The sequence below is a fragment of the Xenopus laevis genome, chromosome 5L (assembly GCF_017654675.1).
Source record: "Xenopus laevis strain J_2021 chromosome 5L, Xenopus_laevis_v10.1, whole genome shotgun sequence".
Lineage (NCBI taxonomy): Eukaryota > Metazoa > Chordata > Amphibia > Anura > Pipidae > Xenopus > Xenopus laevis.
In genome coordinates this window covers 115,329,679-115,401,767 of record NC_054379.1, presented here as the reverse complement: position 1 = coordinate 115,401,767, position 72,089 = coordinate 115,329,679, and the positions used below count along the sequence as shown (strand labels likewise).

Here is a 72,089-nt window from a genome sequence, read left to right as displayed (position 1 = left end):
TTTCAGCAATCTGGTTGCTAAGGTCCAAATTACTTTAGCAACCATGCATTGATTTGAAAGGCAGACTGGAATATGAACAAGAGAGGGCCTGAAAAGATGAGTAATTAAAGTTAGTAATAACAGCAAATTTGTAGCCTTACAGAGCAGTTGTTTTTAAGATGGGTCAGTGACCTCCATTTGAAAGCTGGAAAGAGTCGGAAGGTGGCAAATAATTAAAAACCTATAAAAAAATTTCTTTCAACACTTAATGTGCACCAATGAAATCCATGTTTGCCAATGTATCCATGTACAGTATCCATGTACAGTATCCATACACAGTAGGCATTTAAAATAAAACTGATCTGGTTTAAAGGGGTTGTTCACCTTTAAATTGCCTTTTAGTATGATGTAGAGATTGATATTCTGAGACAATATGCAATTGGTTTTCATTTTTTTTATTATTTGTGGTGTTTGAGTTATTTAGCTTTTTATTCAGCAGCTATTCAGTTTGCAGTGTCAGCAATCTGGTTGTTAGGGGCCAAATTACCTTAGCAATCATGCACTGATTTGAAGAAGAGATTGGAATATGAATAGGAGAGGCCTGAATAGAAGTGAGTAATAAAAAGTAACAATAACAATTAGGGATGCACCGAATCCAGGATTCGGCCTTTTTCAGCAGGATTCGGATTCGGCTGAATCCTTCTGCCCAGCCAAACCGAATCCGAATCAGGCAAGGAGGGAAATCGCTTAACTTTTTGTCAGAAAACAAGGTAAAGTAAAAAATGTTTTACCCTTTCCACCCCTAATTAAAATAGTGGATTCAGTGCATCCATAATAATAATACATTTGTAGCCTTACAGAGCATTTGTTTTTTAGATGGGGTGAGTGACCCCTGTTTGAAAGCTGGAAAGAGTCAGAAGAAATAGGCAAATAAAACTATAAAAAATAAATAATGAAGACCAATTTAAATATTACTTAGAATTGGCCATTCCATAACATACAAAAGTTAACTTTTAAATTAACTTTTAGTATAATGTATAGTAGTTATATTCAGAGACAATTTGGTATAGGTTTTAATTTTTTGGGTTTTTTAAGTTATTTAGATTTTTATTCAGCAGCTCTGCAGTTTCAACAATCTGATTGCTAGTGTCCAGATTACCCTAGCAACCATGCACTGATATGAATAAGAGACTGGAATATGAATAGCTGAGATTCCGAATAGAAAGTGAGTAATAACAAGTATCAATAATGATAAATGTGTAGCCTTACAGAGCATTTGTTTTTAGATGGGATCAGTGACCCTCATTTGAAGGCTGGAAAGAGGCAAAAGAGCAAGGCAAATAATTAAAAAACAATAAACAAAAACTAACAAAGACTAGGGATGCACCGAATCCACTATTTTGGATTTGGCGAACCCCCGAATCCTTCGTGAAAGATTCGGCCTAATACCGAACCGAATCCAAACCTAATGGAAAGGGGACAACATTTTTTACTTCCTTGTTTTCTGACAAAAAGTCAAGCAATTTCCCTTCCGCCCATAATCTGCATATGCAAATTAGGATTTGGATTCAGCTGGGCAGAAGGATTCGGCCGAATCAGAATCCTGTGAAAAAGGCCGAATCCTGGCCGAATGCCGAATCGAATCCTGGATTCAGTGCATCCCTAACAAAGACCAATTGCAAAGATGCTAGGGTCTGGACATTCTATAACATAATAAAAGTTACCTCAAATGTGAACCACCCCTTTAACAAGGTCAACTGTTGACAGAAAATGTATCTGTCTATGTGTTCTTTCTCCCAACAGAATTAAACATTTGTAAGGAGACAAAACAGGTGACACAGAGACATCTGTCAAACCATATTCTGCATGGCTAATTAGCAATTAATTCACATGCATACTGCAGAGTGCCCTGTTTTGTGTAGAACACACCTAAATCAATTGCAAATTAGCCATTCACAATGTGGATGTTTTTGGGCTCTTACAGACGGGCATTTTACCTGTGCTCCCCTGCGTTCTGTTTTCTTCCGTTAAAAATAATGTTTTTAAAATCGTTTCCTTTGATTTGCTCTCTACATTTGTCAACAAGGTTAGTAAGATAGATTCCCCACTATGTAAACTCCTTTTGATACATTATTTGCTAATTTTTCTTAACTGCAGCTGAATGATGCCAGATATTAAAGGGGAAGCTTAACCGTACACAAAGTTTTAGAATGTTGTAGATGGACATATTCTGTGCATCTTTTCTATTGGTACTTATTACTTATTTTGTATGGCCTTACCTCTTTCCAGATTGCATCCGAAAAAGCTTTCTGGTTGTTGGGGTCCTTGTCATTTCACATAGAGAAAATAAAGTGCATAGGGTGTACTGCTCCCGAGGCTACTTGCCTTGGGCAACTCATTTTGGCTCAGATATGTGACAGAAGATACATATAATTCAGACGACACAGTGAGAACTGGTATATGTTGTAAACACAAGATAAGTGCAATTGTTGCCGCTTACCCCTTAAAGTGACAGGGATAGTAAAATCTATGTTGCCATTATAAAAGAACGAGCCAGTGCAATTGATTCTACAGTTCCAGTGCCATAGCACTTTAAAAGTTAAAGCAGTTTTAAATTCAAGTCAACAGGCTCATGACACAAGGGATGTATTATGTATTAATCTATTACTGCTCTGCTTCACATACAGATCTAGGGAAGACACCAGAGCACAGCAGAAGTCGGAAAGCCCTGTGCGCCATAGCCATTGGCTTCAATCAATTCAATCAATCAATTCAATAAGACAAACATTTCACATATACACCTCAACTCAATTTAACTGGTTTTTTTCCTTAAAAAATGCTTTATTTTGACGGATTTAGAAATTAGAGCAAATTAAATTAAATTATTAAATTAGACCAGGCTGTGTAGACTTGTCAAAAAGAAAGAGCCAATACCTGTTTTTGCAGCAAACGGGATGATCCCAAATTTATTCCATGGTGCTACCGACACTCTACCAAAAGATCAAACGTTTCGGGACTGCATGGCCCTTCCCCCGAGCACTGAGGAAGGGCCATGCGGTCCCGAAACGTTTAATAGTTTGGTAAAGTGTCGGTAGCACCATGGAATAAATTTGGGATCACCACGTTTGTTGCACAAAAACAGGTATCGCTCTTTCTTTTTGACTGGTGTGTAGCTAGGCCAGTGCCAATACCTGTATCCCCTCATTTGACTTTGTATGTGTAGTCTTGTACCTGTTCTAGTCCAGGGTTCACAAAGCCCTCTAAAATGAGAGCATTATGTAGTCCGAGTACAAGCAAGGCCGTCTCTTCTCTCAGAAGACTATCAATGCCAGAGGATATTTTCCAATGGACTATGGCCATCATAGACACCAGACCAGTTAGTAGGAGTCCAGTCTCGTTGGGAGGTGCACTGTATACTTCAGAAAGATAAGGACATCTTCTTAGATACTAGGCATCAGTTGAATCTTCAGTACATTCAGCATTTGGATATTTGATGACATTTAGGGTTGTTCCATCCTCAAGGAAGCCTATATTTAAATACAAGTTGTTAATGAATTTAATTGATGTAAAAAGCAATGTTTTCCCCCAGCCACGATTATTTTACCTTTCTCCACAAAATTCCTTTTGTCTTGCGCCTTCTCCAGGGAAAACACTGCAACTTTGTCTGTGGCCTCTTACTTTTATTCACATCTGGAAAAGAAAAAAAAAATGTAATTGTCTAATCACAAGTACCTTCACCTGGACAGACCTATTTCAACAGCCAAGCACAAGGATACTTCTATTGCTGCTTTCCTACTGTGGGTGACAAAATCCTCAAGATCACCCCACATTCACTTGAAATAGCTTGAATCTGAAAATACTACCGCTAAAACCTGTCATGTAGGAGTCAACGGCAGAGGTCCCTTGAACCATTCGAAGATGTTAATAGCCTTCATGATGTTTGGGTTCTTTTCAGTGGGTTTTGTGCAAATTCAATTAACTCAAGTGATTCCAGGTTTTTTTTTGTGAAAACTCAATAAATTTGAGTATTCTGGGTTTTCACCCTGAATTCACTTATTCAAGTTTTTTCCATAAAATTAGAAAACATTCGAATTGTGAGTTCATTCATGGTATAAAAAAACCTCACAAATTCAACCTTTGATAAATAACCCCCTAAATAACCCCAATAGTGTTGTTTTGCCTGCAATAAGGATCAATTATATCTTAGTATGGATCAAGTACACGGTACTGTTTTAGGAAATGTGAATTATTTGGATAAAATAGAGTCTATAGGAGATGACCTTCCCGTAATTTGGAACTTTATGGATAATAGGTTTCCAGATAATGGATCCTATTCCTGTATCATAAATTGTATATCGTTTATAAGTAGTACATATTGTGAGTTGTCCCTTAATCTCAGGTAACAGGCAGCAGCACAGAGCATGTGCCATGAATCAGCAGACAAGAAGATGTGGGGCTGCTGGGGCTTCTTTGGAGGAAGAGATCTTACCTGCCAAAGACTAGTGATGAGCTTGGGCTGGTATAGACAATGAAAACATAATTTGCAGCATGTCTAGTGTAACCCTAATTTGGTTACTGTCTCTTTAAATCGCAATTAACCCTTGGCAATCCAGGGCCCTGAGTCCCTTTTGCGTATGAAAAGAACTGGGAACTGGGATTTTCAGCGCAGTGCCTCCACCTAGGGAACACTCCACTAGGACAAATAAAATACACAGTTTGCAAATGAAACAGATATAAACTTTATATAAACACAAAAGTGAACTTGGGCACTCTAATACACAATGCACTCCCAGGCCCAGATCTGTGGCAAGGCCTAGGGCGACACACACACACACACACACGTACGTTAATTGGCTGACCTATCGACATTGTCATCAGATAGTTGAACTACATGTATAACCATTACAAAAAACATTACAAAACAACAAATTACATACATTGTGTCAATACTGCTATAAGTAAAAACCCTTTTCATTTGACTAACATGTAGAATTAAAAACAATACTAAGTAACGAACATTACCTGTCTTGTATACAATTGCTATTAGCTAGGCCGTTTGTGTTACAAAGTAGCAGAGCTTGAGTGCAGATGTAAGGTCTGCAATTAAGAACCCTATTTTGTGTTAACACCATTAAAATCAATAATAAATTTAGGTATAGTAAGTGTGGTCCTCAGCCCAGGTCAGGAAACCATTATATATGTTAACTGGTGAGGTATTATCCCTCTATTTTACCAGATGACATTTAGATTGAATATTTTACCAAAGGATCACCCAGGTGTAGTGCAACAATACTTTAGCTAGTGTGTCCATGTGCAAGGGGAATGCATAGGATATAATAACATGTGACTCACACAAATGAGATCTAACCACCAAATGTATTAACCATAAACTTAAACCCAGACTGTGACTACTGTCTTCCACCACATAATTATCTTGTGAAATGTAAAGTAAACTACATAGAATGTGGATTTATATAACAGCACAGTTGTATATTATCTTTTCACTAACTATTGACTGTTAGAGTTATGCAAAATATAGTATCTATATCAAACATTACTAGCTATAATTTCAGTGGTCAGTCGTATATAGGTCACCACCCTAAATAGTTGAAAAATAATTAGAGTATAAAAAACAAAAAATGCAAAAGGTGAAAAATTAAAAAATAAAAAATATAAAAAATGTAAATAAAGTTAAAGTCACTGTGATGAAATGGAAGTGTTCCCCATGTCAGATATAGTTCATGACTTTGTCCAGTCATCCAGATGATCACGGACCATTGTATCGGATGGTAACATATTCTTTTAAGCATGGGACCTGAAATAAATCCATTTTGCAGCAGCGTATAAGTCTGCATAGCTTTCAAGGGTTCAGCATCGGATCGCAGATCACAGACTGCCCAAGGATGTGACTTGTAGGTACCCCACAGTACAGGGCTTCAGGACCCCCACTTCCATACCGCATATGGGCTCAGTATCAAAGCTCGGCATGGGCAGGCCCGGACTGGCAATCCGTGGGTTCTGGCAAATGCCAGAGGGGCTGCTATAAAGTGCCATAGAAAGTCAGTATTTAGTGGGCTGGTGTGGGCTGATTGGGCCTCTGTGTACCTGAAATGGCAGGGCCTATTTTAATTCTCAGTCCGCACCTGGGCATGGGATAAGTAAAAATGTGTCGGCAGCAGCGCACCGGACTGAATGGCTCTCAAGGGTTCAGCACTAGCGATGGGCGAATTTGCGCCGTTTCGCTTCGCCGAAAAATTCGCGAAATTTGCGAAACGGCGAAAAATTCGCAAAACAGCGCCGGCGTCTCGTTTTTGACGCCGGCGCCCGTTTTTTCTACGCCGGCGCCAGTTTTTGAAAAAAAATTTTTGACGCCGGCGAATTTTTGCCGCGAACTTTTTGCGGCGTTTCGCAAATTTATTCGCTGGCGGCGAAACGCGCAAATTCGCCACGAATTTGCGCCTGGCGAATAAATTCACCCATCACTATTCAGCACCGGATCACAATATAAAGCAGGTAATCCCCTTATGCAGGCACAACAGAACAGCCATCTTCATAACATCTAGGGGCTCCCCGTCCGTTGTTGGCTTAGGCTATTGGATTCCCACAGATGTAACGTCTCCCATGTCAGAGCCCATATGTAAACATATATTTGGAAAAACATACAGACCTCTGTCTTCGGATTACCTTCCTTGGCTCCGAACACATATCTTGAGGTAACATATCTCTCCGCTGGTGTAACATATGATTGCACACAGAGGGAAACACAGGGGAGGTTTACCAAGTAACTCCATTTTTGTTGGCCATGATTGTCGACTTCGACCGCGGCAGCCCCCCAGCAGACCATTAAAAGACCTCAAGAGAATAGGGTCACAGCGCCAGTCCGAATTATGGTTTACATCGCCGATCGTGATGTAGGCATTCCTTGAAGTAAGGAACGTTTTGGCCCCAAGAGGGGCCAAAACATTGGACACCTATGCTAATAAAAACTATTTGATTCACATACTTCTTGGAGTGCGGCTCTATCCAATTGATTATATATATATATATATATATATATATATATATATATATATATATATATATATATATATATATATATATATATATATATATATATATAATACACAAAAGCCATGAATATCTTGTAAATTATATCCTTATAAACGGTGAGTAGTGATGTCATCAGTTATAAACGGTGAGTAGTGATGTAATTTCTGTCACATGACTAACTAAAATTTGTGTATTATAATTAATAAAGTACCCCCAGTTGTAAAATATGAGGATATTATAAGTTACCTCGGAGTTCCATGACCTGTATAAAAACACTCCTCGGTAACTTATAATATCCTTATATTTTACAAGAGGGGGTACTTTATTCACTATATATATATATATATGGAAATACTCACACAATGGCAACACATTATTCACATATATATTTCTCCTGACGTGTATGTATGTCTTCCTCTTCATATTCTTATGCTGATGCGCTTCAGTAAATATGTGATTCTGCTGAATCCTCTTCTTTTTGCTTTATTTTTATGTGCATTTTAAATATATCTTATAAAAGTGCCCATTAGATATGAATTTCATCCAGGAAAAGCTGCATGCCCCACATTTATTGGTTACATATGACTATGTACAATGCATTGTAATTAATCTGAGTCTGTGCTGGGCAGAACAGAGCAAAATGCCCCACATCTTTTAGATCCATGTTGCTAAACAACTTCAGTTGTGGAAAAAAAATATACTATATATTCTGTATAATCAGCTAAAACTACAGACAGACATGACACATTGCATTGATGCTTTTACTGTAGGTGCTGACATAAAATTCCCATATTGCCAGGTGGGACTGACTTTCCAAGAGAAACTTCTCTTGGGCCCAGGTCTAGGTCAGCTCCAATTATCCCTTTCTGACATTCAACATCCATTTACATTTCACACAATTCACCTCAATCATTGGCAAATCTATGCTATGCTGCTAGGCCTAGGCTGAGGATAATCAAAATTCAGGGAAGCTTAAAGGCAGGGGCACACGGGCAGATTCAGGGAGATTTAGTCGCCTGGCTACTAGGCCTCTTCTTTGGGACAACAATCTCCCCGAACTGCCTTCCACCTGCTATAATGAGAAAACGCCAGCACAATGGCACTCGCGGCGCTTCGATTTCCGAAGTCACCTCACGAGTAAACTTCGGGAGACTTCAGAAATCGAAGCACCAAGAGTGCATTGCTGCAGGCGATTTTTAATTTTAGCAGGCCGAAGGCAGTTCGGGGGAGATTGTTGCCCCAAAGAAGAGGCGATTAGTAGCCAGGCGACTAATCCCCGAATCTGCCCATGTGCCCCTGCCCTAAAGAGGTAGTTCATCTAGTATGTTATATAATGGTCACTTCTAAGCAACTTTTCAATTGGTCTTCATTGTTTATTCTATATAGTTTTTTAATTATTTGCCTTCTTCTCCTGACTCTTGCCACCTTTCAAATGGGGGTCACTGACCCCATATATATCAAGTGCTCTGTAAGGCTGCAAATGTATTGTTATTGATACTTTTATAACAGAGCTGCTGAATAAAAAGCTAAATAACTCAAAAACCACAAATAAAAAAAATTGAAAATGATCTCAGAATATCACTCAGTACATCAAATTAAACATTAACTCAAAGGTGAACAACCCCTATAAGGCTAAGATTGTGATGGGATGTTGTGGGTTAGATTTTATCTGATCTTGTCACGACACCACCCAACAGCACCTGATTATGTTGGATCATATGATATCTGACTGCTAGTACTGTGCGGGCCGGGCCAAAACCTGCAGGTAAGGCAGGTTTGGGCCGACTCCTGCACAATATCTTAGGGTCGCGGGCAGGTCCAGGTCGAGCTCTTCTAGCAGTTCCGGCTTCCGCCCGAACCTTTCGTCACTATGGGGCGGTCGCGGGTCTATAAATAGAGGGCAGCAGCGGGCCGGGTGCAGTTTAGGAGGGGGCGGATTGGGGTCGGTGCGGGAAATTCTCAACCCGCACATCACTACAGGGTTCAATCTGTTCAATCTATAGTTCAACACTATCCTACAAAATCTCCCATGGAGTTTAGCCAAAAAATACCAACTGCTATATATAAAATTATAATATAAATTAATTTTACTTATTAAATAATTTTGTCAAATACAGGTATATAATCTCTTATCGGCAACTATCCAGAAAGCTCTGAATTATGTGACGGCCATCTCCCGTAGACTCCTTTTATCCAAATATTTTTTTTTAATGTTTTTAAAAATGATTTCCTTTTTCTGTTATAATAAAATTACCTTGTACTTGATCCAAACGAAGGTATAATTAATCCATATTGGAGGAAAAACAAGCCTATTGAGTTTAATATTTAACTGTTGTTTTTAGTAGACTTAAGGTATGAAGATCCAAATTATGGAAAGATGCATTATCTGGAAACCCCCAGGTCCAGAAAATTATGGATAACAGGTCTCATATTTTTCAAACTCCAGAAGTAGAAGTAAATGCTTTTGGCCCTAGGTGTGACATGCTTAGGCCTCACTTCTGGCTATACAAATACATCTTCCCTCAGTCATAAGAGAACATTTTCATACAACTGGCCGCCTCTATATACAGGTATGGGACCCATTATCTAGAATAGCTCGGAATTTGTGGTTTTCTGGATAAGGGATCTTTTCGTGATTTAGATCTCTGTCTTAAATCTACTAAAAAATAATTTAAACATTAAATAAATAATAGGCTTGTTTTGCCTTCAATATGGATTAATTATATCTTGGTTGGTATCAAGTACAAGGTACTGTTTTATTATTACAGAGAAAAGGGTAATCACTTTTAACAATTTGAATTATTTGATTACAATTTGATTGATACCGTAATTAGGAACTTTCTGGATAATGGGTTTCTGGATAACCTGTACTAGTATCCCTCAGTATAATGCTGAGCTAGGAAATCATTCCTCTAAACATATAAAGTTCAATCTCTCTCAGATCCATGGTTGGGCATACCTGTCCAAAATCAGCAAACTGCCCAAAGAATGGCTGACTACAGCCAAAGACTTGCGGACTTGAATAATCCTCAGCGGAGTAGGTGAAGTGGAGTGATTCAAATCCTGCCAGTAGCTCATGAATAGATGAATAGATGAACAGAACTGTAGTACCCTCTACTGGAATATTCTAAGACTGATACACCAGCCACAGTAGCTTCAAAACTGTTTCTAATCATTTTGCTTTAGAATGTTTCCAGCTAAATTACTTTTGGGAACAGATTGTTATAGGGAATGCTTCCTTCCATATTTATTCATTTTCAAGCAATAGTTGTTTTGCCAGCAGCACTAATCATTTTTTTTAGCTGCAATACTTTTTCCGTTTAACAAGGGGTCAAAGGACTGTATAAATATTTAACTGTCTCCAGATCCATAGCTGTTTCTCTTAAATGAACACTAACACCAAAAAATGTAAGTATTTTAAAATATAATATACCATTGCTCTGCACTGGTATAGTTGGTGTGTTTGCTTTCGAAAATCTACTAAAGTTCATATAAACAAGATGCTGTGTAGCATGGGGGCAGCCATTCAAAGCACAGGTTACATAGCAGATACTCTCTGTAGAATTCCATTGTATTCTATTACAGATCTGATCTGTTATCTGCTATGTAACCTGTGCCTTTTCTTATTTTTCAGCTTGAATGGCTGCCCCCATGGCTACACAGCAGCTGGTTAATATGAATTATATATAATTTCTAAAGCAAACACACAGATTTTACCAGTGCAGGGCAACAGTACATTATATTTTAATTACTTTAAAACACTTTTTTTGGTGTTCAATTCCTTTAACAAAGCCACTCTGGACTGATGTACGAATGGGGCTTTAACAATGGTGTTCCTGATTCTGTGTTTGAGATGTGTTGCTTCATGATCTGTGTGTTAAAAGTGTAGGGGTGATTTTTGGGAATTTTTATTACCATACCCTTTGGAGCCCAGCATAAAACCCTGTTATGCCTTAACCATACCCCTTGTGTAACATAAAGAGACAGCTCAGTGGTTTCCTTCAATCGGAGGAATCATGTATGCTTATGTAAATAAAATTAAGGATGGCAGCACTCAAAATGCGTAAGGTAATAAGGCTATGATGTTTTTAAGCTGAGCAATTAAAGATATTTTTATGAGAAGATTGGCTGCTATAGTACATTTTTTATTTTGGAGATGAAAATAAAATCTAATTTTATTTAAACCTGGAGGTTTAATGTTTCTGCACCTTTTCAACATAAGCGCAACTGAATGAGCAAAAAAGGATCAAAAAATGGTACCTTTTCTTAAAGGAATGAGTCGCATTAAAAAGTAAATAAAAAAGTAGGTGTAGTGAGATTTTGGGCCGCTAACTCCTGATACTTTTCCTTTAAAATTTGAATTACTGCTAAAGCTGTTGTTACTGGGTCCCTAGTTCTTGATTGTCCCAGTCATTATTTGATATATCTACAATCAACTCTGTGGTATGGACTGTAAGCAACTGTATTTGTGTGATACCAGTATCTGGCAGCTACAAAATCTTTTGTGACCATGGCCACTCATGGCTACAAAACACAGCTAAATACATGCGACACCATCGTCTGTCATGATTTTTATGATGTATTTTTTATTTCTAAATTACACTGTTTATACTGCAAATAATTCACTCTACAATATAAAATGTAATTCCTGAGCCAGCAAGCATATATTTTTTTATTTTATTTATAATATTGGTGTATAGGCAGCCATCTCAGGTCATTTTGCCTGGTTATGTGTTTTCAGAAAGAGCCAGCACTTTAGGATGGAACTGCTTTTCAGGCAGGCTATTGTTTCTCCTACTCAATGTAACTGAATGTGTCTCAGTGGGACCTGGATTTTACTATTGAGTGCTGTTCTTAGATTGACTAGGCAGCTGTTATCTTGTGTTAGCTGTTGTCTGGTTACCTTCCCATTGTTCTGTTGTTTGGCTGCTGGGGGGGTGATATTAGTCCAACTTGCACAAGTCACATGACTTGGGACAGCTGAGAAACTGACAATATGTCTAGCCCCATGTCAGATTTCAAAATTAAATGTAAAAAAACCTGTTTGCTCTTTTGAGAAACTGATTTCAGTGCAGAATTCTGATGGAACAACACTATTAACTGATGCTTTAAAAAAACATTTTTCCCATGACAGTATCCCTTTAATGCCCCCCAGAACACATAGAATAAAAAACCCAACGTCATGTTTACTACCCCACAGCAAATTCAATTTGGCCCCAAAACATTGGTAAGTCTATTCTATTGTGATATATTGAAATTGCTCACTAGTTAAAGCCTTACTGTGCACTCTACACTCCTGTGACCCGCTGTGACTACGGTTGCCACCTGATAGTTGATCCCTATATTATTATTAATAGGAAGGCCTGTATTTTTTTCCCAGGTGAAAAGGTGGCAACCCTACGCTGTGACTGCAGGGTTTGCTTCCTTTGTAGTTACACCCCTGCCAGAAGCCATAACAGTATACGGCAACTTTGTGTTTAATGTCTGTAACACATAAACAGAATAAATACATGCAGGAACACACACAATTAAAAATGAATTACCAACATAATATGCCACGGAACCTATGGCAGTCAAATGTAAATGCGCCAGCTCAAGCCTATGAGGGGCAATGTCAGGCCAACCAAATCCAAAGAACCAATAACACATTGTAGACACATTTTAGAATACCTTACTCTGACAAGTGGAGCAAATACAACATTCTTCACAAACATTTCTATGCTAAACACGTTGTTGCTCTTTTTTTTTTAGGCCTACACAGACTCCAACCCCGATCAATCAAATCCCCTCCCCCGCAGTTCCACTGATAATAGTGTTAGTCCTCCACAGACACAAACTGCCCCCCTTGATGGCGGTCTTGTCTCCAACTTAATTATATTTATTGTAATAGTTTGTTCGTTTGCCTGTACAGTCAATGCATTGTAGTCAAGTGCAGAGATAACACGTAAAAGTACGCATATAACTCTTCAGGAAGGATGAATGCCCACATTACAAATGGCTGCTTCTGGATTTTTCCAATAACCAATTGGGAACTAGTTGTCAACTATTAGCCTATCATGGCCAATCACATCTCTGCTATTTCGGCCCAATAGCGTGCGGCGTTACTGATGTCTGCGTACAGCGCGTATGAATCCTGTTTGGTGTTCGTGTCGCTCGTAGCAGCATGGAGAAAGATTTAGTTCGGCAGAGTCTGAGCCAGAATGGGCCTTCCCTGTTGTCCCTTCTGAGGAGCGAGCAGCACGAGCATGCGGGGTTTAAGCAGCTGTTGGAGGAGGTCTCCAAGTGGCCCCAGTACAGGTAATAAACAGGAAGCAGTGAGGCTCCTCGCTACATACACAGTCATTAGGGCTGGCCTGATGTCCATGGTGCAATTCGTTCAAGTAATTACATGTAATAATCAGTTGTGGTGCAGATTACAGTGGTTTCTGTGCAACTTTCATGACTTGTGCTCCCTGCTGCACTGTGTGTATGAATGTGCCCGGCCTTATATAGTACACTGGGCAGGATCTCCATAAAGTGCATCTAGAGACATGTATCCCTCATTTAAACTTGAAATTTGTCTTCCCAGCACCAGTTTTGCAACAGATGTTCTATTAATCAAACTGCGCAGCCTTCAGCTGTAGAACTACAACGTTCAGCATTCTGTATAGTTACGTGTAACCAGAGAGCTGGACATTTGACTGCTGCTCAGCGAGGGAGACACACATAGAGCCCTGTGTATTGTTTGTCAGTGCTGCAGTGTTACAGATATGCCTACGTGGCTTCTGCTTTGGCTTGGAGCGAAATACAGACACTTGTCACAGTCAGAACTGTAGACTCTGCTTGTAATACTAATGTGTTCATTGCATTTTAAGCAGTGTTTGTCCCTAGCAGTATGTTACCTGTCTAGCAGCCAGGAACTACTTTATTATACAGCAGGAGGGCCATACCCATTGCTAAATACAGGCGCACAAGAGACTGGAGGGGAAGGGTTAAGACAGGGGTGCCCAAAAGGTAGATCAGGATCTACCAGTAGACCTTTAGCTGGTGATCAGTAGATCTCAAGACATTGTCAACAAACAGCTTGTTTAAATCACCCTCATGCTTCGCATTCAGATAGATATTACGGTAAGGTTACATAAGAAATAGTTGTTAAATATAGCAATATAAATTCTCTCATAAATCAATATAATGTTTAAATAATATTTTCCTTAGAACAGAATGCTAACTATGCTTTTATGGATGTAGATCATAATGGGACATCACTGAAAGTAGACCTTGCATTAGCAAAGTATGGGCACTCTTGGGTTAAGGAGAAGAGCTGCCATGTAATGAGAATCTGAATTAATTACTAATCAGCCTTGTAGTGTGACTTTTATATTGTCTATATGCAGCATATTATCAGTAGGTCCCTAAGATCAGTAAGTGACAGCAGCACAGAGCACATGTTGTGAAATGGCAGAAGGAAGATGGGGAGCTACTGTGATTGCCTTGGGTCAGGGGCATAAATACAGAGGAAGCAAAGGGGGCCCAAATAATGAGCAATTTCAATATCTATTGGTAGAACAGGGCAATCTCAGGATATGTTTGGGGCCCTAAAATTAATTTGCTGTGGGGCCCAGTAACATGTAGTAGTAAGCTTCATTTCTCTTACAAACAGAAGTGGGCTAAAGATACAGAGCAAACAAAACACAATTACTATGCAGTGTTTGGAAAATAGTCTGTTTGCCTTTAAGAGTTATTTTATTCTGTAGTCACATAAATATCTTAAAGGAGAACTTTATCATGCTGAAACATGAGACTTTCTAAATACAATCAATTAAAAATCCGTTATCATTTTTGAAATAATCAAGTTTATCTTCAGTATCCGTCTCTCAGCATCCGTTTCTCTTCGTTCTGTCTTCATGCAGGAGTTGGGATGTCCGATATTCATTGAAAGTTATTGGGCTTCCTTTCCTAGCAGATGTTATTAGATCTCACTCAAATAATTGGTCCCTGTTAGGAATGCACCGAATCCACTATTTGGGATTCGGCTGAATCCACTAATCAGCCGAATACCGAACCGAATCCAAATCCTAATTTGCAAATGCAAATTAGGGTCACGAAAGGAAAAAGTGAAAAAAATCTTTTTTTGTGATGAAAAGTCACATGATTTCCCTACCTGCCCCTAATTTACCTATGTAAATTAGAATTCCTATTTCGGTTTGGCCAGGCACAAGGATTCGTCCGAATCCTGCTGAAAAAAGGCTAAATCTCGAACCGAATCCTGTATTCGGTGCATCCCCTGTTCCAGTACAAACAAAATCTAATAAAATAATTACTTTTGCACAAATTCTGCATATAGAGAGAGACAGGATTTCTGGTGATTTTAATAGAGTGAGCTCTAATACATCTTCTAGGCAAAAGGAGCCCCCCCCCCTATAATATATACTGAATTCAGCTTCCATTCAAAATAAGATTCTCATGAAAAGCATGAAGAGTAACTTGAATATTTCAGAAACGGTTCAGAATTTTTAATTGATTATATTTAGAAAACTTATTTCAATATGATGAAGCTTATATTACGTTTTCATGATCGTTCCCCTTTAAAATTTCTATTCTTGTTTTTGTCTTTCCAGAAAGGAACGGAATGTGGAAAACCCTGAGATACAGCAATTCATTGCCAGGAAGGCTGACCTCCTTTTTGCCACTTCATGGAAATCGAATTCACAGGAGAGATCAGAAATGCAGGAGGAGGTACAAGGTAAGGCAAACAGTAAACACTTGCTATTCAGTGATGTTGTGTCAAATGTAGAAATTGGTAGGGTTGCTTCTCCAGCTAATTATCTGCCTTCTTCCCATTAGGATGTGATAGGTTTTTTTAATCAACATGAGAATTAATTGTGTTCCTATCCAATTATACAAATTATGGAGTCCTTCGTAATCCAGAGTTCTTGAGTTAGTAACACAATAACACTCATTTGGACTTGTCTGGACATATTTCTTTACTGAGTTGCATTGGCCTTCAATAGATTTAGAATAATTTGCTTCTTCTGACTCTTTCCAGCTTTCAGATGGGGGTCACTGAACCCATCTAAAAAAAAAACCGAATTATTTGTATGACTACAAATGTATTGTTATTGATACTTTTTATTACTCCTCTTTCTATTCAGGCCCTCTCTTATTCAAATTCCAGTCTCACTTATTTAATTCAATGCATGGTTACTAGGGTAATTTGGACCCTAGCAACCAGATTGTTGAAATTGCAAACTGGAGCTGCTGACTAAATAATAAATGAAAACCAATTGCAAATTCTCTCAGAATATCACTCTCTACACATAATAAAATTGAATGCAAAGATAAACAACCCGTTTGTTTATTAACAATGGTTACTCATACCCACAGCTAGCATAAGATTAAGTATCCATCAGGCTCGCGCATCTAGTGTCCTCATAATTAGTCTTGTGCTTTATAAATGTATTTTAAGTATTACTACACATGTGGGATCCCCAAAACTTGTTATTAGGCAGAGCCATCACTGTAGTCCACACCTCCAGTCCAGTGTTGCTCAACTGTGCATAATCATTATCTGAATAAGCCCTGTCCGGTATCAATCAGGGAACCATTTTATTGTGGCCTTAAATAGCCCAATCAGCATGCCACGTATGGACACTTTAAAGGAGAGCTAAAGAAGTAGCTAGAAATGTTGTACATTATGTTTTGAGCCCAAGGCAACCACATCCCTTTAGCAGGAAGATCTGTGTCTCCAAAGATGCCCCAGTAGTTCCCATGTTCTTTTCTACTGATTCACTGCACATGCTCTGTGCTACTGTCACTTACTGAGCTTCGGGACAGTCTTGCAATATACTGTACACATAGAATATAAATGTCACAATGCAAGGTTGATTAATAAATAATTATTGATACATAGCAGCTTCAGCCAAACCCCTGAATCCTGAAGATTCTGCTGAATACCAAACTGAATCCAGGGGGAAACATTTTTTACTTCCTTGTTTTGTGACAAAAAGTTACTCTATTTCCCCCCCACACCTGCCGGCTAGGATGTAAATTGCCGGTGGGATGGCTTTCGGTGCGTTACGTGTTCCAAAGTTGCCTCACGAGGAAACTTCAGGTGACTTCGGAAAACGAAGTGATCCGAATGCCATCCTGCCGGTGATTTAGATTCTAACCGGTGGGAGACAGTTCGGGGAGATTAGTCGCCCTGTAGAAGAGGCAATTTATCGCTGGACGACTAAATCTCCCTGAATCTGAGTGTGTGTCTGTCTCTGCTGGTTCAATAAGTTTAGTGTATAAAACATGGCATTTCTAGCCATATTCATTTCTTGGGTTTGTTTTTTTTTTTTACATGTTGACACTGAACCTGAACTGCCTTGTTTTGTTTTTAACATACTGTATAACCTTATTTACAAATGTAAATTTTGTGTTGCTGATACTCTGGGACCTGAGTGCCTAAGCCAACCAAAGAATTTATTTTTCTGGGCTCCTGCCAGCAAATCAAATGCACACAAGCGTTGGCCTGAACAAAGGGGACAATAGAAAAATGGCCACGTGTATGACCAGTCCTACGATGCAATAGTTAAAACTTGATGGACATGTCTACTGCTACTACTACTTTTTTTTTTTTTAATATTATAGGTTATGTTGTAATGCCACCCTTGGAACAATTTATGGAGGTTCCCAATGCACAGAAGAGAGAACTGTTCTTTCGAGATGTTGAGCGTGGCGATATTGTCATTGGAAAAATTACCAGTATCCGTGACTTTGGATTTTTCTTGGAGCTGTTGTGCATGGGCAGTGGAATTTTAAGAGATATAAAAGATCTAAAAATAAATGTAAGAAATTGTTCTGTCCAAATTGTAAAAAAATGTTTAGCTTTTTTTTTTTTTTTTTTCTCCACTTCTAAATGAATGTTTCACCACGTGATTTGTTTCAGGCTTTATGTCCTGTAAGAGATGTGCCTCCACAAAGTAGCCACGGAAATCCCTTGTCATATTATCAAACTGGAGACTTGATCCAAGGTAAGGTATTAGTATAAAGGAATTCTTTCCTCTTTTATATTCAGTTTTTCTAATTAAAGTATGGGAAGCAAAATTGTAAATAACTCTTGTGACAAATGTGGGTAATGTTTTGTTCAACTTTATGTTTATTGTGTCATTTGGCTGCAGATAATCAACATGCAGCCTGTTTACTGATCTGATTGTCTCAATAGTCCAAACCAGAGAACAGATACTTTAAGGGGCAGATTTATCAAGGGTCGAATTGAAAATTCGAATATTTGTATATTTTTAATATTCCTATATAATTGTAATATTTTTCATGGTCAAAATTCTCAGATTCGACTAGGAAGTTATTCATATTTGATTTGAGTTTTCTTTAAAAAGAATTTGAAATTTGAATTCTTGATTTATCCTACTCTGGCTCTTTAAGAATAAGAATTTGACTATTCGCCACCTAAAATCTGCCGAATTGCTGTTTCAGTCAATGGGAGAGGTCCAGGGATCAATTTGGAGATATGTGCAGCCTTCCTGACATTCAACCTTTTTTCGCAGAAAAAACTTGAATCGGGTTTGATTCAAATTTAATTCGAGTTTTCAGCCCATTTAAATTCATCAGAGTTTAAAAAAAATTAGATTTTCATAATACAGTAGAACCCCCGATTTTACGTCTTTCAAGGGACCGTGGGAAGAAAACTTTAAACCCGGAAAACGTTAAATAAGAGAAATGTGTTGGAGTTCTTTTTTTATTCGGAACAGTGTTACTGGCTAAGTTATTTAACATGCTTCAGCCCCATGCTTTACCGCTTTCTACTACACAGCAGCCACTTCTCTTCGTTTGTAACGGTTTTGTTCCCGGTCCCTTCAGCTTGGCTCTCCAGACTGCTAACTCTTTCCTCCCCAACCCCCTTCTCCAGAACAGTAGCGCTTCTACTCACAATCTTGTGAGTATTCACAAACGGCTTCTTACTGCTTTCTGTCTTTCTCCCGCGCCCTCCTTCTCAAATAGCAGCTGCTTTCTTTTGCCCCGGTCCCTGCTCCTTCAGCACAGCTCCTCCCGCTCAGCATGTCACAGACACATGCGGCCGCATCCATATACAGTAGACATTTTACAAGTAAGTGTTAGAACACTGAATATAACAGGGTTTTGGCTAATAAAATAGAGCGGTAAGAAAGGGACAGGGCCGATTTGCTGACTTAAAATCCCCGAAAACCAAACGTAAAACCCGGGAAAATACCCCATCGAAATGCACTGAAAATGACAGGACCAGAAGAAAAAAACGTAAAATGCGGGAAAACGTTAAAGGGATCCTGTCATCGGAAAACATGTTTGTTTTCAAAACGCACCAGTTAATAGTGCTACTCCAGTGGAATTATGCACTGAAATCCATTTCTCAAAAGAGCAAACAGATTTTTTTAATATTCAATTTTGAAATCTGACATGCAATTTCCCTCCCCGCCCCAATTTGCATATGCAAATTAGGATTTGGATTCAGTTTGGCCGGGCAGAATGATTCGGCCTGAATCCTGCTGAAAAAGGCAGAATCCCGAACTGAATCCTGGATTCGGTGCATTCCTATCAATTAAGATGAAATAATTGACTTGTAATACTTTCCTTTTTGTTTAGCTGCTGTAAAGGACATTGATCGTTTCCATGAAAAACTCACTCTATCTTTGCATAAATCTGCACTTCCAACACATCAGTCTTTTGTTAAACTGGGAGTAATAAGCACTGAAGATATGCCTGAATATTATCGGTAAGTGATCATTTAATGTACACTAGTCTTTGTGCATGCACATACTGTATATATGGACTTGGTACTTGCACAACATACATTGTGCCCTGTACTGGCAGCTTCAGTCTCCATTGCACCTCCAGACATTTGCAGACTCTCCTTTATCTGCACAGAGAACACTATCTGCTGAACTTGAGATGGACTATACCAAGGTGGGCTGTCTGTCTTCCTTTTGAGTTTAGCATTACTGGTTGGCACACTAAAGTATTAGTAAATCTTAACGTGGACCTGTCACCCTAAGAAATAGTTCCAAATTATTTTTTATCATGTTAGTTGAGCAAAATAAGCCGTAATTACACTACATTTATTATTTAAATTTTGTTTCCTTCAGTCTTGGAATTACACAATCACAGCATGCAGGAGCCATTTTGTGGACCCTGTTATTAAGACAAGTTGTGTATCCCACAAAATCTTTTGTATGCACCCAAATCTAATGCCCATAAACATTGCCCTGGACAACTATAGAGTGTGGGGAGAGCAGTGACATCTAGGAAGTGCTGAATGGAAAGTGAAAGTAATTAACTGGCCCTCCTCTAGAGGCGGGGCATGTAATATATGATTGACAGGTCAGATATTTAAACACCTTTATAACGGGTATGGATGCTTTAATGAAAAAAACTATTTGGGTTCCATGTTTAATTTGCAAACACTTTTTTTTTTTTTTTTATACAGCTTTTTATGTGTAGGTGACAGGTCCACTTTAAATAAAATCTTTTGATTTCATAAGATATGCTGCTGTTTTCCAGACATGAGCATAAATAAATATTTTCATATAGCAAGATACAACACTACTACTTTTATGTTTCAATTTATATACCTGGAAAAACACATAATTGCGTTCAGTTTTAACTTTTGTTAAACTATATTCATGACAAGGGGCTTGAGAATGGAAGGTATTTTAAATAAAGATATTATGGCTTTTAGAGATTCTGCATCTTTTTTTTTTTTTTTTTTTTTTTTTTTTTTGTAGCCTGAAACTGCCCCAACTGACTTACATAGGAATCTCCAGCAAGTGCTTGTCCTGCAATAGTCCTTGCAGGCAGGCGATTCCCATGCAGGTTAATGGTGGCAGTTGTGGGTATTTGCAGTGGCTAAAGCACATGGAAGCACCCCATGTTGTTTTTCTGAGAATTGTGTTGCACATAAGGCATTGTTGGATTCCAGGTGCAGTTCTCCTTTATGTTGACTTAATTTAGTATGTTATAGAATGGCCACCTTTTAAATTGCTCTTCGTTATTTCTTTTTTTATTGTTTTTTAATTATTTTAATTATCTGCCTTCTGACTCTTCCCACTCTCAAATGGGGGACACTGACCCCATTTAAAAAAAAAATCAAATGCTCTAAGGCTACAAATATTATTATTGCTACTTTTTATTACTTGTCTTTCTATTCAGGCCCTCTCCTATTCATATTCCAGTCTCTTATTCAAATTAATGCATGGTTGCTAGGGTAATGTGGATCCTAACAACTACATGCTTATATTGCAAACTGGAGAGCTGCTGAATAAAGAGCTAAATAATTAAAAAAACACAAATAATAAAAAAATGAAAACCAATTGCAAATTGTCTCAGAATATCACTCTCTACATCATACTAAAAGTTAGCTCAAAGTTGAACAACCCGTGTAAGTGCATTCAGGGTGTGCCCCCTGTGCTTTAATGCATTTGCTTTATATTCAGTGATGTTTAGTGACAGATGAAAAGAATCCTCTGTAATGAACTAGACAGAATTTTGTATAATGATTATCTCTGTAAAAAATGATGCAAGGCAGGGATAGAAAATATGGGGCAGCCCTTACATTACAAAGTGAATGTTCCCAGTGTAAGTCCAATAGCTGAAATACCCATCATCTGTACTATTGTCCATTACTGTCTTCCTCCAGCTTTGCCTCAAGCCCTTTTTAAAATGCTGTATCTTCACATACGTCAAGTTATTTGGTGGATAATAGTAGCAGCAGTCAAAATGAAAATAAAGAAGCACAGTGGTAGACATTGGATGTTAATAAATAAATGTTTCTCTTCCTGGAAGGCAAAGTCTTGCTCTCTCTGATCATGTGAACACCTATGAAAAGTCTGTGCAGCAGTCATTGGCATTCTCTAACCCTTCATCTGTTGAGATTCTATTGAGTAAACTTGGAATTGATGAATCCAATCCACCGTCCTTAATCAGAGGCCTTCAGAGGTAATTCTTATTATTCCAGTGCTATTACTAGTTGTTCAGTGTTCACATTAGCCCCTGCCTAAATCTAAGCTTCCTATATTTATACACTTATAAATCTTATCTCCCCCAATCCTCAGTCACTACATTTACTGCCCTAAGGAAAGCCAGCCTCAAGATTTGGCCACTATTCCTTCGGGGTGCAGCAAATGTTGTGTCAACTTCTATATTTTATATAACATATATAGAATAAATACTTGTGCACCACACAGTGACACACCCAAAAAGGGTGCTTGTTTATTGCTGCAAAAAAGTATAGTTTTTCTTAAAGGAGAAGTCAACCTGTATGGGGAAAAGGCCCTCCCCTGTGTAGGTCCTCCTCCCCCTGGCCTACCTGCCCCCCCCCCCCCGGGAAATGCCCTTAACTTGTTACGCACCCCTCAGCACAGGTCCTGTGCTGCGGAGTTCATGGGCGCCATCTTCACCTTGGCGCTCTTCTTGCTTTGACCAGCGCCGAAAATCACAACGTTTCCAAAAGAAAAGATAGAAAACTTTGTGACTTTCGGGCGCATGCGCAGTAGCTCCGTACCGGCAAATGCCTCCATAAAATGCCTCCATAAAATGCTTGCTTTAATAGATTTTGCAACCCTCAACTTTACCTTATTTAGACCGTCTAGTGATGGATTTTTCTACTTTGTTGTTATTTGGAACCTGTGTTAGCCAATGATTCCATAATACTAGTAAGTACGTAGCATACTTTAAATGTTTTTTTTGCTTGTAAAACCTTTACTTTATTTATTTTTCTCAAAAAAGAGAAAACTTTAGTGATCAAGACTATGCTCCGTACCTAAGGAAGAAACAGTCCTCTTCTTGGGCCTTAAAGTGGTAAGTGATTAAACCTTGTGTATTTTATAAATTGGGTTGTAACCGCTTTCCTGGTGGAACTAACAAGAGCTTTTGGTTTTAGTGTGAAGCAAGGTGTGGATTATTTTAAAGTGGGACGTCACATTGACGCTATGAATGAATACAACAAAGCTTTGGAAATAGATGACAAAAATGTGGAAGCTTTGGTAGCACGAGGGGCACTGTGAGTATATTTTCTGGGTATATTGTCTGTGTAAAAATTTCCACAGCTGTATCTAAGTGTCTTTGTAGCATCATTGTCACCTGCTGTAAACTACAGCACTTAATATCCCCCTATTTGTGTCAATTTTGTCTGAAAACAAATAGCTTTTACTTTAGCTCACAGATTAAGTTTTTTTTATTTTTATTGCTCATCCCACAGGGGTATCCTGTGCCGATATCCCAAAGAAAAGTTGTAGAATGTAGGATGAGTCCCAAGCAGTCGTTTATAGCTGCAAAATTTCTTTTATTGAGGAAGTGTATCACACTTCATTTTTGTCTGTAGGGTAAACGGTTATTATTTTTCCTTTATGTCGTTTCATGTAACTTTTTTAGATCTTATTAACCTTTAGCTCTAATATTTTGTTTACAACTTTTAGTATTATAAATGTAATTGGTTTTAGTAATGCAATTCCTATAAACATTATTACTTGGTAACTGTAGAAAGTAGTAGGCTGGAAGGGTATACATTAGTATTTTCCATATCTGGTTAAACACAGTTTAGTATACCATTCCGACCTATTTATTACCACTAAAGTCTATATTTACCAAATACAGCCAAGCTGTTATTTTGGGGTTTAGTTCTGTGCCCTTTAGAACTTTTAACTCCTCAAATATAAAGAAAGAGAGAATCATTAGATTTGGCTTCGATAATCCAGCAATTGGTTTTTTTTTATTCCCTATGCACTGTTCAATTTTTATACTTTGTATAAACCTATGCCTGAGAATATGTATGTGATTTTTAAAAAAAATATATTTTGACCCCTTCCAGATATGCAACAAAGGGAAGCCTAAACAAAGCTATCAGTGATTTTGAGATTGCCTTGGAAAGCTGTCCAAACCATCGCAATGCAAGAAAGTACCTGTGTCAGACCCTCGTGGAAAGAGGCGGCCAGTGAGTGTTTTTTCTTTAAATGAATAAGGATACTCAAAGATTATAAATACTAGCCGTGTACTAATTACAACTTCGCAGAGAGAGGTTACTTTTAACCAGGCTGGAAGGAGTTTATTTTACAGGCCTGGTAATAACTTGCTATTACAAGAAGTTGTAAGGCGAGCTGAACATCTTACCCCCATCCTGCTGAACATGGACTAGTTTGTACAGCATGTACCTTAACTTTACAAAAGAGTCTCATGTTTCTAAACTTGTGTTTTTGTACACGAGTGGGGAAACTCTGTAGACAAGACATCATAGTAAGCCCCCTATGTTGCAGTCTTTACTTGTTTATAGACTCCAAATTAGTCGGCTTTAGCAATTTTACTACTGTTGGTTATCAGAGTATAAGTAGTACAGGGGGTTGGACTCCTTACTGAATGTGACAATCACTTATATGCCTCAGCCTTAAGTGAGTAGTTATGCCTTTATTCCTTTATAATTTTAAAACAACACAATTCTTGGTTTTTATACCAGAGATCCTCAACCTTTTTTTACCTGTGAGCCACATTAAATTGTAAAAAGAGTTGGGGTGCAACAAAAGCATGAAAACTGTTCCTGGGGGTGCCAAATAAGTGCTTTGATTGAGCATTTATTAGCCTCTGTGTGGACTGGCAGCCAATGTGAGTCTCTATTTGGCAGTACACACAGTTTTTATGCAACTAAACTTGCCTCCAAGCCAGGAATTCAAAAATAAGTACCTGCTTTGGGGTCACTGGAAGCAACATCCAAGGGATTGGTGAGCAACATGTTGCTTGTGAGCCACTGTTTGGGGATCACTGCTCTATACTATACTTTGCACTATAGAGGAAGCAGATCCCGTGGGGGGGCCCGGACCGCAGAGTCTCTTTCCTCTATAGTGTTGAAATCCCCTCCCCGCATTTTTCTTTAAATTGAGGCGCTCATGCCTCAGCGAGTGCACAGGGGTGGTGCTAGTTTGGGTGCATGCAGGGGTCCCTATGCGAGTCATGCCCTCTGAATATTTTTCTGGCTGGGGGCCCGGCCCACTGGTACGTCCCTGATACTGTGCATTACTTATCGCGTAACTTGCAAACTTCATTTTGTTTTACATGCAGGCTGGAAGAGGAAGACAAACTGTTGAATGCAGAAAGTCATTACAACAAAGCTTTAACAGTAGACAAGACCTTTACAGAAGCTGAAGAGGCATTGAGCAAAGTGCACCAGAGAATGCAGGTGATTCTTTATTTTCTCTTAACCTGTCATTGACCAAAGTAGATACAATTTGTACTTTTGTGTACTAGTCAGTATGTGATGCAAAGTGTTTCAATACTAAAGAAAGTACTGTGTCTCAGAGGGTTGTGTCAATGATCAGGCAAATAATGTGGTGAAATATGTAAGATGTGGGCAAAACATTCTCACAACAAAGGTACATGATGAATAGCAAGCTACATATAAACCCTTAGAAATAAAACACACCAAGTGCAACATACTATGCTATAAAATCCAAAGCAGGAGCTTAGCAAGTAATATTCAGTCAATAAAGAGAAGCTAGGCAAGTCCTGCTAATAAATAAATCATTGATTTGAGCATGTACCTGTATATGTAGAAATCAGATTTGCAGGCTTCTCAGCCTAAGGACAGTGGCCAACAGGGAGATTTGCGCGGCTGCAGGCGACAAATCTCCATTGGAAATAACTGAAATCGCCCTCAGTTAAACCAACATATCACAAAGTTGCTTCTGGAGGAAACTTTGGGCGACTGAGAAGCATTTTCGGGAGATTTGACGCTCGCAATTGCGCATAAATAATCGTGGGCAACAAATCTCCCCGTCCGCCACTGCCCTTAAAGTGATCTTAACACTAAAAACAAATTTTTGAACTCCACGGTCATCTTTCATCTGATCGTCTTGCAGCGAAAAAAACGCAGGAGACAAGTCGGGCGTACTTGCAGGCGTCAAAATATAATGGGACTGAACGGAAATTCGCAGATAAAAACCACACTTTAAGACTGTTGGATGAAGACACAGCTTTCTGCTTTCACATCTGACAGTTGTGTCGGATGCAATGTCGTTTTTACCTGCGACTTTTCATTCAGTCCCATTATATTTTGACGCCTGCGAGTACATCTGACTTGTCTCCTGTGTTTTGTCTATTGGACAAAAGACGCCCGTGTAGTTCAGCCCTAAAAGTTGCCTATAGGTCATGCTAATCAGTTTTTGTTACTTGAAGTTCTTAAACCTGACTGTTTGCCAGTCTGACTGTCCCCTTAATGGATTACTGCTGCACAAATATGGCAGCCCCCTCATACAGGAACATAGGGGTAGGTAATGTTTTAAAAGCACTGGGCCAATGCTTTTAAGGCAAAATTATACATAGAATGCGAAAACAATGTTATGATAAATTGAGAAAAAATTCTGGTGTCAGTATCTCTTTAATCTGAGTTCATAAGTAGATATGGTAATTTAAATCCTTAACATTTTTATATTGAAGTCTCTATTAGCTGCATAAATGTTTTTATATTTTTATATTGAATTTCTAGACCCTATTCATGAGTGCATGAGCACAAATCCGTTTTTCAGAGCTAATGTAAGGGGTTGTAAGGGCTCATTTATCAAGCCAGGGTTACTTTGCACTGTAAGTTGTGCCCCTAAGGAGTAGAGCTTCTATTATGGAGCTGCTGTTTTTCTCTGAATATGAGATGCTGTTGTGTGTTTGTGGAACAGTTGGTGCACAGCATGTAAGTGTTCCCTGGAACACCCTTAGGCTTTTGTGTACTGAACTCCTCTTTCCTTCTGATTTGCGGTGCTTAATTTTGCAGGATTTTTAATCCAGTGTAATGTGCAGAGTGCAGCCACTAACAGGCCATAAACTCTCGAACAGGGGCTTATAGTTTATAAATGACCCCTACAAGTTGCTAGATGCTGTTCAGGAAAATATAGGACAATCTTTTATCTAGAAATGTGTGAGCAGTAATGTGATTTAATGCATAACATGTTTGTGTTTTCTTTCCTGTAATACTGATGTGTTTTTTTATGTGTTTTTCTTCCTGCTTTAAACTGTTGGTGCTTTGGCCTGTGGATATCTATTTTTGCCGTGATTCTGAAACTGCCATCTGTAATGGAACCGGGTCTATTTAATTGGTTTGTATAACATACATGATTAACTTATATGAATATTTTTCTGCATTGAAATCGGAATGAATGTGCACTATACGTTTCTAATGGATCTTCTATGTCTATATCCTTCACCATTCACTGCTTTTTGATATGGATTCTGTTTAATGGATGCCATTTTTGTGATGTACTAAATCATGGTTGATGCATGTTTGTATGTGCACAAACCTTTGAATCTCAAAATCCATTTTATATGGCATTTCTGTGTTGTTTTTGCTGTGGGAACTTCTAAATGGAACTTCTGAAATGTGTTGCACATAATAACGATTGTTTTTTGATGACTGGGTTTAAATAAAGAAATCTCTGGAAAAAAGAGAGGAACAAGATGAGAAGGAAGAAATGTCCAAAGAAAAGAAAATAGAAACCAGTGCAGAAAAGTTGCGTAAACTCCTAAAAGAAGACAAAAGGTACTTGTGTTTTTATGTTTGAAAGATCCAGCAGAGAGGTATGTGAACACTGTTTATAGAGCTGCTACATGATTTTGCATTTGTGGGTTTGGACAGGTTGTGAGACAACTTCATCAATTGCTCCTGCTCTTTAGAGTTTCACTTTCTGTTCAACTGCCATATTACTGGTGGCATTAGGGAAGTCTTGTTGACACAAACTACATAGCTAGGCAGAATGGGACATGCCCTCAAAGACTATTTTCTAGCAGGGAATGTAGGGAGTTATGTGGAAACTCCAATAGGATTGATGCTTATTTGGTATATGGCTGAAATGCTGTCACCCTTCTGACTCGCATTCACTTGAAAGAGAAGTAGCTGACTGTCAGTACAAACTCACAAAAGCAAAATAAGTACAATTGGGCCTATGTTGCAGCAAGGGCCACTGACCTGCTGTCTGTAACTAGATTAATAGACTTGTATAAATAATGCTGTTCATGCTTGCTTCCTAAAATCAGGGTTAAGATTTGGTGTTCACCATTTTTTTTTTAATTTCTTACAGTTTTTGAATTCTTTAAATTCTTCAATTGACTCTTTCTAGATTTTAAATGGGGGTTGTTGACCCCAGCAGCCTTAAAAACTATGGCTTGGTGATGCTGCAATTTTTGTTATTGTTACTTTTTATTGCTTACCTTCCTGTCCAAACTCGCTCTCCTATTCATCTTTCAGTTACTCGTTCAAACCTCTGCCTGGTTTCTAGGGTAAATTGAACCCAAGCAACTGGAGAGCTGCTGAACAAAAAGCTAAATCAGAAACCACAGTAAATAAAAAGTGTAGACTAACTGCAAATTGTCTCAATCTCTACATCATACTAAAAGTTAATTTTAAAGTGATACTGACACTAAAAAATTATTCAAAATATTAATGTACATCAAAAGTTTCCTATAGTTCATGTTGATCGTTTTCGCTCATAGATCTGCTTGTTACTTGAAGTTCCTATACCTGACTGTTTTGCCAACCTGACTGTCCCTTCTCCCCTGACCTGTCAGTTAGTTTCAAATGCTAACACTGCTGAAGCTCAAATATGGCAGCCCCCACATAGAGGAACATGGTGGATCAGATGAGTAATGTAAAAGCATCTGTAAATAATTTTATGGCAAAAGTATAGATAGCATGCAAAGACAATATTATAATGTAAAAAAAGGTTTCATTTCTGGTGTCAGTATCTCTTTAAGGTGAACAACCCCCTGGGAGCATAAATATTTTGCACGTAACATCTTAAAGGGATACTGTCATGGGAAAACATGTTTTTTTTCCAAAACGCATCAGTTAGTGCTACTCCAGCAGAATTCTGCTCTGAAATTCAATTCTCAAAAGAGCAAACAGGTTTTTTTATATTCAATTTTGAAATCTGAAATGGTGCTAGTTAGTTTCCCAGCTGCCCCCAGTCATGTGACTTGTGCCTGCACTTTAGGATGGAACTACTTTCTGGCAGGCTGTTATCTCTCCTACTCAATGTAATTGAATCAGTCTCAGTGGGACTTTTACTATTGATTACTGTTCTTAGATCTACCAGGGAGTGGTTGGCTTGTGTTAGGAAACTTATCTGGTTATCTTCCCATTGTTCTGTTGTTAGGCTGCTGGGGGGGTGATATCACTCCAACTTGTAGTACAGCAGTAAAAAGTGACTGAAGTTTATCAGAGCACAAGTCACATGACTGGGGGCAGCTGGGAAACTGACAATATGTCTAGCCCCATGTCAGATTTCAAAACTGAATATAAAAAAAACATGTTTTCCCATGACAGTATCCCTTTAACTTTCAGAATCACCAGTATTCTAGAGCATAACCATGTCATGGAAGCTTGTAAATCTTTAGCTAGTAATTGCTCTTTTAGGAAGAAGAAACGCAAAGTGAGATCTTCATCCTCCTCCTCAAGTGGTTCTTCAGATAGTTCTTCATCTTCTGACAGTCATAAGAAACACAAAAAGAAAAAGAGAAGGCGAAAGCATTCAGAGTCATCAAGCCGGTCCAAGAAGTCTCTTTCAAATGATCGTTCACATAGTAAAGAAGAGTGTTACTCTCCTCCTTCCGACACCTCGGCCTCATTTCTAAATCACAAGCCAGAAATGCCAAAAATGCTGAAAGAACATGACGGACTAAGTCATCGCAGGACGTCTGCAGCAAGGAATCGTTCGCTTTCCTCCTCTTCCTTTGAAACCATGGAACGTGTCAGAGGTAGGTCTGAAGATTCCATAGATTCACGCAGTAGTACAAAGACTCAAGCAAGTTGCAGCAGAATATGCAGTGAGGCTACAGCTGGTAAATATAAATCCAACAGGAGGAACTCCACAGACTCGTATAAAACAGAAGAGAGACCTAAGAATAGCCATTTAGCTCATCCTGAAGAAGGGCGGAAATTATCAAGTAGAAAATCAGAGCCAAGCTTAAGTAAGTATTTTTCTTTAGACTCCAAAGGAAGAAGGTCCAGTGGAGATAAAAGTGGCCTGTGTAAGACACATTCTCAAGGTAACACAGATAGTACAGCCAAGCAAAGGATAATGGAACCTGACAAAGACAAGAATGGTAATGCATCTGCTACTAAGCGTTTGTCTGGAAACCTATTGAACATTCTTGGCCAGATTGCAGAGTTCGAAAAGGAGAAAGGAACAAAGCAAAAAGACAAATAGAAAAATATCCTTGTGCAGCTCCTTATCTTGTTCCATAATGCTTGGTGTCTATTCTCAAATCAAGTTGCCAATCTTTCATATGCAAGTCTAGCTAATAATGATTCATGCGCATTCCTGTATTTCAGGAGAGCTACTTGTGAGAGCAATGTACATGCAGTGCCTGCACAGTGACCCCTGTTTGAGAGAATAGGGTATAAATAAGCGGTTACCTATTACGTTTTGGCTTAGGGCTCTTTTATAAGCTAGCTGCCCCAAAGACTGTTATTAAATGTTTTAGATTTGTTTTTGGACCAAATACCAGATCTCCTTCACTAGTGTACCTTATCTGTTGCTGTAAAGAAACTATAAATAATGCTGCTGTAAACTATATCTTGCTCTTATAAACATCGGTAAAATTTGAAAACCACCGTGTTGGGATATGGCCTTGGATTTTAATAAAGGGATATCCTCCGCAGACCGTGCATTTATTTTCTTGCCACTATGTGGTATGCGATCAAGAAAAGTGTGTGTGTGTGTGTGTGTGTGTGCGCGCGCAATAAAGGAGAAATGGTATTCTGTCTGTCGTACTTCATAACATTCACTTGGACTTATTTTACTCTCATGTCCCCTGACTCTCCACATTTTCCCCATCCCGTAGAAGAAACTCTCTATTCCTTCCTGCCATAAGGGCTGGACTCCACGAGAGTTTTTCGAAGGACAAAACGTAGACGGCAAGTTGGATGGAGTCTCAGGCATCGAGATATAAGTGGACTGAATGAAAAGTCTCAGGTAAAAACTACACAGACTTGTCTGAAGACGATGCTTTCTGCGTTCACATGCACAGTCGTGTCGCGTTGGATGTAATGTAGGTTTTACCTGCGACTTTTCATTCAGTCCAATTATAACTTGAAGCCTGCAACTCCATCCAACTTGTTGCGTGCGTTTTGTTGCCAGGCGCTGATCCGACGAAAAACGCTTATGGAGTCCAGCCCTAAGTCTTTGATCCCTGCCTGTCCTTGGTTCTGAATGCTACTGACCGTTTCTTACGTTTCTTCTGTGGAATCCAGAAATAAGGAAAGGAAAACCCACAGACCCATAGTTTACCAAAGGACAGTATTTACAAACCTCTTTGAAAATCCTAAATTGTTTTCACCCCAATCAGGATTCCTTTTAATGCACTAGCCTGACAAACTTTGACTTCCTTCAAACTCTCTATTTCCAATATAAATTCCATGCTATAATTCCATACTTTATATCAAAAGATAGAGGTTGTTTGGCCTCTTTATCATATTGCTACTGCTAATTTTCACTTTAAGACTGATCTGGGCACGATTAGCCAAGTCACATTCAGATACAATGTAATAGGGTCCATAAAACTACCCCAAAAGTTGTTTTCAAACAGTTGAGTAGTGTAAATAATTTCCCTTGTTCCATGCTGTCTCAACACAACGATTTATTTAGCCAATATGATCTTTCCCATATGATCCCAGTGTTGGCCTAGTATTCTCATCACATGACAATACATGCAAAAAAAACTCCTTAGGACTAATTAAGTCAAACTGACCAACTGATACATAGCTTATGAAATCCATTGTATGAATGTGGGTTTATTCGTTAATAACACAACGTTATATATATGTATTTAGTTATTAAAATATTTTTTTTTTGCCTAATAAAAGAAAACCTAATTCTAAGCAACTTTGCAATATATTTTCATTACACATTTTCTATGGTATAGCTATTTGTGTATGTATTGCTATTGCAAGCAGTGTTTGTCCCTTTTAATTCTCTGCCCTGGAGGCTCAGACTGTTGATCCAATGTAGTGACAAGTGACCTGACTTTGCTGGGGAACTAAGACTTTTGCAACATTGTTTAAAAAGTAACCAGGAGTTAAGCAAATGCTGCTTTCTACAGCAATTGTTTTTACAAATAACTTTAAAAGCACTGCATTTTTAATAAATGTATATTGGAAAGTTGCTTATAATTATGTAATCTTTTATTAGGCAAATTTTTATTTTGGGGTTTAACTTGCCCTTTAAATCCTTCCTACCTTTAGTAATGTATCTGTTATTTTTCTCCCTCCCGCTTCATCGTATGCCCTTATATCTCCTACTACTGTTTTGTTGAAAGTACAATAAAAAAAACTTTGGTGACAAATAAATCCCATGTATGCAACTATATAGATCAGTGAGTGGCTGAGAGATTTTTCTCTAAATAATGACCGGTACATAAATACATTTTTTTTATGCTCATTTCTGGCTTTTCGTAGAGCTGCTCCGGGATGAAGCCTTAGAGCTCCTGGCAGATGATACATTTGATGAAGGAGAGGCAGGAGGCAGTCCTAGGTCAACTACTTTAATCCGGGGTGATTGCCCAGAGCTCACTGATATCCTGGATGTGCCTGATCTGAAAGTTAACACATTTATTCTGGTTACAGATGAGTTACTGCCAGAGAAAGAGATATTAACTAAATTAATCATTCTTTTCTCACATTTTGGCTTCTGGTTTTTCAAAAAAAAAAAAAAAAATTAGAAAACCGCTAAGTCCGAATTGATTGAAAACATTCCACTAGCTCCCACTGACTTATAGGACCTTGACATCTTCGTTTTGTATTAGTTTTCGTGGTTTTTACATGTAATAAATCTCACATTTTTAGAGCTTTGTTTAAATAAAAAAAATCGGAAAACCCCAAATGTGTAGAGATTTGTGGGAAAAAATAGAAATGTGATTGTTAGTAAATCAACCCCTTAGTCAGTAAGGGGTCCATATATAACCGTGACCAAATACACCACATATAACTAGGTATCTTGGTGTAAAAAAATGCTTATTTTTCGTAAAATTGCATATTGATTTTAAAAAAAAAAAATCCAGTGTTAGAGAAAGAAGCCACTTGAAACTGCTTTTTTTTTATTTAGTTTTTTTCTTCAGTGGCTTCTGCCAGAACTTGACACTTGAATTTTTTTCTATTGACTTCAACGTAATAAACGAGGTCGGAAGTGGTGTAATATAATGGTGCCAAATAACACATTCAAAGTGCATAAAATAAAACACCTTGATAAACTCACTGTTTTTTTAAGTTGTTAATTATTTTACACAGTATATTAAAATAGACCCCCTTCTGTAAAGTCACTACTAACACATTTTTATGACACATGCAAGTCTGCACACTTGAAAAAAGGCCCATGATATCCAAAATATGTGGTGTGGACTCACAATGAAGCACAAGTAAGTGTCTTGTCCCTGTTTTGTGTCTTGGGTGATATGTGCAGTTAATCTGTGTGTGATGAGGAACAGCGTTACTAAGACAACTTCAAGTGCACAGTCTAGAACATCCCCAACCAGTGGCTCGTGAGCAATATGTTTCTCTCAGTGGCCTCAAAGCAGGTGCTTATTTTTGAATTTCTGTCTTGGAGGCAAGTTTTGGTTGTATAAAAACAAGATCTACTGCTAAACAGAGCCACCTGTAGGCTGCCAGTCCACATAGGGGCTACCAAATAGCCTATCACAGCCTATATTTGGCACCCCCAGGATTTTTTTCATGCTTGTGTTGCTCCCCAACTCTCTTTCCATTTGAATGTGGCTCACAGGTATAAAAGGTTGGGGACCCCTGGTCTAGACTCAAGAGTTTGTTTCCCATTTTATTCTATAAAGCAATGCAAGTGTATGGGCTGTCTGTGCAAACTGATACAATATTTTTCACTTGTTTTTGTGATGTTTAGTTTTTGGATCTATCCTTAAAGGAGAACTAAACCCCGTAGTAAAAAAAAGCCCCCCCTTAACTGCCTGCCATCACCCCCTCTCCCTCCCTGCCCTGTGCATTAGTCAAAAAGGTGGCCCTGAAAAAAACCCAGACTCTAACATGCATAGCAGTGCAGCAGAGTTCCACGGCTCCATCTTTACATTCCCTTCTTGTACTACCGCCTACACAAAGCATGTGTAACTGAAGCCGATTTCTGACTAGGCCCAACTACACATTCTCCAGCAGGCTTCGTATCCGTGAAGAGACCCAAGCAAATGCGTACAGGCAGAAGATGGTGCCGGGGAACTCGCTTGCACTACATTTTAGGTTCAGGTTTTTTTTTCAGGGACACCATTTTGACTAATGCACAGTGCGGGGAGGGTGGCAGGCAGGTATGGGGGGCTTTTGATACTTAGCAGGGGTTTAGTTCTCCTTTAAAAAATCGTAGGACCCCCTCCATTATTGGGGACTATTATCTCTGTCTAGACCAGGGGTCCCCAACCTTTTTGCCCATGAGCTACATTCAAAAATAAAAAGAGCTGGGGAGCAACACAAGCATGCAAAAAGTTCTTGGGGTGCCAAATAAGAGCTGTGATTGACTATTTGGTAGCCTCCTATATGGACTGGCAGCCTACAGGAGGTTCTGGTTGGCAGTACATCTGATTTTTATGCAACCAAAACTTGCTTCCAAGCCTGGAATTCAAAAATAAGCACCTGCTTTAAGGCCACTGAGAGCAACATCCAAGAGTTTGGTGAGCAACATGACGCTCGCGAGCTACTGGTTGGGGATCACTGGTCTAGACTATACTATAAGATGAGCATACTCGTAGGGCATCCTATTAAAGCTCCAAAAAAAAATGGAAGGTACATACTCTGAAGGGCTAATGATAGTACACCATATTTAAGTAAAGTTACAAAAGTACTTGAAATTCTTTCCACCAGTACTACATTCAGGCATATGTATAAGTTATATACTGTTCACAGGGAAATACATTTTCAGGCTTTACTTGTCTTTCTACTTACCTGTAGGAAAGAGCGGAACTACGTGATGAACTTGATCTAGAACTCCCAGGAGTTGATACAATTTTAGGTGTTTCTAAACCGAACTGAAAGAGATTAAAGAAGACATGTTAAAGATTTCTGGTCTGTTCAGATGATGGCATACATACCATACAGTTGCTGCACTCTGCAACTGGCTGAGAATTCTTGCTACCGGAAACTTGACAAATATATAATCTTGTTTTCTTACCTTAGGGTAAGGGCACACCTGGAGATTTGGGGGAGATTTAGTCGCCCATCAACTAATCGGCTCTTCTTTGGGGTGACTAATTTCCCCGAACCGTGAGTAAACTTCGGGCGACTTCAGAAATCGAAGCGCCGCGAGTGCATTGGCGCAGGTGTTTTTTCATTGAAGCAGGTGGAAGACACGGGGAAGCAGTTCAGGTAGATTAGTCACCCCAAAGAAGAGGTGAATAGTCGCTGGGTGACTAAATCTCCCTGAATCTCCAGGTGTGACCTTACCCTTAGACTCCTGTACGGAGTTAATGAATGGTGTTAAAGGGGCATCTTATCTAAGAAATTACTTTTGCTATCATTTGGACAATTAACATTGAGACAATGTCCAGCTAATCTTAATTTTTGCTGTATCTGGGTTCTGGATTATTTACCCTTGCATTTTGCCTCCAAGATTAATTTTTAACAGGCAATTTTATTAAACTCTGAAAAAAAACACATTTTACCAAAATTCACCAGAAAGGATTTCCACAGCTCTCTTTTCACTTATATAGGGACTTTTAGGGCATATTTACTAAAGGCTGAACTCTTTACTCCTCTTTTGCCCCAATATATTTTCTGGCTTCCAGGGCCATTTGTCATGTAAAGAAAGCAGATTGACTCTAAGGTTGTTTTTTTTTTTTTTTTTTAGATATTCTTAAAATATTCCTATTCTAGCCCTGCTCCACATTGCCCATATGCTAGGGAACTAAAAACCTGGTAACTAGCTTAGTGCAGGTACTCTCACTGGCTTGGATCTCCCTCTGACATTAAAAGCAAACATTCTGCATTGTCTGTGTTTGACACAATAGATTGGGGCACGTTAAAGGGGCAAAACACCTTTTTTCAGTTCAATTCAGTTTTCAGATTGTTCCCCAGGAATAAAGATTTTTTTTTTAATGACTTTACATTTTTTATTCTTTACTGTTTTTTCAAAATTCAAGTTTAATGTTCCTGTCTCTTGTGTTTGAGTCTGGCAGCTCAGTAATTCAGGTGCAGATTCTGAACTGTTACAATTTTGCAACATCAAGTTATCATCATCATCATCATTTATTTATATAGCGCTGTCAAGATACGCAGTGCTTTGCATTTTACAAGTTGATACATTTCTCAACAGAGTCTCTGGAGTATTAGAACTTTTGCATTTATTCTTACAGTTGCCTTTAATGAAAATTAGGGATTCAGCTCAGCATTGACAAACACAAGAAAAGTATAAACTAAATGTATCAAATATGATACATAATATGGTCTAACCTAAGAGAAAAAAATTGAGAGCTACCTACCTGATGAAAATATAATTGAAGGGCTGTGGCCAAGTCAGGATTCTTCTCCATTGCTTGGGCCAGCATCTTGTTTAAAGATTGGTTAAATGCTCGCAGATCCCGAACGCTGATATCTTTTTCATCTTGTGTTTCTTCTTTGCTTTTCTTAGCATTTCGGACATGTTTTGACACTCTGGAACACTGTTGGAAAAAGAGAGAGACTGAATTGTCATGGGCGAATCTGTCCCTTTTCATCCCAGTGACTTTTTCCAAACATTTTTTGCAAGAGCAAAAGTCCTCTGTCTTTTTTGTACATAAAATTCAACTTGAAAAAAATAAACATGTATGGGATCCAGGTATGGGATGTAAACAAACAATTCTATAGTAATAACACAGCATATTGCTCATATTTAACCCTTTAAATGCCACAGATCGTCAGACATGACAGTGTCAGACCTGAAGATTCATATGCACTATTTTAATTTGGGCGCCTCTGTAGCCACATAGTTTGGTAAATCTATGCATATTGGCCATCAAACTGTTCAGTAGACCCCTGGTGTTCCTATTTAGGATAATTTTTGTAAGTACAGAATGTTAAGAAATGTGGGATATATAATGGGGTAAATTCAGGCTTTGTGTCAATTTTCAGAAATTTCATAACAACCGCTACGTTCAGCATGTCTTTGCAGTTTGGTAGTTTGCAGTAGAAAGATGTATTTACCCATTTTGGATTTGTCAGAATGTGTACTTTCCAATAATATATGGTTTTCTAGGGACTGGGGTCATATGTCATAGTACACACAGAGGGTGTTTATATTGGGTGTCAGCAGTGAAAATTTATATGCACTATTTTCATTTGGGTGCCGCTGTATGCCACATAGTTTGGTAAATCTATGCATATTGGGCATCAAACTGCTCAGAAGACCTCTGGCATTCATATTTAGGATGTTTTTTCTTAGTACTTAATGCTATGTGAGAGATAAGATGCTAGAAATTAGCAGCTATGAGGCTATTTGCAGGTATTTCATCAAAACCGACAAATTTGAGAAAACATTGCGACTCAGTAATTTGGAGTAGAAAGGCATGGCTACCTATTTTGGATATATTTATATAGTATATGGTTTTGGGGGGTCAATGTATAACTTTGTGTTTTTACCCCACAAAAAATGCAGTAAATGTATTAATTTTTCAGAAGCTGAAGTGAGTTCTGGGACAATTTGTATGCACTTACCTCATTTTGGGATTTCTAAGCACCAGCTAATTTGGTAAACCTCTGCACAATGGGCATCAAAGTGTTCAGTGGACCCCCGGCATTAGTGATGTTTGGGTCAGGTTTTTCCCGACCCTAACCCACTCTCCTCCCATGTCCGCCAGAGGCACACTTCTGTCTTCCCTTTATAGACTCGCGCCGATCCGCCCCTATTGTGATGTCATCAGCGGGGCGGCTCGGTTCTATAAAGGCAAATCAGGCTCTGGCGGACAAATTAAAGAAAATCCAAATTATAGCAATGAACTATGGAAATACAATGCAGGAAACAAGGCCGCCTCTCCAGAAGTGAGGACAGATGTCCTATAAAAGAGACTGCCATTACCTAAATACTTGCACCTATACAGCATAAGTAGGAAAAACTGTATATGAGTGGCAAGCAGGGGAGGTGGTAAGAGAGTTTGGGCATTTAGAGTACTCTGTAAGGATAACAGTGGATGTTTATAGATTTTCGATGTACATTGCCGAATATAGCACACAAGTTTATACTGATTCAGTAGGCTGGTTGGCAGGAATTTATTTAGAAATGAATGTAGAACTTGATATTGAAAAATTAAAAGGTTTTGGTAGTGTTTCTACATTTTCATTAGATATAGATAACATATCTAATATACAAATAATGGAAACAGCAAGCAGTCTGTTTTTTTTCTGCATACTATGTGTCTGGTTATATTTCAAGTTTGTACCGTGAAGGAAACAGCAGGCACTATGGACTGGCATAGTAAAAGAATGGCAAACTGTTTGCCCGTTCGTGCCTGCGGTTTCCTTCATTGTACAACTGTTTCCCCTCAAATAGTATGTGTAGGGCATGTGAACCCATGTAACCCCTGGCGAGTTGTTTTGCTTTTGTGATCACAGATCAGAAAGCCTTTATTTATTCACTTACACCTTAAGTTTCTAAAGTTATTATAATACCTCTTAGAAAGCTGCAGTCTTTTGGCACAAACAGACATTTTAAAGGACAGTATCAGGATAAAAAACATTTTGATGACAGCCTGTGTTATATTATTTTGAAATAAAGCATTGGAGATGTTACTGTTTTACACACCTGTTTCAATACTCTTTCCAATTTTTGCTTTTGATCCTCTGTTTCTTTGTTAAGCTGTGTCATAATTGGAAGCAGTTCATTTGCTTTCTCCTGGCAGGACAGTTCCTCTTGTATCATGCTATCAAGTGTGTTTTTCATAACCTAGATAGAACATATCCAACTTGGTCAACAATTTGTTCAATTTGCAAATTGCCAATTAAAAAACAAAGCCAAACAACTTTTATCCCCATATTACATAACTATATAGTGGTTTAATAGTGTACAGTATTTCCCGGAAAACAAATGTATAATCATGTCACATCAAATACATGCACAGACCAACTACACATGAGCTGCATGTTTTTCTACTGTAGTGCACTAAGGAACTCATTGCCAATACGGTTGGGGTGAGTAGCATTTTAGAGGAGCAGATAGAGCTGTTTTATTGTGAGAAGCATACAGCAGCTGTATACATAAAGGTTCTGTATAGGTCAAATACTGAACACAGTTTTTATCCAAGAGTCTGAGATATTTATTTTTATTTATGGTCACTGACTTTAAAAGTGACAAAATGTTCCTCACATCTATACAATATTTAGGGGTACTAGACATAATAAAACAGAGACCAGACTGCTGAATTAAGGTAACGTAAAAACATAATGGTTGGCTTTCCGGTAGTGATGCACAGGAAATTACAATACCAGATTATCCCAGAGTTCCAAGACAGTGGAGCTGCAATTGAGCAAAAGTAGCAAGACTGCTAGTGCTACAGACTAATCTTCTATAAAGCAACTCTAATATCAACTTCAATGCACACTCCTGTATGGTATCAAGATTGCCTTTCTCTGTAGCATTTTGTCAGTGGGGTCTCTAATCTGAGTGAAAGCTGTACCAAGTGTATGGAAGTTTTATGGACTATTCCAGAATCAGGGCAGAGGTCTGTATGTATCTAGGTTATGTTGTGGTGGTGGGGGGAGAGGTATCTGATTTATTTATTTGTGAACACAGTTAAACTGCAATGAATCCTGATAAGACCTTTACAAATCAAACCAAAAAAAAAGATGCATCTAGCCATTCAAAATATCTGCTGGAGAAGACCTCAGTAGTGATAAAACTGGGTATCTACCCACCTTGGAGGTAACAGACAGGAGCTGCATGTTATATTTAATCTACACTTGTAGGTGTTGCTATACAATAAAGGTAAATACAATGTTTATGGCTTTAGAGAATATTTTTATGAATATATATGATATAAAAGCATTTTATGTATGAATGGTTAAATGACACATTCCATGTTGGATACTGAAAAAAGTATCTAACCTGTGTATCTTCCTGCAATTCCCTGATTTGCCTCCGTTTGTATCGATGCTTTTCTTCTGCAGCTTTTTTTTCTTCTTCAAGTCGAACTATTTCTTCGTATTCTTCACCTGACACAATGCAACAACACTGTGTTTGACTTACGCGTAAAAGGGATCAATTTTTTTGAAATAGCGGAAATAGAAAGTGCATGCTTTAAATAGCCAGTTATGTGCTATATTTAGGGGCAGATTTATCAAGGGTCGAATTTTGAAGAAATAGGAGGTTTTTTTGAACTTTAAAATTCTAAGAAAAAAAGACCAACTGAGATTTATTAAAAGAATCTACGTTTTTTTCTGCGGGTGAATAGGCTATATTCGAATCAAAGTAAGATCATATTCAATCCAATTCGATTCGAAGTATTTAAAAAAAAAAAAAAAAAAAGTCCACCAATTGACTCCAATTAGGTTCTAGGAGGTCCCCCATAGGCTAAAACAGCAATTCGGCAGGTTTTAGATGGCGAATGGTTGAAGTCTTAAAGAGGCTACATGCCCATCGGGGCATGCATGTGCAAGCTCTTACCATCAGATCTTCAGGTAGTGTGCACAGTGATTTCAGTGGGCCATACTGGTAAGATATACAGGTATCGTACTGGTTATCCAGAATGCTGGATAATGGGTCTTTTCATAATTTGGATCTGTATACCTTATGTCTACTAAAAATTGAACATTAATACCTAACAGAATTGTGTCAAGTAAATAAAAATCAAATAATTTTTTTAAAATGTGAATTCTTTAATTAAAATGGAGCCTATGGGAGATGGCCTTCCCGTAATTCTGTGCTTTATGGATAACGGGTTTCCAGATAACGCATCCTATACCTGTACCTGTGTGCTTGCTTCCAACAGCATGTTATTCTACGGCAGTTTTGCCTAAATCATTCAACGGCTGGTAAACCAATAATACATTGCTTGAATATGAAAATACCTTTTGTAATATACACTTGCATTCTCCTGTCAAATGCAAATGTTTGGTTTACTTACTTGTTTCTGTGATTTTGGAAAATGATTTTTTGTATGAGGTATTACATCCATTAATAACTTGCAGGGTGTTTTCTAAAGCCCTTATCTCTTTTTCAGCTTTACGAATTTTCCCATCCAGATCATCACCTACTCGCTGTAGCTCCTCCTTTTCCTGGGCAGCCTTAAAACACAGCAGTCTGTTTAGTTTATTTACAAAACAAAAGCTGGCTCTCGCACACCCAGTGTATAATGCGAAGTCCGGTGCTCAGTGGTAGAGGTTCGGCCACCTCACAATTGAATCAATACGAAAGAAATCCACGGCACACAGGCTGCTGCAAGCAAGGATCCCCTTGCACGTTTAATGCGGAAGTGAGCAACGTTTCGGGGTCACGCCCCTTTGTCAAGCCTACGGTAATTAGTGCATACAAGCATAAATAGCCATACAAAAGCAGTGATTGGTGCAATAATAAAATCATGTGATAGCAGTGCTAAGTGCATTTTAAAAGATTATTCCAATAAAGATACATAAATTCTCATACAAGGTTGAAAAACATTTTTTTAAAACATTTTTATAAAACTTTTTTTATAAAAAACAGTTTTTTGCAAAAATTGAAAAAATCAAAGTCCCATGGTGATACCAACCTAACTAAAGTCCATAAAGATTCCAAAATTTTAGAATAAACAAAATTAGCGCACAAAATACAAAAAGTGTATAAAAGTAAAAAATATGTTTATTTTTAATCAAAAAATCTTACCCTACCAGATGATGGGCAGCGGGGTACCTGTCCCTGTCATATATTATGGGAAATTATCTGTAAGAAAAAAACAACAGTTTACTTATAAAAAACATGCCAAGTTGTACTCCTCGTTCAAACCCTTAGGTTGCTTAGATTGTAGGCGCCAAATCCAAAAACATTCTCTTTGGTGTAACAGTTTCTTTATATCCTGCCCAGGCCTAGTGACCACCCGCTCCAATATTTGCCAGCGCAATTGCGCCACCCAATTCTAAATTATGTAGAAATGTTATTCTAAAGTATTGGGGCATTTTGAAGGCTGATCCGAAATATGGACATCTGTTTCAATCGCCACCTCTCTTTTCATATAGAAGGGGCAGAAACATAGGTGACTTAATCAAACCCAAACCAAAGGGTAAAATGGATGTCCATCATTCGGTTAAGTCTAATGGTACTTTCCCCTGCAGAAACTGCGGACATTGCAACGGCATTATTCCAGGGGATGTGGTAATGCACCCATCACTCGCTACGAAACATAAGATAAAAGGTTTCTTTACATGTGACACCTCGAATGTGATATATTGTATAAAATGCCCATGTGGAATGGCCTATGTAGGCCAAACCACGAGACCTATTAAGACTCGGCTTAACGAGCATAAATCTGTAATAAGGAATTACAAACCAACCACTGGCATACCACGACCGGTCGAAGGTATGATGGAAGATGAGATAAAGGATAAAAAAGATAAAAAAGAGAAGAAAGAAATGTTGTTGGCAAGACATTTTTTTGCCCATGGCCACCGGGTGGCGCAATTGCGCTGGCAAATATTGGAGCGGGTGGTCACTAGGCCTGGGCAGGATATAAAGAAACTGTTACACCAAAGAGAATGTTTTTGGATTTGGCGCCTACAATCTAAGCAACCTAAGGGTTTGAACGAGGAGTACAACTTGGCATGTTTTTTATAAGTAAACTGTTGTTTTTTTCTTACAGATAATTTCCCATAATATATGACAGGGACAGGTACCCCGCTGCCCATCATCTGGTAGGGTAAGATTTTTTGATTAAAAATAAACATATTTTTTACTTTTATACACTTTTTGTATTTTGTGCGCTAATTTTGTTTATTCTAAAATTTTGGAATCTTTATGGACTTTAGTTAGGTTGGTATCACCATGGGACTTTGATTTTTTCAATTTTTGCAAAAAACAGTTTTTTATAAAAAAAAGTTTTATAAAAATGTTTTAAAAAAATGTTTTTCAACCTTGTATGAGAATTTATGTATCTTTATTGGAATAATCTTTTAAAATGCACTTAGCACTGCTATCACATGATTTTATTATTGCACCAATCACTGCTTTTGTATGGCTATTTATGCTTGTATGCACTAATTACCGTAGGCTTGACAAAGGGGCGTGACCCCGAAACGTTACTCACTTCCGCATTAAACGTGCAAGGGGATCCTTGCTTGCAGCAGCCTGTGTGCCGTGGATTTCTTTCGTATAGTTTATTTACAAACCCATGGAAAGCAACACTAGACTTCCAGTTCAGGAATGCTGTCTTTCATCCTTTATTACTGTGAATTTTCAATCCAGCCCAAGGTGCCCCGGATGCAAGTGCTCAGTACATAAGCACTAACGTTGTGCAGTTTTGTGACACATATTGCTCTTGCACTTGTGGACATGGATTTAGCTGGTTTGATGAAAGCTTCAGAACGTGTACCTCAGTCACTGGACTACAATGCCTGATGGTTCAGCACTATTCAGGGCCGCCATTAGAAATCACGGGGCCCCGTACAACAAAATATTCAGGGCCAGCCCACCCCGGCCCCCAAGCCCCACCCCAAGTCCCGTCCACACTACAGTTAAAAGACCACATAGACGTCGGTGCTAAAAAAGGTAACCCCCCACACACACACACGTTATAAAAAGCTATTGATGGTCAGGCCCCCTTATAAGATAAAAAAAACTGTGGTGCCAGGGCCCCCCATAAAAGATTTTTTTAAAAATTGGTGGTCAGGGCGCCCCTGCAAGTTAAAAAAAAAATTGGTGATCGGGGCCCCCCTATAAGTTAAAAAAAAACATTTGCAACCAGGGCCCCCCATAAAAGTATTTTTTTCTAAAAAATAATTGGTGATCCTGCCCCCCCCAACAAGTTATAAAAAGCCATTGGTGATCAGGGGCCCCCCTGCAAGTAAAAAAATTGCTTGCCAGGGTTTAGTGTCTAACGGGGGCCCGGCCATGCTTCACTTACTTGATTAGCCGGGCCCCCGTTTTCAGCATGCTGCACAGCAGCTCTGTGCATGGAAGATTTTCTCCTATTAAGATTTCCTGTACCCTCATGGTCCTTTAAGAATAAGTCCCGGTAAAGCTGTACAGGGATTGAATAAGGGGGATCCAATCCCAATGCAGATTTACCAGGACTTATTCTGAAAGGACCAATGAGGTTACAGTAAATCTTAATAGGAGAAAATCTTCCATGCATCACGCTGAAAGCAGGGGGGCCCGGCTAATCAAGTAAGTGAAGCATGGCCGGGCCCTCCTTTAGACACAAAATCCTGCGGGCCCGTGACAACTGTCCGACCCTGTGACCCCCTGATGGCGGCCCTGGCCCTATTATTATACAGATATTGCCTGTCAATCACGTGTGTGACTGAATTACAAACACTAGACATTATTGTGGGCTGCCCATTAACGTGACAAAGTCAGAGACAACACAGAGGTTATGAAACTGTACTTTACACCCCAAACTGCGAATGAACTGTCCTTCTCTTCTCATTTCCTGCCTGTGTCTAAAGCAGTTTACTATTATATATATTGTATATGTGTATATGTATATGTACTCCTTTGACTAGCAGAAACTAATTATAGCATTTTGCTTAAAGGGGTTGTTCACCTTAAGGTTTACATTTAGTATGTTATAAATGGCCTATTCTTAGCAGCCTTTCAACTGGTCTTTAGTTTTTGAATTATTTTTCTACCTCTTTTGACTTCTATGTAGGCGCTCCTCTATTCATATTCCTGTCTCTCTTTCAAGCCACTGCGATTGCTAAAATAAAATTGGGCCCTAGCAACCTGGAATTTCAACAAATAATAATTAAATAAACAAATAATAAAAAAAAAACATTAAGACCAATTGCAAATTATTTCATAACAGCACTTTTTACATCAAGCGAAAAGCTAATTTAAAGGTGAACAACCACTTTAAGAAGTTTGCATACCCTGGACCATCTTGTTTTCCTGTCTGTGATTAGCCTATATACTATAGATTGTATAAGTGTGTTTCTTAATATTACCTTAATTACGTAATAGGCCTGCGATTTTTCTTCTTCACCCTCTGGTGGCATCATTGAAATAGTTATTATTTCGAATCTCTTCTTCATTTTCTCAACTTTTGCAAGTCTCTCGTTTAGCTCTGAACTTAAAAAAAAGGACATGTGGAAAATTTAAAACATTTTTCAAACTAAAAGCACTTTTAAAAAGCATGTTACCTTAATATGTTAATACCTTTGTGCTATGTCATACTAGGGGGCACATTTACTTAGCTCGAGTGAAGGATTAGACTGAAAAATACTTCGAATTTCGAAGTATTTTTTTGGCTACTTCGACCATCGAATTGGCTACTTCGACCTTCGTATCGAACGATTCGAACTAAAAATCGACTATTCAACCATTCGATAGTCGAAGTACTGTCTCTTTAAAAAAAACTTCGACTAGCTACTTCGCCAGCTAAAACCTACCAAGCACCAATGTTAGCCTATGGGGACCTTCCCCATAGGCTTTCTAAGTCATTTCTGATCAAAGGAAAATCGTTCGATCGATGGATTAAAATCCTTCTAATAGAACGATTTTTCCTTCGATCGAATGAAAGGCGGTAAATCCTTCGACTTCGATATTCGAAGGATTTTACTTCGATGGTCGAATATCGAGGGTTAATTTACCCTCGATATTCGACCCATAGTAAATGTGCCACTAGGTGTTTTGTTTGCAGTTACAAGGAACTATCACAGCATATCACCCCATGTTAAATTCAAAATATAGTACATCATTTAGTGAAATCAGCATCTTTTGTGTGAATGTATTTTTAAAATGTATTTCCTTTTTCTCTGGAATATTAAAAAAGTACCTTGTACTTGATCCCAACTAAGATATATATATATATATATATATATATATATATATAATTCCACTTGTATTGGTTAGTAACAGCACTCACGCTATGTTCTCTTCTTTTATTGTCTGTGGTGCACGTCCCATTGAGGTTTTCCGGTCTTCCCTCGTTATATAAGATACAAAGATAGACAGCACTCACAAATATTATGCAAAAGCTTGTATTAAAGTGAAAAAAGCATATACATCACCATGTACACATTATGTAGCTACATAATGTGTACATGGTGATGTATATGCTTTTTTCACTTTAATACAAGCTTTTGCATAATATTTGTGAGTGCTGTCTATCTTTGTATCTTATATATATATATATATATATATATATATATATATATATATATACTCAGACATCAAAAAAGGGAGGACGGCACTCCGATACGTGGAATATGCTTTTTATTCCAGATACATACAAGGATCCAACGCCCTACGCGTTTCGGGAATCACTCCCTTAATCATAGGCATACATCTTGGACCAAACAGACAGGTTATATACAAAACATGAATAGCGCCCTCTACTGGGCTCAGTGTAATAATACAATTTAAAACACATATATTTTATTATCTGTTAAAACCAGTCTACTAAAGGTCAAAACCTCGTCTTCCATATTAAAAACAGACAATCCTTGTAGAAATGTGTGGGTTTTGCTAAACTCCCTGGAGAATGGGTAGCCGATAGTTAATGCATTAATGATTCATAATCAACGAACAAGAAGTGAACCTTTACAGTAAAAAAGGTTTCAAAATGCATATATATAATGTATTTAGATATGAAAAAAGTAAAAAGATGTAAATGGGGAAGCATCAATAATAATGAAAAAATAATAAGCAAAAAAACAAAATGAAAATGAAAAATAGGAAATCAATAATAAGAAGGGTAGGAGAGAGAAATATTTATTGCTAGATACCACTCCAGTTAGGAGCCTCAGCACCTTAATATAGATATAACAAATCATGTCTAGTATTCAGGCCATTAGGTAACCTGGTCACCAATTTTAGGATCCAGAACGCCTCTCTCAGATTTAATAAATGCTCGGCATCTCCACCCCTAAGGGGTAGTTTCACCTGTTCAATAACTTTAACCGACAGATCACGGATTCCTTTATTCGAGCATAGTGCAAAATGTTTGCCAACAGGAGTCCCCTCATCCTTATTCTCAATCGATCTAATGTGCTCTCGTATCCTTTCTTTTAGACAGCGGGTCGTGCGGCCCACATATTGCTTATTGCAACTTAAACATTCCAATAAATAAACCACATTCTTGGTATTGCAATTAAAAAAACCATTACTGTGGAACACCTTACCCGTTGTACTAGATCTGAAAGTCACCCCCGTGGAGATAACTTTACAGGTTTTACAAATATTAGCCCCACATCTATAGCTACCCTTCGTGGACAGCCAGTTACCCCTGTGGCTCTCACTTCCTGTAACCACTAAGCTGGGCGCCAACATTTTCCCTAAAGTGGGTGCTTTCCTTGAGACACATTTGACGTTAGTAGCCGATAAAACTCCTGACAATTTTTCATCGTTGTACAATATTGGAAGGTATCTTCTGACAACATTACAGATTTTCCCAAACTCCTCACTGTACTCTGTGATAAAAAATATATCATTGTTACTCTCATTAGTATTCAAATCCCGATTTGGACTGGCCAAGGTATGCGATCTTTCATTGATGCGAATTTTACTCGCTTTATCACAAGATGTTTTAATCATCTCCTTGGTATATCCACGCCTCAATAGTCTATGTCCCAAAAGCCCTGACTGTTCGTTAAAGGTAGTGTCCTTGCTGCAATTTCTCCTATATCTAACGAATTGACTGTAAGGTATACCTCGTATAGTATGCTTGGGGTGGCAACTATTGGCCCTTAAAATAGTATTCCCCGCAGTGGGTTTCCTAAAAATGTTGGATTCAATTTTGCCAGTGAATATATCACCTTCCAGTGTAAGATCCAAAAAATTAATCTCTGATTTGTTATAATCAAGTGAAAACTGAAGGTTGTGTCGATTAGTGTTTAGAAAAATGTGAAAATCATTAATCAATTCCTCCGGTCCATGCCAAATGAACAGAAGGTCATCTATGTAGCGACCATACCAAATAATGTGCTCACGATAGGGGTTTTTACATCCATAGACGTTGGACCGCTCCAACCAACCCATGTAGAGGTTGGCATAGGTGGGGGCAAAGGAAGCCCCCATTGCGGTCCCCCGTCTCTGGAGGTAGAAATCCCCATCGAAAAGAAAAAAATTGTGCGTTAGAAGGAACTCCAGAACCAAGAGAGTGAAATATGTGAGGTCCCTTGTGAAATGTTGTGTATCCTTTAGGATTTCCGAAATAGCATGTATACCCAAATCATGTGATATAGTTGTATACAATGATTTAACGTCCATAGATATCCATCTATATGTGTCCAGCCATGTCACACTAGACAGTCTATCCAACAGGTGTCCTGAATCCCTAATATAGGAGTCCAGCCTAGGGACAAGGGGCTTGAGACCTGTGTCAACCCAGTCGGAGAGGCCCTCATTGATTGACCCTATACTCGCAACAATGGGCCTCCCTTCAGGGGAAGTGCGGGATTTGTGGATCTTTGGGAGGTGGTGGAAAATCGGGACCACCGGCTGGTGTCTGACTAAATAGTCAGTGTCCCGAGAATCCACCACGCCCAAAGACACCCCATGGGCAACCAACCTCTCAATCGCTTTACTGTATTCCGATTGTGGGTTGGAAGGTAATTTAAGATATGTTTCTTGATCATCAAGCTGTCTTCTAGCCTCATTTAGGTAGTCGGTGGTGTCCATCACCACCACACAACCTCCTTTGTCCGCCTGTCTAATCGTAATCTCTGTATTTTCTCTGAGTGTATTAATAGCTTGCCTCTCCTCCTTGGACACATTTCCAGGGATTCTGCCGGTAATCCTGGCATTTAGCTTGGTAAGGTCTTTTTCAACGAGTTCCTGGAAAGTGTCCATCGAGGTGCACCTAGACTGCAAAGGATAAAATCTGGAGGGTAACTTTTTATCTTTTGGTAATTTCACCTGATCCAGCTGCTCACCCATAGCCTGAAGCTCATCCGGGCTCTCACGCTGCATAATATAAATATATATATATATATATATATATATATATATATATATATATATATATATATATATATATATATATATATATATATAAAATCCTTATTGGAGGAAAAACAATCCTAATGGATTTATTTAATGTTTAAATGATTGATAAGTAGACAAAGTATGGTGATCCCAATTACAGAAAGACCACTGATCCAGAAAACCCCAGGTCCAGAGCATTCCAGATAACAGGTCCCATTTACTGTATGTCATCTGCAGCACATAAAATCACTGCTCTGCTTCAGCGTTTACAGAAGGTAATTATTAGTAACAGGTTGCATTTCATAAGATCTCTTTATTTTTAAAGTAATGTTCAAAAAAGTCAAAGTGTTACAGTTTAGTTTGTACAATTATATTTATACACCTTATATGACTGGAAGTATGAGGAATTTGTCAACTTGACTTTGTGTCACTAGCTCTCAGGCAGCAATTGCTAGCTAGGACCATGCGTTGCCATTCTGGCCCTGACTTGACAATGAGTGCCACTACATTTTAATAGAGAGTGGGGATATATTGCCAATGGCACATCATTACTGGAAATATGTACAGGATTTCACATGACAGGGAGTCTAAAAAAAAGAACATTGATTTTTGTGTCTGGCAAACAGAAAGTCTCAATTACAAATTTCTAATGTACCTTATATTTTGGCGTTCCTGATCCACGTATCTTATATGTGATTTAAGCATTTCTTTGTGGACTGAAATCTCTTCAGTTCGTTCCTTCATTGCAGTTTGTAACTGCAGCTTGCGTTTTTCCAGAGAGAAAACATCATCTGCCTTACTGAAGAGCATGTCCCTTAGCCTTTTAATTTCCAGCTTTAGAATATTGTCTTCAACCATTAAATCCTAAAACAACATCATTCAGAAACTGAAAATGAATCACTACTCAGCAACAGACACATTCCAGGGCTTCATAATGCACTGAAAATATATGATTATATATTGGAGTGCACCACACATGGGACTATATATACAATTATAAGAAAATCAATATGGCTAAAATTTGCCATAGTTTAGAATGGTTATAAACCAGTTTAGAGAAGGCAAATACTTTTTGGATGAAAACAGTAAAATATCTATTTAGAAAAAAATTATTTAATATATTGCAAGAAACCTAATACTTGGCAATAAAACGTATTAGTAATGTATTAAGTAATATTTTGGCATGAACTTGTGAAAAAAAAATATTTGCACTTGAAATTAAGTCTTGTTTCTCTTCATTCAATAGGATTGTAAGATGACAGTTGTGGCATGCCTTAGGGCAATGAAACACATACATTCTACAATATGCACATATATAACATGTATAAAATTACCCGCTTAGATGCTTTACTCTTTTTCAGAACCTTTTCAGACATCATATTAAAGAGATATAGTTCTTCTTTTTTACTGATCAAATCTTCCTTTTCCTGGCCAGTTTTTTCAAGTTCTCTTTTGATATAACGCACATCCCCCTGTTATCAAGATAGCAAATGTTGTTATAGAAACTGTCAACACCAACTAACTTCACCAACCAACTTTTTAAAATATGAATGAGCTTTTAATTATATCAATAAGGCTATATCAGATCAATGAAACTGAGAGACATTAAGGGGCAGATTTACTAAGCTCGAGTGAAGAATTCGAATGGTAAAAAATTCGAATTTCAAAGTATTTTTTTTGGGTACTTCGACCATCGAATTGGTCAAATTTGATCGAATCGAATGATTCGAACGACTCGAAGAAAAAATTGTTAGACTATTCGACCATTCAATAGTCAAAGTACTGTCTCTTTAATAAATACTTTGACTTCATACTTCGCCAGATTAAACCTACCGAGGTTCAATGTTAGCCTATGGGGACCTTCCCCAGCACTCCAAGGTTTTTTGATCGATCGCTTAAAATCGTTTGAAGGATTTTATCTTTCGATCGAATGATTTTTATTCGATCAAAGCATTTGCGCTAAATCCTTCGAATTCGAAGGATTTAACTTCGAGGGTCGAATTTGAGGGTTTATTAACCCATATTCTAGGCATATTATCAGTTTCCCAGCTGCCCCAGTCATGTGACGTGTGCTCTGATAAACTTCAGTCACCCTTTACTGCTGTACTGCAAATTGGAGTGATATCACCCCCCCCAACAGCCTAACAACAGAACAATGGGAAGGTAACCAGATAACAGCTCACTAACACAAGATAACAGCTCCCTGGTAGATCTAAGGACAGCTCTCAACAGTAAAAATCCAGGTCCCATTCGACACATTCAGTGACATGAGTAGGAGAAATAACAGCCTGCCAGAAAGCAGTTCCATCGTAAAGTGCTGGCTCTTTCTGAAATCACATGACCAGGCAAAATGAACTGAGATGGCTGCCTACACACCAATATTATAAATAAAAAAAATACACTGGCTGGTTCAGGAATTAAATTTTATATGGTAGAGTGAATTATTTGCTGTGTAAACAGTGTAATTTCATGAAAATCATGACAGTATTCCTTTAAAAAATGGCTACTATTCAAGGTTACAAAGAATATTCTCGAGTATATTCGTTTTTTCTCGAATTATGAAAAAAACCAAAACTCGATTTTTGATAAATTGGCCCCATAATGTACAGTAATATTTCAAAGAGTATTTTTTATGATGATTATTGCATGAAAGTTCTAAAATACATATCTTAATATAGACTATTGCTATATACTTTTGCTCTGACAGCTCTTTACCCAATGATGAGCATCTAAATACAGGACAACCTCTATATCTTGGAATCTGTAAAATCACAAAATAATACCTGGAGTTTCTTGTGCTGGGTATTCAATAGATTTAGTGCAGCTTTGCGCTCATCAAATACTTTTGTAAGCTGTGATACTTTCATTTCCAAGGCTTGCTTTTCATCTGTATTGACCTCACCTTTTAAACGTGACAGTCGCCTCTCTAATTGCTGGATTTGGAAATCCTGTTTAAAAACATATGTTTAATCATCATCATACAATATTAGGGGTCATTTACAACTACAATATCCCAATTATGGCTGCATCAATTTGTCAGCAGATATTTTTATTATTATAATCCATTATTCCAGTTAAAAGTATTTGTTATCAACATGAACTGTGCTTGATGCTACTGCCCCTTCAGGGCTCCTGTGCTGAATTTTGTGTAGTTGTTCCTATTGACACAGGAGAACCCTGAAGCTAACAACACTTCCAAACCAGGTGATAGCTCAGGGGTTCCCACAGCACATCATTCTCCACAGCACAGTTGCACTCAAAGAATTTATGTGTTTCATTCAACCCAGTGTTAATGTAAATAACTATCATGTTTTTTCCCATTAAATTGCTTTTTTCTTCATCTGAACTTTTTTCAGGTATTTTAACCCTACTTCATCCATAATGCAGTTATAAAGCTAAACATAAAATGCCATATAGTGCCACTTGCAGTTAAGTGTAAAAATCTGCAGAAATGCATAAACAAGCAATAAAAAACAATCATTGCTTTGAAAAGGTCACTAAATTATGCCCAGGTACATTATCAACATTGCCTAGCTGTTTTTGTCTAGAGATGATGGGAGTTGCAGTTCAACTATAGCTGGAGAGCCATAGAAGCTGTTTCTGGCTTACCTAACCTCTTGCCTTTTCCTGCTTGAGAACAAAAACACAAAGAGACATAATTGTCAACAAAGGGAGCTATCCTCCACATAATTCTTAAAAAAAGTCACATCAAATGACTATAAAAGTGTACTGGGTTTTGAGTATTTTATGGGGAGTTTGGGTAGGATTTTCTTGTCCTGAGCTGTCCCCTGGTCGGCTATAAATCTCTAGTTTTCAGCTAAAAAATATGCACCGTAGCACCTGGTATATTGCATAACCACTTATATGAAATCTTAAAAATATGTATATCAATTAAGAAAAAAAAGATTTCTACCTGACTGTACATAATTCCTTGCTGCTTTAGAGCATGTGAGTCCAGTTTTTGCAGTTGACTATTAAGATTCTTGAGTGTAACTTGGCCTCCATTGATTTCTGCTATGATGTCCATTTCTTTTGATTTACACTCATGCAGCTCCTGAGATTTTTTGAAATGTACATCCCTTATCTGTTTTAACTGGCCTTCAAGATCCTGTGTGTAAAAATAACAACATTTAATCACTGTGCAAAACAGCACATTGCGGGAAAGCAGCATATAAATGATTCATTGTTAAATAAATAATGCAATCAATTAGAAATGTACACTTGTGACCAGTTTGAAGCAGTGTTACAATATTGAGGTTTTATCTGACAAAATAAATATAATATAATTGAAAGAGAAGATGCCCTTAATACTAATTTATCGCTTTGGTAGACAGAGAGGTCTGATTCAATCAGTACAGCTTTGTAATAACAGAAAGGAAAGGAAAGAACTCTTCTATCCAATAATCCTATGGTTCATTTCTAAAAATCAAATTCATCAACTTGCTTAATACATATAATTGAAAGTGATTACACCTTAACTGTATGATTACGTGATCTTAAAAATATAAATAGTGGATATATCAATTCATTAAAATTTAATTATTAAGTTACGGAATTTATAGTTTTTAAATTAAAGTGATAATACATTGATTTTTTTAAGAAGGGCAGACTAAATCAATTTAATTCGACCAATTCATTAATTAACAATTAATTCATTTGCAATTGATCCACTGCCTAAAGTGCATAGGTGTTAAAAATAAATTAATTAAGATACTTAAAGTGCATTAGTCCAACATAGGACTTAAAAGAATATGTGAAGAATTAATATATGAACCAAATTAATTAACGATAAATCAATTACCCAGCAACTCAACCAGATATAGAAGGAGGAAAATTGATATATAAGAAGGTGGAGTTGTCCCAAAACTTTCTACCTATTGCAATTACTATCCCTGGGACACCACAAAGCAAAGAAAGGCAGGAAAATCAGGACCGTGGTCTTGATTTTTAAAACTGGCCTTTTATTGTTACCCTTATCACATAAAAATCTTTTTCTTGCTTTTATGAACATGTCAGTTGTTACTGATGTTTTGAGAAATATCTTTGACAATTACCTTGACAATTTTTTCTTGCTCCTTGAACATTTCTTCCATCCGTAAAGCTTTTTCCTCCAGACTTAAGGCTGATTCAGTAACAAACTTGAACTTGTCAGATAGGCCATCATTATATTCTTTTGCCACTTGTAGCCTTCAGTACAAAAAAATATTGTTAGGCAGCAGGTTAAAAAAACACTGTATTTCATAATAAAGAGATGTATTAAACAGTTTGAAAACAACAAGAAATGTAAGTATTTCTTTTAGGCCTAGTCTAAATAAATCTACTTTTTTAGATAAATAGATAAATCAATAAATCAGTTAAAGGCAAATACATTAATAAAGGTACCAGTTTATAGATGTGCATTAGAATACAGAACATTATAAAATGCTAACATGCTCTATCAAGGCAGCTTGATTGCAGTCATTCTACTTTCTATATAGAATGTAAATAGAAATAAATCTTAGTTTGTGACCAGTTACACCAGGGAAAAACAGGTGAGTTTCTTAAAGGATAATAAATCTCCCTCTGTTATGCTATGCTACATACAGTATGTTACACCACTTGGTAGTTTATTACAAATTAGAGGTGCGGTACCTAGTCTCATTTATATTACCCCTGTGTACTAAAAACAGCTCACCTACATGCCTCCACTGGTCAACCTGTCTCTTAAAGGACAAGTCGCAAAATGTTAGGCTCCCCCAGGGAATCCAATAACTTTGTTTTCCTTGGGCTGATGCCCTTTTTGCAAAACAATGTGACATTTTTATAGCAGCACTAGGCCACCTGCCTTTCCCTAGCTTAGACTTGTATCTTTAGAGCAGAGTAAAATTGTATGGTACTGTGATAGAAAGGCCAATGTCACAAAAAGGAGCACACCCAGCTTTATGACTTTACAAACCACCTACATTTTACTGTGACCTGTTTGTTGTTTTATATATATATATATATAAATATATATATAAATATATATATATATATATATATATATATATATATGTGTGTGTGTGTGTGTGTGTGTGTGTGTGTGTAAGTGTATTCTACAGCACTGAAGATTTTGTCAAAGCTTAAATAGGAAGAAGTAAATAAATACCTGTTTTGTCTGTTCCGGATATCTTTCTTTAGACTGTTAAGCTCTGTTCTCATAGACTCTAAGTCACTAGCTGTCCTATCAACAACACCTTTAAGAGAATCCAGCTGTCAATCAAAAGGAATATGTCATGATTTATAAACAGTATTTAATAAGTGAAAACATTTTTAAAAGAAAGCCAATTCTCTCAGTTGCCTAAAAAAAGCAGGTGCTTATTTTCGAATTCCAGGTTTGGTGACCTGGAGGAGAAGTTTTGGTTGCATAAATACCAGGTGCACTGCCAAACTAAGCCTCAATGTAGGTTGACAATCCACATAGGGGCTACCAAATGGCCAATCACAGCCCTTATTTGGCATCCCAAGAACATTTTTCATGCTTGCGTTGCTCCCTAACTCCTTTTACTTCTGAATGTTGCTCACGGGTTCAAAAGGTTGGGGATCCCTACTCTAGACATTTTGGGGGCCTGAAAAATAATTTTCTGTGGGACCCAGTAATATCTACGCCACTGCTCCTCATCCATTGCCCCCTTTTTAACCTGCCTTCCTAAACTATTTTGACCTGGTGTTCCACTACCGTCTCATTTTAAATATACCCCTGCTTTCACAGTCTGTTTCTATCACTTGATGACACCAACAAAACATTTAAATAGCTAGCTGTATATATTAATGGCAAGTAAATATTCTTCTAAAAGATGCTGTTGATGTATATTTGCTGTAATTAAGGAAGGCTACCTCATCTTGCAGACGACCTCTGATGATCTCTTGTTCCTGCAGCTCCAGTCTCAGCTTTGCAGCCTGCCGTTCTGCAGCAGAAATCTTTTTCTCATACTCCTTATTATTATCAATTTCACTTTGCAGGAACTGAATTTTCTCTTTGATTATACTTTCTTTCTCTCTTAGCTCCTGTTTGACCTGAGCTAGTAACTGGAATAAAAATGCATTTTATACAACTGCACACATTTAACAGTCATAAATATACTTAATCTTTGATTACTTATAGAAGAAAACAATGAAATACGAGCAATTATAGGATATAGTTAGCTATACTTGTCTAATCTGCTTATACTTACATAATGATTTGTATACTGTATGTATTATACTTGTATAAGCAGTTGGTTACAGAACAGAAAAAAACAAAATAATGATTAGATTTGAGCAGTGGTGCCCAAAATGTAATCTTAATCTTCCAATAGATCTTAAACCGATGACTAGTAAAGCATTCTCCAAATGCAGCTCCACTGTATCAGCCTAATGAGAACTACATACTACAAAAAGAAAATATGTGTTTTTCACTTAATAAAAGTTGTCTCACAGATGAATGTAATTGAGATGACACCAATTAGATGGTAAGCTCAGCAGGGAAGGACCGCTGCTGTTCTGGGCAATGTTTAATTTTTTTTTAGTTTTTAATTATTTGCCTTCCTCCTTTGCCTCTTATCAGCTTTCTAATGAGGGGGTCACTGACCACGACAACAAAAAAGCCATTGTTCTCTGAGGATTTATTGTTACTGTTATATTTTAATACTTATAAAATCTTTCAATTGAATTAAAAAAAAAACAATTGCAAATTGCCAAAAGTTTATTTAAAGCTAAACTCCCTTTTAACCCACTTGATATTTGTAGAAGTTTATATTTATATTTTTTTATGTATCTATTGCAATGTTTGCTTCATTTTCTGTGGTTATCATCTTGTAAAAATATACAATGCTCTTTATAAAAAAATATATATAGACATACATCCATACAAATGGATGGCTTTTCTAATAGCACAGTAAAGTCTGGTCACACCTTGTAAATATTAATATTAACTTTTCAGAAGAACAGAGCTGATAAGTATCAAGAGAATTCATGATGAAGCATGTAAAAAAGAGTTTATACCAATGCCCAGTGATCAATGTCCCGGTCCCTTTTCTGCATTTGGTCTATAGTGCTTTCCCATTGTCTAATCAATTGCTGTCTTTCAGTGTGAGCTTTCCGAAAATCCTCAGCTGTTTTGTCCAGCTCTATCTGTAAAGTAAAAAAAAGCAGTTCATTTTAAAATATTACATGAACATAGTTTGTGGCTTACCTATACAAGAGCCTATCCTATACTGTATAAAAGAGGAAGAAATATAGTGTATTGTATATGTTGAAAAGAGTGTGGGAGGTATAGGAAGAAGGGATTCACTGAATCCGAATCCTAATTTGCATATGCAAATTAGAGGTGGAGAGGGGAAACTTTTTGTTACAAAACAAGGAAGTAAAAAATCTTTCCCCTTCCCACCCCTAATTTGCAAATGCAAATTAGTATTTGTATTCGGCCGAATCTTTCGCGAAGGATTCAGGGGTTCGGCCTAATCCAAAATAGTGGATTCAGTGCATCCCTTATAGGAAGAAGAAAAGAAAAAAGTAAAAATTTAATTATAAAACCATTTAACCTCCAGCCACTGCAGTTTAACATAGTGTTCCCATGCTAGTGTGTACACTATATGATACTGTGTGCTGGTACACTTAAAGCTTCAGTTAATGGACACTATGAAATAACAAAAACATCACTGATATTTCTTCCTCACATTGTGTGCCTCAAACCACCCAAAAGAATGACTGACCTAGGACATTTAACTATCATGGTCATTACTAATATACAGTAGAACCTTGATTTTATGTTTCCCAGGGGATGGTGTCAAAACAGATTAAATTCTGGGAATTACAAAATGTAGGGGAAAAAGACACCACTCGCCTGTATGGGACAACAACAAAAAATTGGGTCAAATCGGGGAAACCATAAAATCTGTGTACGTTAACTCAGGGTTCTACTGTACTAACATACAATATTTGTTTAAAGGAGAAAGAAACCCTCTGTCCCATCTCAGGCTTCCTCCAAACACCCCCTCTCCTTGCATTCTCCCCTCTGTTTAATTAGTGTCACAGAGCATACACAGTTGAAATTTGTAGCCATATCTAGATCAGCTTGCATGCTCTTGTGCCAATCTCTAATAGAAGAGAACCTAGAGTGGTATGAGATGACCCTTGCTGTGCAACTAACTGATGGAGTGGTGAACGAGCCTTGTTTTTAAGAAGTATTTCTGAAACTGAGCATTTACAAAAGTAAAAATGAATACTCATCCAATCTTTGGAGCCATTCATTAATTCCTGCATCATGGAGGCCAAAGGCCCGCACAGCCCTCAAGTAAGTGCTAACACCTGGGGAATGCAGTGCACTGAAGATGATTAAATGAGTATGCATTTTTACTTTATAAAGTCTTGATTTCAGGCATACGGGTGTGGAATCTGTTATCCAGAAAGCTTGGGACCTGGGGTTTTCTGGAGAATGGATGAAATAATCCAAATATTTGGGATAGTATTTGCCTTAAGGTTTGGTTATGATATTATATTTATTCAAGTTTTCCAATATCAATATCGTTTATATAAATCTTTCCAGTAAATATTTGATCCATTCAAAATAAATTCTTCCAATTAATTCTGCAACAACAAGTTCCACTGATCATTCAGCACTGACCAGAATCAATGTTCCCTAATGAACATTCATAAAGCCCCTAAGAAAAGCTTTTGCCATATAGGATCTCACCTGTGCAGTAATAGTCTCTGTCAACTCATTGTCCATAAGTTTACGTTTCTGACCAGCCTCCAGAGTCAGTTTTTCAATCAGTAGCGACAGTTCCTACAAAATCAAAAAATATATTAATTTTCAATAAAATAGTACTTATTAGGAGTTTTATGGAGTATAGTATTAAAAGTTACATAATGTGGCACAGGTTTGCAAAACATATATTTTTCATTTTTCTTTAAATTTCTTTTAATTTTCCCACACATTTTTCTATTAACGACTTTTATTTCAATTTCCCATAAATGTTTGTTATCACAGCAAAAACTGAAAAAAATCTTAAATATTCCTTTCTTACCTTTATTTTCCCATCATCTTTCTGAGCATATTTTTGTATCGCCATTGAATCTTCATCTTTGCGTGTGGATTCTTCAAGCCAGGCTTCCAAAGTCTGTTGGTCCCAGTTAAGCTGACGCTTGAGCTTTTCCAACTTTTGAGTGGTTTTGAATATGTTGTTCTAAACAATTGTAAGAATAAAACATAAACATGTATGCAGTTCTTGGGCTATTAAATAAGAGGTTAAACCAGTTAAATACACAAACAGCTCATGTATGAATATAAACAAGATCAGATTTTTGCTATTACAATTCACACTTGTTTATTTTGCATTCATCTTAAGGAAAACTATAACTCTCAAACAAAGTAGGTCTCTATAAAAAGATATTGCATAAAACAGCTCATATGTAAAACCCTGCTTCATGTAAATAAACCATTTTCATAATAATATACTTTTTTAGTACAGTCACAAAAATTGTCAGAAAAGGTCAAACGCAGTATACTACTGCAAATTCATGGTGCATTTATTTCCACACTACATGTTTCGAGCAACTGCTCTTTTTCAAGTGTTTTGGTGTACATACTTTTTGAGTAGTATGTGCTTTAGGGTAATCATAAATAGAACACTGCCATTTTAAAAAATAAGGGCAACCCCCTGGGATCGTATGATTCAAGGTGCACACAAACATGCCAAACAAACTATACTTGTTAGGTCACATGTGCCAATTAACAGACAGAGTTCTGTCTTGTGCTTCCACATGTCTTCCTGTTACAGTTAGGGTTGTAGTATTTCTGGTCAGGTGATCTCTGAGGCAGCACACAGACCATCACAAAATGGTGGTTCAAGGCAAGAGATATAAATGGGCAATATTTACTTAAATATATATTCCAGTTTGATAAGATTCTTTAATATGCCACTTAATTTGATATAAACTATCTGTTGCTGAAATTTTCATTTTGGGGGATAGTTTTCCTTTAAACTATTTGTTACTACAGTTGTGACAAATTTTACTGCCGTTGATGAAAATACAATGACCGCTTGATACTGCACAAGTGTGTATTTTTGGTCTAAAATCTGAAATAAGCGCACAGTGACAAGTGGATGCAACTGAAGGGAAGTTGGAATGGGCAGTACTGGGTCTTTTACCACCAGGGAGGACCTGCCCATCATTACCCTTGTTCAAATTTCATGCAACATGTTCAGCATAGATACTGATCAGATATAGGTACAGACGAGGCCAATGTCACCAGTCATCTAGCGGTGATTAAAATGGCTCTGTCCACATCTCAATGCTGTTATTTACTTGTGCAGATTACTAGTGGCAGATTTACTAAAGGGCAACTTCACATTTTAGTAAATTAGCGTTGACTGAGCAAATTTTCTCCGCTTAGTGCCCATAGAATGGTTTCATGCACATCCATTTAGCCCATAGAGTGGTTTCATGTACACCATTAAGCAAAAACACTCACTTGAGTTTTTTGCATCGAGGTCCAAAATTGGGAGTGTAAGGGCATTTTAGCATACAATGACCTCTGCTGTTTTCAGCTGGATGGCAGTAGTAAACAAAACACACATTAGCGATAAGAATGGACACAATCTTTACCCCACACTATGACACAAAGGTTCACATTGTAGATTATAAAACTTCAGAAAAGAACATCTTTTGCTTCAAATATGACGAAAAAGAAAAAAGTAATTTTACTTCATGGCTGTTTTTCTTTTCTCTTAAGGAGACAAGCTCATTTTCAAGCCGTTGAATTTCTTGCTTCAGGCGACCAATTTCCCTTTCTGACAGTGTCTTGAAGTGTTCTTCACTTTCTGTCTCATTTTCTCTGGCCCTACAGAGGGACTGTGAAAATAAAGTTTAATTTATCATCTTTTTCACTGCAAACACAAAATAAATTGCAAACACATCGGTAAATATATAACATGATGGCAAGATACCTTGATCCCAGACACAAGTGGAAAATAAGGGGTGCAAAATTGTCTGCTTCATGCACAGATTAAAGATCTCCCCTGCCTGTATACATAATGACATGATTTCTTAAAGTCTTATATGAAAGGAAGTAGGCATCACTAAATATTATGAAACTGTAAGCACTTGACAAATATTCAGATAACGAGCTTCTAAATACGGAATTCCTATATTAAGTATTTTTGTTTTTTTACTTGCATTGCAGCACTGTCATGTAATATTATGATATCTGAACTGCAGGACACTTACTTGAGTGTATGTCAGCTCCTGTCTGACATTTCGGAGATGATTTGCCATTGCCTGGATTCGTTCTTCGAATTCCTTCACTTGGTTTAACAGCTGCATCTTTTCCTTTTCTCTCTTCTGCATCTAAAATAATATGATGTACAATGTGTCATTTATTAACTTTTAGTAGCAACAACAGAGTATATTTTGCTGTAAATTCAGTATATATGTACAGTATTTCAGATTCAAGGCTAGTGACACAGGCAAACATCCAGGCTACTGGAAACAAAAGACTCCCCTATCACTTGAAAGATAAAGTCACTTACTGACCATGTGCATATTGTTAGATGTGGAAGCAGCCAAATATAATGATCCTGAATGGGGCAGAGCTTCCAGACAGTGTCCATCCTTAGCATGCTAAATGTGATCATCTTGTCAGTCATATTGACACATAATTGAAATAAACGTTATTACTATGCCTGTTTCATCTGTTTCTGTGGTTCACCTTTAAGGTAACTTTTAGTATGTTATAGAACAGCCAACTTTTCAACTGGTTTTCATTATTTATTTTTGTATAGTTTTATAGTTATTTGCATTTTTCTTCTGACTCTTTGCAGCTTTCAAATGGGTGTCACAGACTCCCTTCTAAAAAACAAATGCTCTGCAAGGCTACAAATGTATTGTTACTTTTCATTACTAATCCTTCCATTCAGGCCCTCTCCTATTCATATTCCAGTCTGTTATGCAAATCAATGCATGGTTGCTAGGGTAATTTGGACCCTAGTTACCAGATTGGTTAAGATGCAAGTCGAAGAGCTGCTGAATAAAAAGCTAAATAACTCAAAAACCTTCAATAATAAAAAATTACCGTAAAACACATTGAAAATTGTCTTAGAATATCACTCTCTACATCAAACTAAAAGTTATCTTAAAGGTGAACCACCCCTTTAAGCATTAAGTCATGGTCAGGAATAGGTCAGTAAAATCTTTGTGCTGTACAAAAGATAGGGCAGATGACTTAGAAGTAATATGTTTGCCCAGAGAATACTGTAATCATAGAGCTGGGCAAATCACACAAGGTAATACATATACATACATATTTTTTGAAGGAATATAGTGCAAAACATCAATCGATTTTATTGTCTAACCTTGTAGGTTTATATTTATATAGGTATATTTGCTGAAGAAGGTTTGAAATACTGCAACATTTTCACACTACATTCATTTATATTTAATTATATTTATTTCTTTAACCAGAATATAAGTGAAATATGTGAGTCAGCATATATCTATATGTCCTGGTTTCTTCTTTTGGACAAAATAAGAGAAAAAACATGGATATATTATTATCTGTCACCATTACTGAAATACTGTTGAAACAATGGAACTTTTGTTACTTTTCACTATCTTGACTATTTCCATTAATATATCAACAACTACTTTGACATGCCTCTTACACTGATGAAATGTTTTGAAGCTTTATACACAGGTACAGGTATTGGATTGGTTATCCAGAAACCCATTATCCAGAAAGCTCAGAATTACGGAAAGTCTCTCATAGACTCCATTATAATCAAATAATTAAACTGTTTTAAATGATTTCCATTTTCTCTTTAGTAATGAAACTGTACCTTCTACTTGATTCCAACTAAGATAAATAAATCTTAATTGGATGCTAGATAGTACTATTGGGTTTAATTAATGTATAAGTGATTTTTTAGTAGACTTAAAGGGCACCAGACATGGCTGTTCGCAGTGGGAGCTCCCTCCCGGTGCGGGTAGCGTATCGCTGGCAGGGGGGATTTTTTTAAAAACAAACTACTGTTATCCCCAACCAGAATGTGGGCTCAATTTATCATCCTTTTAAGGGGCAGAACTACCAGGGGTGGAGAGGGCCCACGACCCTTCAGGGCCAGTCTGGCATTCAAACCAGCGCAAAACCACTAGAAAAAATACATGTGTAGGTCCTGGAGGCATGGCCTGCACCCAGGCCCGGGAACTGCTTGTTCCGTTACTGATCATTTTACAATTTTCACTGCAAAGTACTAATTCAAGGGCTCCTTCACTAAGGCATGATGCTGGTAGATACCTAAGGCTCTAAAGATGGGGCACATAGTTGCTTCCATACATTAGTTATTTAATAAAGATCCTTTTTACTTAAAAAGAATCCTTAGTGTTCTGGAGTCTCTGTAACAACTGAATATATGAGGCTATTTTTCTATATTAGGATAATGCTAAGTGCTGTGTACTTAAAAAACTCCTGAGTGCCCTGGAGTCTCTGTAACAACTGCATATATGAGGCGGGCTTCTTCAATTAGGTGAGCACCAGGTATTTTTGTTGTTTTTAATGAAAATAATGACAATTTTGTTGGCATCGATCAGCAACTTTTTTTTACCTACAATGCACCTTGTCCCTGTATGAAGAACCTAAGGCTGGTGGCACATTCTTCATTTTCTCAACCTTTATTTCTAGAAAAGTCCAGTTTTCTGCAGGCACTGCCAGACACAAGATCTGCTTGCTAGGACACACGGTGCAGATTTATGTGCAAAAATGCTTACTTTGTGTTTTCACTTCAGATTCACTGTGTGTGTATGTCCTGACAGGGGGATGTTGTGCCTGTCAGAATACAGGGTGGTAGACATTGGAAAAGCTTCTTCTTCACCTGTGTGCTACTAGCCTAACACTGTTGGGCATTTTCAGTGCCATATCACTCTGGCCCGTTCAGAATACAAAGAAAAAGAAAAGAAACAGGCGGCGGAGATAAGAAGAAATTGCACAGTGATCCATCGGAAGAAATGTAGTTAAAGTTTACTAAGGACTCCTAATCTTCTCCATTTTATTATGTTGCTATGGATAGTTATCCCTGGCAAAGCAATGTGTCAGCTCCCACTCAGAAGGATACATGTAAATATAGTGTATTCAGAGGTTTGTGCATGCATGTGAAGTTATGGCATCAACAAGTTATGGACACATATTCTAAAGATGGATGGAAGGAAGTTGGAGAGAAAGCTAAACATGGGGGTAGGTTTGCCACCTTTTCTGGAAAAAAATACCGGCCTTACTATATATTTTTCTGTTTTCCCTATTAATAACATTGGGATCAGCCATCATTTTTACCGGCCAGGTGGCAACCCTACATGGGGGTGATTGTGGCTGTCCAGCCAAGCTATTTCACAGGACCGGACTGAGAATTAAAATAGGTCCTGGCATTTCAGGTACACAGAGGCCCAAACATCCCCCACCAGCCCACTAAATACTGACTTTCTATGGCACCTTGTAGCAGCCTCTCTGGCATTTGCCAGAACCCACAGATTGCCAGTCCAGGCCTTTTGACACCTGAAAACAACATTGATGTATAGTTGTATTGAACTGACAGGTAGAGAATCATGACAATAAATACAGGACAGCTGCCAAGCTGTAGACCCTTCCCTTGCAGCACAGTTAACCCTCCCTTCCCCTTCAGGCCTGGGCTGGCAGTGAATGCTGGGAGTTGTGGTTTAATAAAGCTGGGGGAGGAGCCCAGGCAGCAGGTTGGGGTTTCAGGGATAAAACTGCACGTCATGCTGAATGCTAAGTGGAAAACGAGTGAAGGTTATACAAAAAACAGATGTTCGTGGTTCCCATTTGCTCACCGCTTGCTCTAAGGCTTTATTCTCCGCATTGGCCACTGGAATGGCATAGCCATCGTTCCATCTCAGCTCGTCCAGCACCTGACGGTTCATTGTAACAGAACAGGCAAATACAAGCGAAACACTAAGTGTAACGGGTGCGAAAGAGTGGGGCTCCCGGTCTCACAGCGCTGCACTTCAGCCTCCCGATTCACCTCTTCCCTGCGCTGTTGTGGGCGCCCTTAGCAACCAAAGCTCTGTAACCAGGAAGTGCAACTAAGCAGCCTGACCAGTAACTCTGCGGCGGCGCTTGTCTCATTGCCAGTGGAACAAATCTACCGACATAAAGGAGTGAAGTGATTGGTTGGAAGGGGGTGATTCGCCTTTAAGTTAGTCTATTATAGAATGGCTCATTATAAACCACTTTTCAATGGGCCTTCATTTTTTTCTTGTTCATAGTTTTTGAAATATTTGCACTTGTCTTCTGTTTGCTCTTTTTACATGGGGGTCACTTGCCCAATGCTTTGTAAAGGCTACAAATGTATTCTTATTGATCTTATTACTCATCTTTCTATTCAATCCCCCTCCTATTCATATTCCAGTCTCTTAATTATATTAATGCGTGGTTGCTAGGGTAGTTTGGACCCTAGCAACCAGATTGCTGAAACTGCAAACTCCAGAGCTGCTGAATAAAACGCGAAATAACTAAAAAAAAAAACAGATAATAAAAAATTAAAGCCAATTGCAAATTGTATCAGAATATCACTCCCTACATCATACTAAAACTTAATTTAAAGATTAACAATTTCTAATTCAGTGGTTCCCAGTATTTGGAACTGAAAATACAATCACTACAAAGGTAATATGTGTATTTTTTTTGTTTTTCATTCTTGCATTCTCCTTGTGTTTTGTATTGCTCTTTTCTGCCTTAGAGTCTTTATGGCAATGGAAGATGTATATTCACTTCCATGTAAATGGAATCTGTCTAGAACCTTTATGTTCATAATGTATCATTTTATTGTTGTTACATCGTATACATTTTAGGTCATTTTATTTATTTTATATAATGTCCTATTGTGCACTTCTGTTCTTTTAATATATTTAAAAAATATATCGCGCACGGTATGGAGAGTTTTACCTGTTATGTAAAATGACACTGTCATATTGGAAGCATATGTGCATGAATAACGAGAATAAATATATGAATAAAGTCAGTGTCGGACACCAGGGGCCCACCCAAGAATTTTAGACCAGGTGCCCACCAAAAGACCTTAGATCAGGGGCCCACCCTCAGTACTATTATAATTCCTCTCTTCACGCAACCTCTATTCTGCTAGTCTCTTTTCTTTACATGCTATAATCTATTATTCAATCTATTTAGTCTCTTTGTTCTCATAGAAATAGGTAATGGCCATGAAATATGCCAAATGTTTTGAAGTAGGAGGGCCCACTCACAGCTGGACCCACCGGGAGTTTTGCTGGTATCCCTGTCGGCCAGTCCGACACTGAATAAAGTATATGTGTATACATGAAATGGATGAAGTATGTGTGAAATAAAGTAAGTAAAATATATGAATAGTCATCCACATATCTGTGTGGATGTGGATATTGGTATTTTGCTTCAATAGCACACTGTCATTGTCACATGTCCTATAAAAATTTTACATCAAGTTGCTGTCATATTGGATGTTTAGGGTAACAAAACATTTTAATTAACAAGCAAAATTTGAAACTTGAAAGGAACTTTTATTATACACTTTTTCAGTCTAGATGACCAGTTCCCTTTAAATTCAACCCATCCACAACTCTGCACTAGACCAAACCTCAAACTCATTTTGCACCCTACAAATAAATTGCTCATTACTACCATATCTTTGTAGGGAATTATATAATATAACCATATAATATAGGCATTAAAGAAATTAATGTTGATCTTATCCCCTATAAGGAATACAACACCAATGCACGTTTCCTTGTGAATTAGATATTATATTACAATAATCTTGTCGGCCTTCTTTATATTACTTTATATGAATCACTTTGATTAGGCTCCCCTTTTAACAGCTACACTCTCTATTAGCTTAAAAGGGCAGAAACATGACAAAATTAAACGTCCTTAAAGTTATTTACTTGTAACACTCCCTCAGGCCGATCAACATGAAGCACTCTTCAGCAGAGCGCCATCAAACTCCAAGTCCTTAAGGTGATGATCCAGCCCTTTCAAAACAGAAACCGCACTCCAAGGACTTTGTAGTAAAAATCGTGTTTATTTATTGTTGATAAATAAACACGATTTCTTCTTTTTACTACAAAGTCCTTGGAGTGCGGTTTCTGTTTGAATTGTATGATACTTTTTCACCAGCACCCAGGCAGCTGTATTATCGATTCAGAGTGCACCAGACAGGAATGGATATATATATATATATATATATATATATATATATATATATATATATATACATTTTCAGTTAAATAAAGGCCACATGGGGTCATTGCAAAATAAGTAATTTAGAGTCTGTTACAATTGTTGCAATGAGGTGATGAAGAACTATAACATAGTTAAACTTTTGTTAATGATTTCCAAACTTGATAAGGGATATGTACTTATAGTTACCAGTACTGTTAATTTTGATTTCAAATAAAGATGTACAGCGGGGAAGGTGGGTGTTGAACAAGTCAATGTTTTTCTCAGTGGATGTGTTTCTGGTGGGGCTATTGGCATGGGGTGTGCGCCGGGTGTCGGTGGCGGCCCGGGTGGTCCGCGCATGCAGGGAACTCAAAGCAAATAAGTCAATAAGTTAGGTTATGTGTAGTAAAGTGGAATGACGCAGGGAATACGTTTTGAACAAGCTTACTGACATTTATTTAATAATTCGTAGAAAAGCCTTTGTTGGTAATGCAAGCTTCAAGGTCCATGCAGGATGCTGCCACTTTGCAGAGTGATTTGTCTAAACTGGAAAACTGGGCAGCAAACTGGAAAATGAGGTTCAATGTTGATAAATGCAAGGTTATGCACTAAATGCAAGTTATACACTAAATGGCAGTGTGTTGGGAGTTTCCTTAAATGAGAAGGATCTAGGGGTCTTTGTAGATAACATGTTGTCTAATTCTGGGCAGTGTCATTCTGTGGCTACTAAAGCAACCAAAGTTCTGTCTTGCATAAAAAAGGGCATTAACTCAAGGGATGAGAACATAATTATGCCTCTTTTATAGGTCCCTGGTAAGGCCTCATCTGGAGTATGCAGTGCAGTTTTGGACTCCAGTCCTTAAGAGGGATATAAATGAGCTGGAGAGAGTGTAGAGACGTGCAACTAAATTGGTTAGAGGGATGGAAGACTTAAATTATGAGGGTAGACTGTCAAGGTTAGGGTTGTTTTCTCTGGAAAAAAGGCACTTGCGAGGGGACATGATTACACTTTACAAGTACATTAGAGGACATTATAGACAAATGGCAGGGGACCTTTTTACCCATAAAGAGGATCACCGTACCAGAGGCCACCCCTTTAGACTAGAAGAAAACAACTTTCATTTGAAGCAACGTAGGGGGTTCGTCACAGTCAGGACAGTGAGGTTGTGGAATGCACTGCCGGGTGATGTTGTGATGGCTGATTCAGTTAATGCCTTTAAGAATGGCTTGGATGATTTTTTGGACAGACATAATATCAAAGGCTATTGTGATACTAAGCTCTATAGTTAGTATAGGTATGGGTATATAGAATTTAGTTAAAAGTAGGGATGGGTGTATGTATGGATGCTGGGTTTTCATTTGGAGGGGTTGAACTTGATGGACTTTTGTCTTTTTTCAACCCAATTTAACTATGTAACTATGCATATGTGATCAATTCATAGAAGCATATTTTCTTATTCTATAGTAAAGGGGTAGTTTACCTTTTTAGTTATATGATGGCTTTTTCTTAGCAATTCATTGACTTCTTCTTCTGACTTCCAGCTTTCAACTGGGGATCACTAATCCCAAGAGGCAAAAACTTTTGTTCTGTACAGCTACTGTTTCATAGTTATTAATACTTTTATATATATAACATATCTTACTATTCATGCCCTCTCTTATTCATCGTTTAGTCTCTAATTCAAATCACTGCCTGATTGCTAGGATACATTTGACCCTAGCAACCACATACAGTAGCTGTTGAAATTCCAAACTGAAGCTATAGTTATATTATATATAATATGTGATCTACCCATTTAATATTTATTTCCCTGAGTATAACACAGGGGCAGGTATTTGATATAAATATTAATATTTTTGTTGCATCCAACCTGCCTTTGTATTATATCTTTGATGCATCTTCTAAAAATGTGTTCTACCCTAAATACTCCGGATTTAAAGAGCTTGCACCCCCCCACTACTCACACCCGACCCTCCCCGCAACCTAATCCCCCCGCCCACTCACATATCCAACCTCTTCCCCTCTCGCAACCTAATCCCCCAGCCCACTCGCAAACCGACCTTCCCCCCCCCCACCCACTTGCACCCATCTCCGCCACTCGTATTTCTCTAACCTTCCCTGTTGGCTTTACTGCTTCTGGCCAATCGTGATCCATTCCATTGGGGACTGGGTGGGTGGGAGATTCAAACCGCTGTCAAAATCTCCCTCCCAGTCTCCTGTAAAGATGCGGCTAGCATGCGGCATGCCGCCCCCTAAACTTTCCCGCCCTAGGCCTTTATGGCCTGCCCACAAATCTGGGCCTGCTCATCTCACCCATAGGGGCACCAATGACAAGTACATTGGAACTCCCCTGAGGCTTGTTAAACCTGGAGTGAATGGTCAGTAACAGGGCTGAAGCCTTGATGTGGCGTTATTGCTCACGTATTATTAACATGCAAATTCACATTGCATGTATAATTTTATTTCTCTATAATGATTTTGTAAAGGCACAAAGGCACAACTTGCTAAAAAAAACTTGATAAAAGACAGTTGGCGGTCTGAAATGTTGCCAATTGTTTGGGTCAGAGCCCATGTTTCAATAAAGGCATTTTAAAGAAAAGAAACTCGTGATGGTGGTTTCCACTATACAAAATTTGCTGTAACAACTATAAAACCACCAAGTCCCAATTTTCAAGCTATCATTCTACCATTTTTGACTATCATTGATTGACCATTTTTAGTTCAATGGTGGCTACCGCTTCACAAATATGAGGTTAAATAATGTTACCTGTGTGCAAACTAAGAATATTTTAACTGAAAATGAGGAAGGAAGGTGGGAAAGGAGAGTGAGATTAAAGAACTGAAGCATAACACAGAAGCTGCATATAATGCTGTATTTTATGTCCGGAACATACTGTACCAGACCAGATGTTCAGCATCCACAGCAGCCAGAAAATGTGTAAGATGGGGACCTATTAGGGGGCATCTCTCGAGGCACAGATTTAGCATTTCTAGCCTAATTCTTTGTTGAGCCTTAGCTCTACTTTAAAGGATTTTTCACCGTATGATGTAGAGAGTGATCTGAGACATTTTATTACTGATTTTCATTAATTTGAATAAGAGACCGGTTTGTATTGATTTGAAAAAGAGACACTGGAATATAAATTGGAGAGGGCATACATATAAAGATGAGTAATACAAATTAGCAATAACAATACATTTGTAGCCTTACAGAGCATTTGTTTTTAGATGGGGTCAGTGACCCCCATTTGAAAGCTGGAAAGAGTCAGAGGAAGAAGGCAAATATTTAAAAACTATAAAAAATAAATAATGAAGACCAATCAAAATGTTGGCCATACTATAATTTACTAAAAGTTCACTTAAAGAGATAGTGACACCAGAAATTTCAACTTTTTTTTACATCTACCATAAAATTGACTTTGCATGCTTCTTATAATTTTGCCATAAAGTATTTGGCCAATGCTTTTACATTATCTATCTGACTCCCTGTGATTGCCTATGAGGGGGCTGCCATATTTGTGCAGCAGGAGCCTGTTAGCATTAGACACTCTAACTGACAGGCTGAGATGAGACAGTCAGGTTGGCAAAATAGTCAGTTTTAGGAACATCAACTTACAATTACTTACAAAAACAAACCTCTCAGCAAAAAACAATCAGCATGACTTATAGGTAACTTTTAATGTACATTCATGTTTTAAAAAGTAGTTTTTTAGTGTCAGTATCACTTTAAAGGTGAACCACCCATTTAAGGCAAGCCACCAGAATAGAAAAACAAGAGAGGGAAAGGGGATACATTTTCCAACAATGAAAACAGAAATAAAGACCCATATTCCTGCAGAAATTGTTAGGTATGCTGCTTACGACTGGCCTAAATTATTTACACTTTTTAGAATTCAGAAGCTGAATTAGGTTGATGAGCAAAACTTGTGATTTTGAAAACTCAAGAGAGCACAATTTTTCCTTAATGAATATAAAATGCTGGTGTCCCACCTACTGAGGTTCCGTAAAAACTTTGCTAGCTTTCAAATTACTGTCTGATAGTGATCTGTTAAAGGCAAATAAAATGTACCAGCAAACCATTGGTAGTTCATTATAAGGTGGCCTTAGACACACTGATAATATTGAATGAAATTTTCATACAATATTCGGTGCGTGTATGGTGGGAGACGACCGATATCCACAGAAGACTTGGATATCGTTAGCTCGTCGATCGAGTGGGCCGGAAAATTTTGATCAGGAGCCTTTGAAGGCACCTGAACATCAGCCATTGTTAGTTCTGAATTGTTAGATGCAGGGATAATTCTATTGTTTCTACCTGTATATCTGACAATTCAGCTCAACACTTGTATATTGAAACAAACGATCTTTCCTGGAAAGATCTTTTCTTTCAATTTCTAACTAGTACCAAAATGAACTGGTTGCTATGGGCAACTATGTTAATGAGTAAATGAGCCTTAGAATTTGATGTCACCAAAAAACCCCACCATATTGATCCTACAATGTTTTAATACTTTATTCTATAAACCCCATGTTACAACCCCACCTAGCGACCATGTGGCATGAGAGGAACCTATCGAACTTTTTCACACTGATCCATTTTACAAATGTTACTATTTATTATAAATTAACCAACATTATAGAATAAAGATGCATGTAATAGGAGCATGCACATTAGGCTGTTGAACTACTGGATGGGCATCAAATTCACAGAGACTAGCAAATGTAGTACTGGTTGGGCATTGACGTGGATGGCAGCTACAAGTTTCTCAGGGCACATTAT

General features: G+C 37.8%; 2 protein-coding genes across 5 annotated transcripts; one reads left to right on the top strand and one right to left on the bottom strand.

Annotated features, from left to right (window-relative positions):
* Positions 1 to 13,117: 13,117 nt before the first annotated feature.
* On the top strand, positions 13,118 to 30,669 carry ttc14.L (tetratricopeptide repeat domain 14 L homeolog). Of its 4 annotated transcripts, none has more exons than XR_005961368.1 (12): positions 13,118 to 13,326; positions 15,627 to 15,751; positions 17,644 to 17,840; positions 17,942 to 18,026; positions 19,630 to 19,759; positions 21,826 to 21,978; positions 22,768 to 22,839; positions 22,922 to 23,041; positions 23,849 to 23,971; positions 25,087 to 25,204; positions 27,458 to 27,550; positions 29,423 to 29,509. XR_005961368.1 is itself a non-coding variant. In XM_018263673.2 (12 exons), exons 1-12 carry the CDS (start codon positions 13,193 to 13,195, stop codon positions 30,213 to 30,215), a joined length of 2,160 nt encoding a protein of 719 aa, XP_018119162.1. In that variant the 5' UTR covers positions 13,119 to 13,192; the 3' UTR covers positions 30,216 to 30,669. The 4 variants fall into 4 exon arrangements, 2 of the variants coding, with proteins under 2 accessions (XP_018119163.1, XP_018119162.1); XR_005961367.1 differs by having other exon boundaries at positions 25,087 to 27,110; positions 27,441 to 27,550; XM_018263673.2 differs by having other exon boundaries at positions 13,119 to 13,326; positions 27,441 to 27,550; positions 29,423 to 30,669.
* Positions 30,670 to 31,625: 956 nt separating this feature from the next.
* Positions 31,626 to 65,194, bottom strand: ccdc39.L (coiled-coil domain containing 39 L homeolog). Its single transcript, XM_018263672.2, has 20 exons — positions 64,926 to 65,194; positions 61,317 to 61,436; positions 60,795 to 60,941; positions 59,114 to 59,272; positions 58,780 to 58,872; positions 57,090 to 57,218; positions 55,944 to 56,135; positions 55,216 to 55,319; positions 54,143 to 54,275; positions 53,002 to 53,196; positions 51,872 to 52,036; positions 50,423 to 50,560; positions 49,744 to 49,952; positions 45,107 to 45,230; positions 41,101 to 41,260; positions 40,083 to 40,189; positions 38,784 to 38,924; positions 36,490 to 36,669; positions 34,958 to 35,040; positions 31,626 to 32,601 (listed from the first exon to the last, which is right to left on the bottom strand). The coding sequence occupies exons 1-20, from the start codon at positions 65,013 to 65,015 to the stop codon at positions 32,445 to 32,447; spliced, it is 2,826 nt and encodes a 941-aa protein (XP_018119161.1). The 5' UTR covers positions 65,016 to 65,194; the 3' UTR covers positions 31,626 to 32,444.
* Between the last annotated feature and the right edge of the window lie 6,895 nt (positions 65,195 to 72,089).

Coding starts and splice junctions, on each gene's coding strand:
- ttc14.L (XM_018263673.2), top strand. CDS start 13,193: ATGGAGAAAGATTTAGTTCGGCAGAGTCTGAGCCAGAATGGGCCTTCC. Junction 23,972..25,086: donor CTCGTGGAAAGAGGCGGCCA/GTGAGTGTTTTT, acceptor TTTTACATGCAG/GCTGGAAGAGGAAGACAAAC. Junction 27,551..29,422: donor CTCCTAAAAGAAGACAAAAG/GTACTTGTGTTT, acceptor TTGCTCTTTTAG/GAAGAAGAAACGCAAAGTGA.
- ccdc39.L (XM_018263672.2), bottom strand. CDS start 65,015: ATGAACCGTCAGGTGCTGGACGAGCTGAGATGGAACGATGGCTATGCC. Junction 61,437..64,925: donor ATAAAGCCTTAGAGCAAGCG/GTGAGCAAATGG, acceptor ATATTATTTTAG/ATGCAGAAGAGAGAAAAGGA. Junction 45,231..49,743: donor CAGGAACGCCAAAATATAAG/GTACATTAGAAA, acceptor CTTTTTTTTAAG/TTCAGAGCTAAACGAGAGAC.